General features: G+C 36.6%; 5 protein-coding genes and 1 pseudogene across 9 annotated transcripts; 1 reads left to right on the forward strand and 5 right to left on the reverse strand.

The window, feature by feature from the left end:
* Window positions 1-15,032: 15,032 nt before the first annotated feature.
* Window positions 15,033-17,002, forward strand: LOC143533196 (protein NUCLEAR FUSION DEFECTIVE 6, mitochondrial-like). Of its 4 annotated transcripts, none has more exons than XM_077028052.1 (4): window positions 15,033-15,232; window positions 15,380-15,501; window positions 16,102-16,158; window positions 16,787-17,002. In XM_077028052.1, exons 1-3 carry the CDS (start codon window positions 15,087-15,089, stop codon window positions 16,107-16,109), a joined length of 276 nt encoding a protein of 91 aa, XP_076884167.1. In that variant the 5' UTR covers window positions 15,033-15,086; the 3' UTR covers window positions 16,110-16,158; window positions 16,787-17,002. The 4 variants fall into 4 exon arrangements, with proteins under 4 accessions (XP_076884167.1, XP_076884166.1, XP_076884165.1 ...); XM_077028051.1 differs by lacking the exon at window positions 16,787-17,002 and adding an exon at window positions 16,466-16,736; XM_077028050.1 differs by lacking the exon at window positions 16,102-16,158.
* Window positions 17,003-18,182: 1,180 nt separating this feature from the next.
* On the reverse strand, window positions 18,183-21,871 carry LOC143533212 (3-isopropylmalate dehydrogenase, chloroplastic-like). The gene is made up of 7 exons (XM_077028065.1): window positions 21,684-21,871; window positions 20,432-20,752; window positions 20,183-20,344; window positions 20,033-20,107; window positions 19,848-19,957; window positions 18,605-18,677; window positions 18,183-18,514 (listed from the first exon to the last, which is right to left on the reverse strand). The coding sequence occupies exons 1-7, from the start codon at window positions 21,822-21,824 to the stop codon at window positions 18,323-18,325; spliced, it is 1,074 nt and encodes a 357-aa protein (XP_076884180.1). The 5' UTR covers window positions 21,825-21,871; the 3' UTR covers window positions 18,183-18,322.
* A 7,274-nt stretch (window positions 21,872-29,145) lies between these two features.
* On the reverse strand, window positions 29,146-32,934 carry LOC143533213 (phenylalanine ammonia-lyase 3-like; annotated as a pseudogene). The gene is made up of 2 exons (XR_013135313.1): window positions 32,414-32,934; window positions 29,146-31,119 (listed from the first exon to the last, which is right to left on the reverse strand). The product of XR_013135313.1 is annotated as a phenylalanine ammonia-lyase 3-like (transcript).
* A 14,232-nt stretch (window positions 32,935-47,166) lies between these two features.
* On the reverse strand, window positions 47,167-49,892 carry LOC143533214 (phenylalanine ammonia-lyase 3-like). The gene is made up of 2 exons (XM_077028066.1): window positions 49,531-49,892; window positions 47,167-48,895 (listed from the first exon to the last, which is right to left on the reverse strand). Exons 1-2 carry the CDS (start codon window positions 49,875-49,877, stop codon window positions 47,173-47,175), a joined length of 2,070 nt encoding a protein of 689 aa, XP_076884181.1. The 5' UTR covers window positions 49,878-49,892; the 3' UTR covers window positions 47,167-47,172.
* Window positions 49,893-56,764: 6,872 nt separating this feature from the next.
* Window positions 56,765-59,435, reverse strand: LOC143533215 (calcium-dependent protein kinase 8-like). Its single transcript, XM_077028067.1, has 8 exons — window positions 58,921-59,435; window positions 58,224-58,347; window positions 58,001-58,144; window positions 57,772-57,924; window positions 57,566-57,681; window positions 57,311-57,478; window positions 56,995-57,225; window positions 56,765-56,928 (listed from the first exon to the last, which is right to left on the reverse strand). Exons 1-8 carry the CDS (start codon window positions 59,425-59,427, stop codon window positions 56,773-56,775), a joined length of 1,599 nt encoding a protein of 532 aa, XP_076884182.1. The 5' UTR covers window positions 59,428-59,435; the 3' UTR covers window positions 56,765-56,772.
* Window positions 59,436-60,502: 1,067 nt separating this feature from the next.
* On the reverse strand, window positions 60,503-64,155 carry LOC143533216 (polyadenylation and cleavage factor homolog 4-like). The gene is made up of 6 exons (XM_077028068.1): window positions 63,580-64,155; window positions 63,225-63,326; window positions 62,882-63,145; window positions 62,661-62,792; window positions 61,171-62,586; window positions 60,503-61,079 (listed from the first exon to the last, which is right to left on the reverse strand). Exons 1-6 carry the CDS (start codon window positions 63,994-63,996, stop codon window positions 61,062-61,064), a joined length of 2,349 nt encoding a protein of 782 aa, XP_076884183.1. The 5' UTR covers window positions 63,997-64,155; the 3' UTR covers window positions 60,503-61,061.
* Window positions 64,156-72,089: the final 7,934 nt, after the last annotated feature.

A 72,089-nucleotide genomic window follows, 5' to 3' on the forward strand; every position in this document is an offset into this window, starting at 1 on the left:
TTTTTTTCTTGGATACATTTGAGTAAAAGATATATGAATAGAAGAGTAGAAGAAAGTTTTACTATTTGGTGTAAAAAATAGTTGAAGATTGGTTTAATTTATACTATAAATATTGGGGTTAATGTTCATTTTTACTCATTATTAAATAAATAATTCAACGATTATATGACCGTTCCCAAGTGTTCACTTTCTTGGTTTCATTTGTGGGTTCGAGAACTCAACATTGAAGCAAAGTTGTCTACCCGCTCCACTTGCGTGCTCAGTATCAAGCCGGTTTCATTCATAATACTATCAATATGTCCATATAAATCAAATTAAAAATCTTTAGGATGCCAAAGACCTAGTTTACGTGCACTTTTGAGATATAATAATTCTCTTGATAGAAAATAGATGAGATAACTTAGGAGATACTTGATACCGAGCACGCAAATAAGTGACATAGATTATATCTGGTTTACATGCAGTTAGGTCATGTGAGAGCCTCTCATGACCTAATAGTACTCAGGTTCAAAGGTTAAATTTATAGAAGTGCTATTGGAGTAGAACTAGATTTGCTATCATGCATTTTAAACTATTCACATACTTATATTGATTAATAAAAAGCCCATCATACACTTCTTTTACTTAAAGACCTAGAAAGAATATTATGAGTTCTCCCATAGAGCTCATCTCACACTTGGAGTGCATAAGACATTTAAAAGCAATACAAAGTTGTTGCATATCCAAATATAACGTTATCAACATATATTTTAACAAGCAATCAAAATCCTTTTCTTTCTTGATAAACAAAGTTTTGTCAAATGCATACGCAACTACACATGAGGTGAAAGCAATTGGTATAAATCAAATGAAGAAATGAATTGGTTATGTGTAATTTAATTGATTATGGGTGAATCATCACAGCCCATTCAGGCCCCAAAACATAACAACAGAGAATCTAGTGGAAAATGGATCGTGAAGGGGCTTTAGGGAGTTCCATCACCGACAGTTTCTGGAGAAAGCAGCCTCAGCCTTTGTTGTGGTCCTGTGGATAGGGCGACAACAAGAGTCACACACAAGTATTGACTAGGCACAGATACTGAGGCAAATGTCCATGATAACACTCGGCTATAGCACTTGTTTGTTTTCATATATCACAAGTATAACAGAATGTGGGTGTTTTTGTTCCTTATGTAATCTAGCATCTTGTTGCTCAGATTTAATAAAATAATTCATCCTTAATTCTAGAAAAGAAAATATAAGGAATATGCCTGAGTTTCTGTTGGTCTACTTTTAATGGAGAGTCTTGTAGTAACTAACTAGCATTTGACTTCTTTATAATTACTAGAGCGTGATCTAACGCAGGTGCTGGATCATATTCCAAACTTAAAAGAAAAAATTTCATAACATCAAACATTCACAAATCCCGTTAAATATATGTATGCGAGAGTGATGTGATGCCCCACCCCCTACGCATGCTCGATCGTCTACATCTCCGGACGCCATATTTGAACTCCACAACGTGGCCTCGACTGTGACCTCCCCGTCTGCTATCCACCACGTCATGTAGACGCTCCATTTGAGCTTGCGTTCAAGGTGCACTTATGATTTGTACTCATATTTTATGTTGCCTTAGTTTTAAACCTGATTTATGGGGTGTTTGGGATTCCTTATTTTGCTTTCTTATAACTTTTCATTAAGTTAATAAGTTACAAAAATGTAACTTATGAACTTTTCCTCTCACAATATAATCCCAAACACCTTATTACTTTTCAAAAAATTTATAAGTTATAAGTTGATGAAAATAAGCAATCCCAAACACCCCGTTAAGTTTACACCATAAGTTGTTTTGTTATTTCATTTGACCTAAACTTTAAGTACATTTAAAATGTCAATGGCATCATATTGGCATCACATCTAATTTCTCTCACAAAAAATATATATTATATACATATAATAAAAAAACACACACAAACAAACAAATATATATGCATGCATGTGGACATAGAACATGAGCATATATAAAGGATATAAGATGTCTTAACATCTACACACTATTTACAAATCTCTCCTAGTTTCCTACCATCAAACACATTCTCTCTTTGCCTCAGTCCACCATACACACACTGCATTTACATACATACACACATAAGATCATGATGCAAGTGAAAATTGTGAAAGCATGGCTTAAAAGAAAGAGGCACACAAATGTTGCAAGATGGTTAAGCTGTGAAAAGTGGTGCTCATGGATATCATCATCATGCATGCATGAAGATGATGATGATGATGATGACTACATTCCAAGGGATGTCCCAAAGGGTCATTTAGCAGTCTATGTAGGCGAAAACCAAACCAGGTTCATCATCAATGTGAAATTACTAAAATACCCTTTGTTCAAGAAGTTGCTTGATCAAGCTCGAGACGAATACGACTTTAATGCTGGTTGCGGACTTTACATCCCCTGCCATGAGGATGTTTTCCTTAAAGTTGTCCGCTGTGCTGCGGTACCACGTGATCGAAGATTCACTTTCTCCCTTTGAAATATTTCATGGGCCTAATTTCTTATTTCAAGATTGAATCTAATTGATGATTTTGAATGCGGAAGACATATGAAAATTGAAACTCTTGTCGCTAATGAAAATTTCACAACCGCTACAACTACTAATAATTATCTGTCCCAGAGTTCTAGTTTTGTTAAATTGTTAGTATTTAAATTGTAATTATGATTAGTAGAAGGATTAATAATATGTCATTACTCTCAGCGTATCAAATGGAAGGGATCGTGGAATACTCACCGGTTCATGAAATTCCGGAAACTATAAATAGGCCAATGGATGAACAGTTTATAATCGAAGTCCCATTTTACTTGATAATGTGATTCATGTATATATAGATTGTAGGATCATATATATATGACCCGACTACGTAGTTAGTAAGATAGGGGCATTCATTTGGATGATGTATGAACATTAGACGTGTTTTTTTAACAACGTTGGAACTATCTCCAATACCGAGTGTGTATTCCTGAGACGAGATGTCAACGTACTATATATCCATGTAAATATCTCTCCACTAATTAACATGCATGTATGCATTCACCACATACATTTACTCTGATATCACATGCATTTCACCAACCCGTGGTCAGGCTGCATGACAAATACAATTCTAAATAAACGATATGTAAATGTTCTGCGCGCCAGGCTTAAGGCTATTATATGCTTTATAAAATCTAGTAATGTATGTAAATTTACAAGTAACGATAAATGACTTATTTTATAAAGTTTTCCATGAATTATAAAGTACAAAAACTGTACTTTGCTGGTATTTATTATTAATTTAATGATTATATAAAACAAAGAAAAACTTCAAATAGATAAAAAAAATAGTTATATGACTATATCGTTTGTCATTATTTTCCATCCAATATGATTACACAAGATTGAAGATGGTGGAATCTGAATTTCATTTCATTTTGTCTAGTAAGCACATGACAATTTCAGTTTCAGTGTTCCATTACTTTCACATATTTCAGTTTCTTTAAATGCATTCTAAGAACCAAACACCCTTAAAGTTTCAAAGGAAAGATAGTTGATTCAGAAGTAACAAGGCATGGGATATACAGAAGTGTTATGTTGTTTGGATAAGGTGAACAGACTTGTATAAAATACCAAAAATAGTACATGCATGTGTGTTGAGAGAGATCTCAGAGATTGTCTTGATTCCCATGCACTTGGTTGACATAATCAAATGCATATTAGCAGTAACAAAACTTATTTAATCCTTTAATTTCTCATACTTTGCATCATTACAGTTTCTCGGATAAACAACTTATACAAAACTACCCTTATCGGTGCATTTTACATACGATTTATAATTATTACATATCTATTGTTATGTAAAATGTATTTATTTGCATGAAACATATTACTTTAACTTCTTTAATATTTCATAGGTTTAAACTGATAAGAAGCTATAATCGTTAAATCATGAACACAATGTGTTTAAAGTCATGAGTTTGTTTGAAGAGTAAAGGAGTTGTGATGACAAATTAGTTAAATTGGCTGGTGAAAATATAAAGGATAAAGTAGTAGTTAGTAATAGTATTTGGGAGTAGAGGTGTACAAAAAAAACCGGTTTGGGACCGGTTTTAGGCAAACCGAACCGAACCGGTTTGGGTTTAAAACCGGTTTCACCCAAACCGGTTTGACCCAAATCGGTTTGACCCAAACCGTCGGTTTCAGGACCGGTTCCCCTTCAAATCTATCAAACCGGTTTTAAAACCGAACCGGTTTGAGAAAAACCGGTTTGAAACCGGTTAAAACCGGTTTTTAAACCAAACCGAACCAGTGTGACCAGGTCGGCCTACCCTAATTTCAAACCGGTTTATAAACCGAACCGGTTTGAGTCAAACCGGTTTTGACCAGGCGTTGACCAAACCGGTTCGGGTTAGGTTTAAAACCGGTTTTGTACACCTCTATTTGGGAGGTACATATGATAGAAGACATGGTTAAGTAGTTATGGGCCACTCATCATAGCCCATTCGGAATTAATGAGAAAGGCCCAAAACAAAAGAGAATAAGTGGAATGGAAATCAGAGGAGTTTCAGGGAGTTCCATGACCGACAGTTTCTGGTTAAAGAAGAAGATGGCAGCAGGCTTTGTTATGGATTGGATGGTGCTCCGTATTGACTAACACAGAAATAGAGGCAGATGTTCATGATAACATTCCCGGATCTTGTTTTGTTTTCTACCACAAATGAGATGAATTCAATTCCAATTACTATTGGTTTAAGTGAAAAGTGAAAACTTGAGTGTTTAATTGAAATGTAATACTTAAAATTAAATTATTATTTAATCTTTCTTTTAATAAAAAATAGTGTTCGTTCGAAAAAATATGACCCCACATCGTTGTGCCGTTGTTAACACGGTAGCGTCCAAAAACCGCAGCGGCAACTGCTACTTGTGCAGTAGTAGATCAAGGTATGCAGCAAGCATAAGTCATGATCAAAGATCCCGGTCTCAACATTAAGTAGAAATTAAGCAATTTATAGGGTATGATAGCTGAAGAGGTAGGTCCCAGCAGAGCCCAGTTGGACCCGCAAGACTCACCTTGAACAGGGACGTCTACGCAACGACCAACTGCTCCAGCAGGACCCACCATGCTCAGAGAACCTTACGCGCAGTACGCCAGCTGTACCCGCAGGAAAGCCTCCCAATGGTGAAGTACCCCGCCTGTTCCCGCAGCTGCGGATACAAGCCATCAGGGAAGGCTACCCGCACTAACAGCAAGGCTACACGCACAAGGCATTAGCTACTTCAGTAGTCACATGAAGGAATGAGCAAGGCGGGAATACTCCCGCCTAAATGAGCCAGTCCGTATGCTTCTGGAAGATCTTTCGTACTATACCTACTAAGGTATGGGCAGAACAGACGATTTGACCAGAACAGCCCATGAACCAATCACAGGGTGACAGCTCACCGACAACAGTACGAGGAGGAGCACCCTCTAGTACTGTTTGTCACTATTAGCCGCTGCCTACTCACCAACCCTTACGATGGGACGTGCGCAGCCTACAGTTGGTGGAACAGTGTACAGCCGACCTTGTTACTGTTGGCCGTAGCCTATCCACCAACCAGCATGGCCTGTGCGTAGTCCACTGTTGGTGGAACAGGAATACTATTCAGCCGGCTGTACCTTCTAGGAAACCTACCTTCGGCTATAAATACTCCAACACCTTGGAATGGTAAGGACATCATCTGATATCTCATCTTATCTAGCAATCTCTTAATATACACTTATATTCAGAGCAATCTAGTCTGATTCTCACGCCGGAGGGTGGTCACAAGGAGGAACCCCCCCCCTTCTCAGTGACGAGCTTACGGTGTCTGTTTTGCAGGTCATCTGAAGAACAATCTTCTCTGCTGAACCTCATCCTCGTGGGAAACATTACTTAACCCCCAGATTATCTATAATCTGCCCAGAGTTCACTTAGTGTTTCTTCATTGGCGCCATCCGTGCATAAAAGCTAGAACTAATTCTTAGTTTTTTCAAAATCTCTGAAGAAATGGTTAACGTTACTCCGGTCCCAAGGCCAGTAAACGACCAAGAAACCCCGGTAACCACAACCCCAGCAACTGCAGGAAACACCGGCGGTTATACAAATCTTACGAACACTACCCCGGTTACCCAAGCTGGGGCAAGTGCAGTAAATATTCTACTGTGGTTCACTGATGCCCAGTTGGAGAAACGAACGAGGGTCCCTCGCCAAACACTAGATCAAGTTAAGGCGTGGGCCGAAGCACGTCAGAAAGAGTTCCAAGCTGAATTGGATGAACGCTTGCGTTCAGTTCAACAGGCTGACGAATTCGGCAGTACTCGCCAACATCTCAATATGAACAGTGAGTGCGAGTACTCAGACAATGAGAGGGAAGAATCCGATACCGACGCAAACCCTCGCCATAAGGCGAAAGGGAAGCGTAAGGAAACGGACTTCCAATCGAAAAGAAATTTTGGAGAAGCCTTTAAACCAACGAATGCGGAGAGAAACCCGCGTGACTTCGCTAAAACCTTTAGACCAACTGCTACAAATGCAGGAAAGTCAAAGTTCGCAAGGGACATTGCGGAAGCAATCGCCCCGAAAAGTGCCAAACAAATGTCCAACATCGGCACTTATGATGGTCTATCCGACCCAGACGACCACTTGAACAGATTCATTGCGGGGGCAACCGTCAGTAACTGGACGGAACCCACGTGGTGTTATATGTTCCAGATGACTCTGGTTGGAGCGGCCAGGGCATGGTTCGATCGTTTACCGGTCCACCACATTTATGATTGGGCGGACTTTCAGAACAAGTTCAGCCAGCACTTCAGCCAGCAAAGGAAATATACTGAGGAACAGTGGACGATCCTCAACTGCGTTAGAGAAGAGGATGAATCTTTACTAGACTTCATCACTCGCTTCAACTCCAAAAAGCTAAGTCTCGGCAACATAAGTGAAGATCTTGTTCGCGCCGCTTTCATCCAGGGCGCCGAATACCCAGAGCTTATCCGCACATTGACGGGTAAGGACGGCATGCCATCAACATGGGATGCCATCATGACGGCGGCCAAGCGCTTTGCCGAGACGGAGAAGCAACTGGGAAGGGATCTTCCCCAGAGTACACACCTCTACACGCAGAGGACTAGAGAAAACAATGTTCGGATCGCCCGGCAGAACAAAAAGAGGAAGCTAGGTATTTGGCAGTCAAGGGTAAACTTTGACACCTCATCCAGCTCTCACCCTCTTGTTGGCGGAAGAAATAACACACACCCTTCAAGCCAAAAACACCGGTGGACGCCACTCACCAAAAGCGTCACGGAGATATTTGCCACTGAAAAGCTACCATGGCCAAAAGCTCCAATGATCCGGCAGCGACCCAATGCGGATCAGAGCAAATCTTGTGACTTCCACGGGACAAAAGGTCATAGTACGGAAGAATGTACATCCTTGAAGGATATTGTTGAAGCATTCGTCAAGGATAGAAGACTTGCACACCTGGTGGCATCAATCAAGAAGGGAGGAAGGAATGATAACCAGTACCGAGGCAATGGACGAAAGCCCGTTGACATCAGCATCAACATGGTTCATGGTAAGATCAGAGGAAGAAAAAGGCGAACGACAGAGCCATGCGCGTGGAAGGAAGCTGAGGTGCGCTTCCCGCGAGTGCCAGGAGGACCCAGCAAAGAAGGCCCTATCGTCATCAAAAGCCAGCTGGGGCACTACATCACTTCTCGCACTCTTGTTGACAACGACGCATCGTGAACGGTGACGTACAGGCAGTTCTTCGACAAGCTAGATGACGAAGACAAAGAGCGCCTGGAAATGATCTGCGCCTCGATGGAAGGGTTCGATGGCAGCACAAACACCCCCTGGGCATCCTATCTTTCCCCGTCACTCTTACGGACGGGAATCACTCACGAACAGAAGACGTGGATTTTGTCGTAATGAGGAAGCCACACCACACATACGACATTCTCTTCGGAAGAGACGGGATGGCAAGATTCAACGCCGTGGTATCCTCAGTCCACGGCATGATGGGATGGCCAACAGCTGAGGGTGTAGCGATGATCACCGGCATTCCCCAGAATTTGGTGAGCGATAACGGCACCAACTTTGCTGACAAGAAGCTACAACAGTGGCTGAAAGAACTTCAAATCACCCACACCTTTACCTCAGTGGCACACCCGCAAGGTAATGGTGAGGTGGAAAGAGCAAATAAGAGCATCGTCGAAGGCATAAAGAAAAGACTCTTGGAACACAGATCCGGCTGGGTGGACGAGCTTCCGCACGTCCTTTGGGCAAACAGAACGCTTAAGAAGGCCAGTACGGGAGAAACCCCGTTCAGTCTCACTTATGGCACTGAAGCCATGGTCCCGGTCGAAATTGGTTTACCCTCACCAAGGGTCTTGATTCAGCCAGAAGACAATGATGCGGAAAGACGGTTAGATCTTATGCTAACCGAAGAACGCAGAGACTTGGCCGCAGTGCGTGAAGAGAACTACAAGCGACAAATGCAAAAGTACTACAACACGCGGGTAAAACTCTGCAACTTCAATATAGGAGACTACATACTGCGTAACAACGAGGCTTCGAACCAAGAACGCCCAGGAAAGCTGGCCCCGGTCTGGGAAGGGCCATACCTTATCAAAGAAGTTCTGGGAAAAGGCGCGTACCGGCTTGAAAGGCTCGATGGCACTCCCATCCCAAGAACATGGAATGGAGCTCAATTACGCAAATGTTATATGTAGATCAATTCCAAACTTGTAAAGAAAAGGCCTAGAGCCACTTCTAATGGAAATGATTCTCCTTTCACAATGTGTTAATAGCCTTACCTTTATACTTATGAACTTCCCACACTTATGTGCCGGTATTCACCGCATAAATAGGGGAAGAAGTAAGTCGTTACGTGTGGAAGGCGGCAAAACCCGCATAAACACAACGGTAAAAATTTCAAGTTTTAAGGAAAACCTACACGCAGGTCAGATGTAAGTAAAGTTTAGCCATCCTTGTAAGTGCAAGTGACGGTCTTACCCGCACAATCACGAACAAGGAAGCAAAACTTCAACCTATCATCTACCACGTTCAAAGGTTAACTTATTCTGAACACTTAGAAAATTTCAAAGGAAAAGATGAGGAAAACTTCCACGCAGGTCAGATATAAGTAAAGTTAAGCCATCCTGCTAAGTGTAAGTGACGGTCATACCCGCACAATCATGAAAGAGGAAGCGAAACAAACTTATAATTTGCCACGTTAAAAAGTTAAATTATCTAAGTACTAAAGAAATTGCTAAGTTAGATTAAAACATGCGTAAAATAAACAAGGCAAAGAACTAACACAATCTTTATTCCATCAAATTCAAATATTACAAAGATAGCTATACAAAAGCAAAAATCTACGCTAATGGTGGAAAGGGATCTTCAGAATCAAGCTTCAGGACCACTTCCACTTGGAGCCGCTCCATCAATAGAGCGTGGTGGTTCAAGGAAAGCTTTAAGGATAGCTAGCCCATCATCAGCAGCAGCGACTTCGTTCATCTTCTCCACCACCGGATGCGGGAAGGCGGCATACTGATTCACTGCTTGGTCGTAAACAGCTTCAGTATCAACATTATACAAAGGGAAGTTGGAAGGCGGGATGCCTTTCTCAACGAACCCTAGACCAAGCAGGAAGCCGGCCTTTTCCCCATCCTCATGAGAAGCGTTGAGGGCTGCGCTCATAGCATCGTCATAAGACGTCTCTGAGAAGACCCGATGCACAACCTACAAAGAAAAAATACAAGTATCAGAACCTTTTCTATTTACAAAGAAAAGCGTAAAGACATGAAAAGCTTACCTGAGACAACGCTTCTCGAAGAAGCCATTCCTTGGCAACCAGAGCTTCTTGGTGGGCGGCTTGAGCTTGGGTACAGGCGCGTTCGGCTTCACTTTTATTAAGGATGGCAAGCAACACTTCCTTTGCAGCAGCCTCTTCGACGCCCTTTAGCTTCCGCTCAGTATGGTCAAGCACCCCCCTCTGGTCCAAGATCTCCTGGAGCTTTTTGGCGTCTTCCATTGCCAAGGCATCATGAGCCTGCTGGAGAGCCTCTAATTTGGCCTTAAGCTCCTCATTCTCCACGCGTAGAGGCTCAGCAACAGCTTCAGCCTTGGTGGCCCTCTCGGTTGCGTTCCTTGCAGTTTCCTTAGCCAGCCGAAGCTGTTCATTAACAGCTTGGGCAGCCTTGGAACGGGCCTCGAGCCGGGCCTGAACTTCAACCTCGAGCGCCTTGAAGGCCTTCTCCTTTTCCGCAGCCACTGCGGTAAGCCTTTGGTTCTCCTCCCGGACAGCCCGCGCCTGAGCTACTTCTTTAATGCGAGCTGCTTTTAACTTGTCGTTTTCACGACAAAGCAGCTCGACGCGCGGCTGCATCCGGGCCAGGAGAACCCGAAGCTCATTGGTTAGCCTACCCTCCTGGTAGCTAGCCATGGCTTCCCCCAACGCACCACTGGGAGCAGCGTGACGAGCCCACTCCACGCACTCCACAGGGGTGCGAAGGGTTGTTCCTCGGCGGATGTTCCATCGTGGAACATACACTTCATAGGAATCCGACACTGCAAAAAACATAAAGCAGTTAGGAAAAGATGATAAAAATATATAAAATAGGCCAAAAGAACCCTACGCACCTGTAGCGTCAATAACAGGCCGATAGCCGCCAAACTCATCACCTGAACCCAACGGAAATCCATCCAAGAGGTCAGGCAGATGGGAAGGAGGCAGAGGTTGGCGATAAGCCCCGGGCATACCTGAAGGATCGGCCGTCGTGGCCGATGACGGAGGCGGCATGGTAACAGCCGCCGCGGTCGCCGCTGCGGAATCCGCAGTAATAGTAACCGCCGGCTCGGTGAAGGATGCGATAAAAATAGCACTCACAGCCGGCGGTAACGTCATCACAGCTGGAACAATCGGCTCAAAGGAGTGAGCAACTGAACCAGCGGAAGCAGGCGCAGGCGCCTGGGTCGTCGCCTCAGGTAGGCTGACCACCCTGGAATGCGTCAACATCCACGCCTGCACAGAGAAGACAAGTGTTAATGATATTAAGCTATGAAGTTAAAGATTAAGGAAGTTTGTACTTACGGGTTTTCTTGAGCCTAAATGTACGGACAGGCGGGGATGACCCGATGGAGCCGGCCTCTTCACGCCGCTCACCATTGTCATCCTGGGCTCTCCGGTGACAGTTGTCACAGCCTCCGGAACGGTGGTCATATCACCACCGGGATTCACCGCCACCTCTTCGCTCTCGGTCTCCAAGTCAGACCGAGGCACCGGATCGGCAGTGGAGGCCACCTTCTCCTTCCCCTTCCCGCCGGCAGCCTTCTTCTTCCGCACCAACGGAGGACCATCTGCGGATTCCTCATCAGAACATACGATTAGAGGAATTCCAGCAGAGGTTTCAACATTGAGGGGTCGAGGGTTGAATAGTGCCTTACCTGGCCGCCTGGCGCTAAGGATCTCGTGGCCTAGTGGGTAGACCTCCACGAACCGATCCGCCGTTTGTTCTAGGATGGGCAACTCGTTCTCGTCTAGAGCGCGAGTACCCATCCGAGCGGGACCGTCAGCCTCCCGCGGGTACATGAGCGACTGCAAGTCGTTCCCCTCTGAAATAAACAGGAAAAAAGTTAAAAGAGATTCTAAATCAACAAAAAGAGACAAAGCATACCGTAAGGAACAGAGTTCGAACCGTATTCGAGGACGATCGGGATCTTTCGCGCATCCGCATCCTTCCACACCCGGCTCATCCCGAGCATTACCATCCCGGACTCCGCAAACCGGTAAACTGGAGATTGGACTCGGGATATCTTCGAAAACCATTCCGCCTCCTCGTAGTTGGAGGCGTGAAGGCTGGGAAGTGCTTGCCCATTTTTGAACTTCATGGCAAGGGGGATGGCGCGAGCGGAGATGTAGAAGAACTCCCGCTTCCACGAGCGAATACTGCGCTCGGTTGCGCAAATCTTCAAACCCTTAATCCGGGTTATCAACGTATACCACCCCTGGATACACCTCGGTCAGGTGGTCAACATAGGGCTCAATGCCCAGAATCCGGCACACCCACTCGAAGTGCCGAATCTTGGCAATAGCCATCGGGTGCACCTCGGTCAGGTGCACACCGTGCCTCTCCAGGACACGGTACACAAACTTTGTCAATGGGAACCTAAGATTCCCATAAACAAAGAATGCAGCATATACCCCGATCTTGCCTCTGGGGGCATCGTACACTGTCTGATGGGGTTCAGGAAACTCAGGCTCGAGAGACTCGAGCATGAACTTCCTGACGACGTACTGATACAGATCGACAGGCAAAGCACACTGGCACTCGCCAGCAGTACTCTTGTCGTCGGCTGTAGATTCGAGATCACGAGACGACATCTTGCAGATGAAAGAAGAAAACGATTTCAAGAGAATGCTCGACTAAGAAAAGGTGAGTATTCGCCGGAAATCGTTAAAGATGAAGAGAGAAGTGAAAGTGTGAATTGCAAAGGACCCTCTCCCCCTTTATATACTAATCGCAATTAATGCGATGAATTTAATACGGAGGAGAGAGAAATTGAAGGTGCAATGAAACTATGACAAGTGGCAAAAAGCAAGCTGGCAACAGCTGTTGAAATGACGCATACCATTAATTTCGCGGCCACGCGCCCGAAAAATCTGGCCCACGCGCCTGAAAAAGCGTCTGGAATGACCAGGTACTGTCACGTCACCATAACTTCCTGCACGTCCTGACACAGTCAGAAGAAACCGTCGCACGACGTTTCAGAGGTTTGGACTGTTCTTATCCTTTCACCAACTCTTCGAATTTCAAAAAAAAAAAAATCAAAAAGATTTAAAAGTAAGCGGGAAAATACCTCTTACCTTGGCAACCAAGTAACCATAAGACGGGTGCGGGTACAGTGTCAAGGCAAAACCCTTCACATACTTAGCACCCGCAGGGAATTGACGCCAGGAATACCTTGGAAGTAAAGTAACCGTAAGACGAATGCGGGTACAGTGTCAAGGCAAAACCCTTCACATATTTAGCACTCTGCAGGGAATTCAAACCAAGAAGGATCTTCTGGGCCATGCTTGCGGAAACCGGAATAACATCCCCGCATGACGGGAACGTCGAGAACTATATTGTTTGAAACTCCATGATGGGATTGGTGGTTTTAGCATAATTGATCAATATGTTGAAAACTACCAAAACCCCATGGAGAATCCACACAAGTGGGACTCAATGCTCCTGACTAGCGAGGAGGTTACAAAACTACCCGCTTCACACCCAAAGATCAAGCAGAAAAGTCGGGAATTTCTGCGTGACATCAGGAAAACCGCGGGAAGAATCACCACGGAAAACCTAAAAACTAAACCCTTTTCAAAAACCCTTGCTAAGTCCAAAAGTTCACCTCACTTATTAATAATTCATGAGAAGAACATTGGACTGGGGGGGACTTGAAGAGGTAGGTCCCAGCAGAGCCTAGTTGGACCCGCAAGACTCACCTTGAACAGGGACGTCTGCGCAACGACCAACTGCTCCAGCAGGACCCACCATGCTCAGAGAACCTTACGCGCAGTACGCCAGCTGTACCCGCAGGAAAGCCTCCCAATGGTGAAGTACCCCGCCTGTTCCCGCAGCTGCGGATACAAGCCATCAGGGAAGGCTACCCGCACTAACAGCAAGGCTACACGCACAAGGCATTAGCTACTTCAGTAGTCACATGAAGGAATGAGCAAGGCGGGAATACTCCCGCCTAAATGAGCCAGTCCGTATGCTTCTGGAAGATCTTTCGTACTATACCTACTAAGGTATGGGCAGAACAGACGATTTGACCAGAACAGCCCATGAACCAATCACAGGGTGACAGCTCACCGACAACAGTACGAGGAGGAGCACCCTCTAGTACTGTTTGTCACTATTAGCCGCTGCCTACTCACCAACCCTTACGATGGGACGTGCGCAGCCTACAGTTGGTGGAACAGTGTACAGCCGACCTTGTTACTGTTGGCCGTAGCCTATCCACCAACCAGCATGGCCTGTGCGTAGTCCACTGTTGGTGGAACAGGAATACTATTCAGCCGGCTGTACCTTCTAGGAAACCTACCTTCGGCTATAAATACTCCAACACCTTGGAATGGTAAGGACATCATCTGATATCTCATCTTATCTAGCAATCTCTTAATATACACTTATATTCAGAGCAATCTAGTCTGATTCTCACGCCGGAGGGTGGTCACAAGGAGGAACCCCCCCCCTTCTCAGTGACGAGCTTACGGTGTCTGTTTTGCAGGTCATCTGAAGAACAATCTTCTCTGCTGAACCTCATCCTCGTGGGAAACATTACTTAACCCCCAGATTATCTATAATCTGCCCAGGGTTCACTTAGTGTTTCTTCATATCACTCCTAAGCTTTTAAATACTCATAGTAGTCATTCTAAAATTAATATTGACCATTACAACAACCAATGGTTGATGATTTAAAGATAATCGTTTGACTAGACCCCTTTACTTATCTCATTGTTAAAATATAACCAATACATAAAATCCTAATATCTAAACTAGTCACTCTGGCCTTAGAGTTATCTGATACAACTCAAACACTAATGTTCGTGTTTGCTCTTTAAGCATCATCCCTTATTGGTAACATTGTCATATGTTGTTACTTGAGCAGTTAGGTCCAGATGTCCAATGGAACCAAGTAGGAGTAACAGCCTCCGAACGCTACACAAAAACAATGAGGTTTTATGTTATCGTATCTAGTCCATTTAAAAAACAGACCATCTACGAGTTGTCATGTTTAATCAAACTGTAACCTATTTAATTAACCATGTCGACCTACTACTATCCATCAACTTGTTTGACATGTTTAGATAAATAAGCTGTGTTGCCCGGTTTTTACACAAATAAAAAACGGGCGTGAGTCATATTTAGGCCGAACAATTAAAACCCGTCAACCCGACTCGATTAAAAGCCAAACCCAAAAAACAAGTGTCTAGGGTTTTAGCCTCAAAACCCTTGATAGCGGTAAGTGGATCAGTCAGACAACTTGTACCTCAAAAATGGCGACTACAGCGGCTGCCGTTCGATCAATTTTCCGGTCATCCTCCCTCCGTAGCGCGGCGGCGCGTGCATCCACTCAAGCCAAAGCTGCTCGCTCTCCGTTTCGCATGGCTAACCAGAATTCTCTTTCCAATCGCATCTTCAGGTAACCAGATAGATCTATGTCCATTTTAAAATTATTATAATTGATTTCAATTTGATTAATTTTATAGATAAACAAGTCAATATGTTGTCTAGGGTTTATTTAATTTTGAAGGTGTGGTATTCATTAATTATGATTTTGTGTGTTTAGTTCACCAGTTGAATTGAGTGCTTGTTTGGAATCATTGCAACCATTCCACACTGCCACTGCTTCTGCTTTGATGACTTCCATGTTAACCCTCTCTCAACGCGGTTACGGTTGGCTTCCCGAAGGTAACATAATAATCACACCTCCCATCACTATCAATTTCTAATGATTGTTGTTTAATTTGTGTAGTTTGTAAATAACAAAATTTGTACTTTGGACTGTTTCATGCTTGTTTACATGGTGATATCCGGTCCGCTGTATGCAATCACTTGTGTGCGATTCATACTTTAATAGTGGCATCTTTAGCTTGATCTCTCTATGATCATTGTTTTGTGAACTTAAGCTATACGATGCCTCAATCGACCATTTTTGTGTAGGTTTTTTAGGTTTTATGTATGCTTAGGAAACTATTGACTTAATTCTTGGTTTGCGCCTGTTTTTAATGTCTAAAAGTCGATGTTTTTACACTACATCTAACTTATGCTAGTGATTATTAAATCGTGTTATATTGATATTTTATCGCCTATTCAATCTTTTAGTCTTCGTTCACACAATAATTTTTTCATTAACTTTGCTAGAAGCAAGGGCCATTTTTATTGGCTCTTGACTGGACAGTTCTTTTACGCACGGTAATCGTTTCTTTTTCTTAAATTTGAACTTTCTCAATTTTAACCTCAATGTCCCTTGACCGGTTTTCTAATTATTGGGTTTTTCTTATTGATTAGGTATCTAGCAACGGGTCATAGGTCTCTCCTTCTTGATCTTCGTTCATTCAGTCTGAGGTACGCTAGTGGTTGTTAAATCGTGTCATAGATTATGTTAGGTGTAGCACTGTTTATATGAATATTCTAGGTCCTCTTTATAGTCAATGAAGCAACCTTTTAAACTCGATTTTTCACTTAGTGTTTATCCATCTTTTGGTTAATTTTTATTTTGATTTATTTATTTATTTTTTTTTCAGTTTTGTGTTTTATAGATTTTATCATCTTTCTCATATCTTGCACTATAAATACGCATAGGTTTTTTTTATATTTATTTTGAATTTTTATACCATGTGTTTTAATAAAGCGGTACATGCTTCATTTGTAGGCGTTGACAAGACTAGATGAAGATCAAGAAGCGATGACTCGAATGATTTAGATTTGTTTATTTTGAATATTTGGTTTAATAGAAACATATAGGTTGGTCCGCCAGTTATCGTCTTTAAGATCAATAATTAATGACAAAAGTTTTGAAATGAACACAATTCATGCAAAGGATTTAGTTTTATAGCATGGTGCACTTTTTATCTGTTTGTCATCATTGAATGAATGAGATTGTTTCTTAGTGTTTAATATACTGAAAGTACCTTACTTGCAAAGTTGCAATGAATTGAAGGTCTATTTATTAATTGTATTCTTGTTTGATCAGCTTGCAACGATGATGTGTGATGAGTAGTAGCCGTTAGATCTTTTTTCAAGAATTGCAGTATCGGTTATCAAGTTACGGGAGATGCTAAACATTTTCAGCTTATTTTGATAAACATTCTAGTGTCATGTGGAATGTACCCTTATCACAAGCTTAAATGATTTCGTTTACTAGACTAAGTCTCTGCTTAAGCGGCCTATATTATGAGTTTGTTATTAAGCCTTGTTAAACACATGGATTGAATGTGTTTAGTTAATTGGTCAAATTGGGTTTTGGAAGTTTTTACCAAAATAGGCTTGAGTTGTAAGTGTTGCACAGCAGCTTATATAACTATTGTACCTTAGACGTGCACAAAATAACCGGTTCCGGAACCGAACCGGTGGAACCGACCCGGAACCGGTTCTAACCCATACCCGGAACCGGTTCCTGACCGGGTATAGGATTTCTCCTCGGAGCCGGTTCCGGAACCGGAACCGACCCGGAACCGGTGGAAAAAACCCGGAGGAACCGGTCAAAAACCCGAAAAAAACCCGGAGAAACCGGTCAAAACCCGACCCGGAACTGGTCAAAACCCGGTCAAATACCCGACTATACCCGGAACCGGTTCCGGAACCGAACCTGGTTTGACGAACCGGTTCCGGGTTTTTTAAATACCCGATTTGTGCACGTCTATTGTACCTTACAAGTATAGAGGATAATGAATTGATTAAATATAAGATATAGAATTAACCACCCAAATTAACACTTAAGACAGTCTCGAAATCTAGATGATTCGAGATTTCGAGGTACCTTACGCACTATTAATTCAAATTTAGATTCCAAAGATCAACATTCATTGTTGCCAAGATTAAACAGCAAATTTCACTCTAATTTATTTATTTCATATACAAAAGATCGGTGTTTCGGTGGTTTTCTTTTTGGCTGTCGATAAACCATAGTTAAATCTTTGTTGAGTCTGCTGTCGATAAACCATAGTTGAATCTTTGATGTGTTGGCCCTCAACTGAAATCTTCTCGAGGAGCATGAGGCACTGGTAGTGGCATGTATTAACATTGTGCAAGGGTGCGAGTGTTCAACATCATGAGTTTTAGGGGTAATAAATTGTTTGATCAAAGTGGATGTCTTGTCGATGCCATAATGCCCGACAAGGCCTCCTCCATGCAGTTCTTTAATCAAGCCCCCTATTACTATGGGAACGCGAGAACCCTTAAAAAGGAAATTATCATGAGTGAAAATCACCAGTACCATAGGTTGCACATTTAGTGAACAAGTAGCCAAAGTCGGAATGGTCCACATAATCCTGTTTGAGCATTGATCAAGACAGATGACTCTTGGACTTGAGATGTTTAAGAGATTATTTGCAAGATAACAAGTAAACTCCTTTATATAGCATCTTATTGTGAAGTCGAAAGCTACTGTATAATTTGGGTGCTCAAATAAACTCCTTTAATATACAAAAATCACTCAGATAGGTCATGATTGCCGTGTATAATTATTACAAATTGAAAAACCACCAAACACAGCAGCAACATTTATTCCTCAAAGATGGTCAATGATTGCCTTTGTAAAATCAGAAGTCTTTGAAGAGCCACCAAGATCAGCAGTTCGGCACTTCCCTTCTGCAATCGTCTTCAGGACCGCATCCTGAATCCTATCAGCTTTATCATGAAGGTCCAAGTGACGAAGCATAGACACCGCACTCAGTAACAAAGCAGTCGGGTTTGCCAAGTTCTACACAGGTCAAGTCAACCATGAATGTTAATAATATTACAGATATAAACAAACCAATGTGTCAGATAATAAAGCAACTTTAAATCTAACCTTTCCAGCAATATCAGGAGCCGAACCATGAACAGCCTCAGCAAGAGCAATTCCTCCTTCCCCTATATTTAAGCTGTAAAAAAATATCAAATAGTATGTAAAGATCTACTTGACTAACATGAATGGGGGCGTTTGTCATCATCATCATCGTACTCACTCAGTAAATCCCAACAATAGCAAAGCTATGGTAGGGTCTGAGGAGGGTAAGATGTAGACAGTCTTACCTCTACCCCGCAGGAATAGAGAGGCTGCTTCCAGTGAGACCCTCGGCTCGATGGTAGTTTTGCATTAAGCCTTGGACATAAGGCACATAACACTCAACCATTGGGACACCCGCCGATTGGTGCATGTACCTTTGTCTTTCGGCCATCAACGCCACAACGTGATGCCTGATTAACCTTCCGCCACTTTTAACGTTATTTTCGCCAAATTAGTAAAATAACGTCAAAGTTAGTGTAATTTCACTTTTGCCCACCCGAAGGTTCACACATATATACATTATATGCGCGCACAATGGGGGCGTTTGTGCGTTTCTTTAATAGATAAACGAGAAACAAACAAACATAAAGAATCATACATAAAACGAAGGGTAACTATCATAAAAAACCAACATACTTACTATTTTTTCTCACAAAAGTCCCTCAACGACTTTTTGCACATTAAAGCTGCTTTACATGTTTTATTTGAAAAAATTTGGGATACAACAATATATTTAAAACAACTCGAAACCGATACTTCAAGTTGTTTTTCTTACGTGCCATATTTTTCTCTTATCTGGCTTATACATTTTTTTAGCCCAGTTATTTTTTAGAACAATTTGGATATCCTGGTTCCTAGTTGTTTTAATTTTGTTTATTTTTAGCATGTATCTTGAATGTGCAGAAAATCGATGAGGAACTTTTGTGAGAAAATAATAGAAAGTATGTTGGGCTTCTATGGTTTTTTCCTAAAAAATATATTAAAGTTAAAATATAAATAATATTGATTTCCTTACATGATTGTTTAGGTAATGGATATATTACTAAATTATCTAATATATACACACAAACAAGCAAACAGTTTACCAAACGTACGAGAAGCTTGTTTATGTTCGTTCATTTAACTAAACAAACAAAAAGTCCTCATCAGTTTGTTTAAAAATTAAAAAATAAACAAATTTCCAGCCGAAGAGTTTGATGAACGTTCGGTCCGTTTACAACCCTACTTGACATACAAAAGCGAAGAAAATAAAGATTAAAGATACCTTGGTGTCAAACCCAATCCTCCAATCAATCCAGCACAAAGGTCACTTATAATGTCACCATAAAGGTTAGGCATCACTAACACATCAAACAATGCTGGATTCTTTACCAGCTGCATATATAAAAGAAAAACCATCAGTCTTGTAATCTTCTTATTTTCATAAAAGACTAATAAAAGAGTGTGTACCATCATACAACAATTGTCGATGACAACTTCCTCATATTTGATCTCAGGGTACTTCTTAGCAACCTCCCGACAACACTGTTAAAATATAGCAATTCATTATATAATGAAACATAATAAGAGCATTAACATCTCAAAATAATAATCCAAAACCTTCAAAAATAGACCATCTGTTTTCTGCATAATATTAGCTTTGTGTATAGCAGATACTCTGTCTCTACCATGAGCTTTAGCATAGTGAAACGCATACTCAGCAACACGCAAACTCGCTTGACGGGTAATAATCTTAAGACTTTCAACAACTCCTCTAACCACCTAGTGTCATCAAATGCAATAAACATCAGACTTCAAAGAACAAATTATATAAAAGAATGCATCTTTAAAACAATTAACTAGACTTACTTGATGTTCAAGACCACTATACTCGCCTTCAGTGTTTTCCCTTATTGTAATAAGATTCACATCATCATACCGAGTTTTGTAACCAGGTAGACTGTAACACGGTCTGACATTTGCATAAAGATTCAGTTCTTTCCTCAATGTAAGATTTAACGAACGATGACCTTTCCCAATTGGTGTGGCCATCGGACCTTTTAAGCCCACTTTGTTTCTCCTTACCGATTCCAAACTTTCCCATGTGACAAAACTTTGGGTCCTCGGGTCTACTTCTGTTCCTACATAATGTTCCTCCCATTCAATTGGAACATCTGCAGCATTGAATATCTGCATAGTGAGAAAAACTAAGTCAACGGTTGACCAAAACAGCATATGCTTAAATAAAAATAAAATTGTGCATATGGCTGTAAATGAACCGAACGCTCAGTGAACAGTTCGTGAACCGCTCGTTCATTTAATAAAGGAACACAAAATGTTGTTCATACTTCATTTAGTTAAATGAATGAACATTAACAAAGATTGCGTTCGTGAACGCTTGGTAATGCATTCATTTATGTCCGTTTACATTAGTTTGTTTGTGTTCGTTAGTTAAAGGTTTGTCTTATTTTTTTTATAATATTTTATTTCTAATAACCAACCTAACAATTAAATTTAATAATTTACTGTTTACGGTTCAGTTCATTCCGTTAACGGTTTGTTTTATAAAGTCTTGCTTTAACTAACAATAAATCTAACTTGCGCTTCATTGACATCATCAGGAAAAAAACCCGGACCACCAATTATGGGATTATTATATTTAACTTTATCAGTTAATTAAGGTGATTTATGTCCTAACGTTTTGGATTAAGAATGCCGTTTCTTCTCTTAGGCTTTTTTTCTTCAATAATATACGTTCGTGAACAGGTTCAGTTCCTTAACGGACAAACATGAACAAGATTTCCCATTCGGTTAGCGTTTGTGAACAAGTTTAATGCTAAATGAACAAGGCATTGCTCGGTTCATTTACAGCCCTAAAAGCTAAAAATTAAATGAACAAGGTAAGTTTCAGTGTCTAACAAGTCATTTTATAATCCAAAATCCATGTGTGCGGTTACTTCTTAAATATCTAAAAGGCTAAAATTGTCATTTTTATAGAAATTGACAGACAACAAACTGTGCAGCAAATAGCTAAAAGGCTAAAACCAAAAGGCATACAGGTAGATGATGTTTAAGCAATAATAATATAGGTTAGATATATATAATTAAGAGAAAATTGAACCTGCTTGACGGAGGCTGCGATCTCGGGTCCGATACCGTCGCCGGGGAAGAGAGTGGCGCGGATGACGTCAGAGGAAGAAGAATAGTTACGGTTACGGCTGATCGACGGCAAGACGAAACGTTTAACGATTTGAGAAGCCATGGTGACTCACTCGCTGAAACAAGACGCCAACTGAAATGAAAATGAATATCAAAGAGGTGAAAATATCAAATGGAAAGAAAGAAATAAATAAATGATATTATTATTATTTTATTGTTTAGGCTGAACACCACCCAACCGATGTAACCGACCCCTAATATTCGTATTTGGTCGGTGTTAATTTCAATACGAACTTGATGACGGTGTTCATAACCCGAGCATGATGGTTGGTCTTCATAATCTCTCAACCCGAGGAAGACAAGACGGTGCCAAAGACATAGGACGAGTCGGAGACTCGTGCGGGGCCAAGCCAAGGTGGAAAAGGCGGGCGTGGGACAAAACAAACAAAGAAACTTGCACATGCGCGGCTCGTAATATCGTAAGATTCCGGAATGCGGTAAGTGTTTAATATTATTTTTATTATTTTATTTTTTATTTTTAAGAAATTATAAAATTTGTAGTAACATTTTTAACTTTTTTTGGTAGCAAACTTTAGAGCGCCCGGCGTGTTTTGGAAAAAGTTATTAAACTCTTTTGGGAACTTGGGAGGGGACTCGCATCTATGTAGCACAGGGAAGGGTACATGGACGATACGGGAACGGGGAACGGCAAAATTCAAAAATCCAAAATCCGAGTACGGCAAAGGTACGAAAATATATATATATATATATATATATATATATATATATATATATATATATATTGTTTAAGCATTGAATACGTTACTCTAAAATCTAGTGTTACAAATGAAATATACAAACCTAAAGAGACTGGATTGGAGAAAAAACACGATTTATGTAAAAGTGTAAAAGTTTTAGGGAATAGACGCAAACAAGTAAAAGATAAAGGAATTACATGTTGAAAAAGCTAAACTTGTTTAAACCTAAAAGCATGTTTCAGTCCTCACAACTCACAAGTTATTGTCTCTATCTTCCTCTTCCTCTTCCTCTTCCTGGTTTTCTGGCAAAAACTGCAGCTTCGACGCTAGAATTTGCTACAGGGTCACTATATGGTTGCCAAGTACTCTATAGCGACATATGACGCTAATGAAAACGTTCCCGATCCGATTTTGGACATACCCAAAGGCCCAAAAACGTTTTGGACCCGTCCCCATTAACCGAATTTTTTTAGGAAACGTTTCCAACGCGTTTTCGTCCGTGGGACTGGTACTACATTATCAGAGCCGTCCCCGTGCTTCATAAACTCGAGTCGGGAAAAAGATTCTATAATGTCAAAATGAACCGACATAAACACCAAATGCCACTTTTGTCATACGGTTTACTGTCGATATAAGACGTGTGTGGTAGCGGTGCCGATAATGCGGAGGTCATTGCAAAATCGTTGATAGAGTTTAAAAGCATGTCAGGGACTTTCAATTATATGAGCTGTTGGAATCTGTCACACCCCGCCTCGGCGGAATCGCGAGCGTGAGACGAATCATGGATAATCACAGCTATTGATTAAAGCAAACATCACATTCTTAGATCACCAAATAGTTTAATTATTTTACAAAATAAAAGGTTTGAAAGCGTTTCAAAACATGACTTAAATATAGGCTTCCCAAATTTATGACTCAAAATAATTTAAGTTATAGACAAAAATCCTCCAAAATAGGTGATCCGAAATGCAATGCTTGGCAACCATAATACTTCTTACTTGTTTAGCGACCTGAAACACATACTTGAAAACGTCAACATAATATTGGTGAGATCACAAGTTTAATGACACAATATAAATCATTTGTTTCGAAAAGTTAAAATGTTGATGTTAAATAAGGAATTTAAAACGTGTACTAGTAAATAGATTATCATACCTTGTACTTTTATGGACTTTACGAAATTAACAAGTAAATAGTTACTAGATACTTATATATGTGTGTTATTATAAGTACAACTATGTCTACATTTTTACATAAAACCTCTACTAGTGTAAAAGAATATATATATAATATTAAATATATTTATTCATTCTTATGTATGGTTAAAATAAGTTCTTAGTAAACTAAATTACTTTATTAAATAAACTTACAATTTGTGAAGTAACACTCAAGTGTCTCTTTTTAAATAAATATCATAACTAGTCTTGATAATATATATATATATATATATATATATATATATATATATATATATATTCAAGACACAAAAGTAATAAATTATAACATTTTATTCTATTCAAGTAACTTATTAGTTTAAGTTCAACCACCATCTTATTTAACGTGTCCATAAGTAATTTATTGCTAAAACATAACTCATTTTATATGTTTTTAGTCCATTAAGTCTATGTTAAGTTTAGTTTTTGACCATCATGAGTTCTATGTCCTATATTTACTACGCATCTTACAAACTTTGTGAGTTATAAATGTATTTTAAGTGACAACATTTTAGATTTCATAGTTTTATGTTGTGTTCATATTTATTAAAATGCTAGTTAAACAAGTTTAGACACTTTGTTATATTATTAGTTTTGTTTTATTATTTTTACTTGGATGAACTAAACATAGACTAAACTATATTTATAGTGTAAGGAGAGGGTTAGAATGGTGTTCATACCACTAGACAAGCTAGGTGGAGATTTCTTGTGGTGAGATGAAGATGATCTTGATCAATCCAAAACAACTTCTAGCTCTTGTAAAACCTCTCTACTCCTAGTTCCTCCTTGCGCTTAAACACCTTTCTTGAACTTAACTAGGCCATGGAGAAACTTGTTTAATGATTAGGTTGGTGATGTTGGATGAGAATCGAGCAAGTGGGTAGGCATGTTTGTGTTCGGTTATGATAAAAAAAGGAAATAAGGGAGTGTGGGATATAAAGGAAAGGTGGTGGCTTCAGTTTGTAATATATCAATGTGTTTTGGTTTGCAAGTGTTGTGACATGGTGCCAAGACTTTAAGGGTTCTTATATAGACTTTTACTCATGCATTATAATATTTTTAATATCAACTATGTGAGGATGGATGTGTGCATCCGTGAGTGAATGTATGGTAAAGAGAGTGAGGAATTGAGTTAAACTACTTTCAGTACTTGACTTTTTCCTAAACCATTTATATGCTAAAACTCAATTTAGCCATTATTTTTGGTCTATCCTCTACAGTATTTTCTACTTTATTTGTTTTATTTCACCTTTAGTGTAAGTTTGAAAAGGGTGCATGCATGTGTGGTCAATTTAGTTTTTATACCATCATCTAATATCTAATCTGTAGGTAACAATAAAATACAAAAGGTAGGGTCACAGGTGGGATTTGGTGAAAGGAAGTGGCATGGGTTGAAAATCCTTTTTCTCTTGTTTGACTTGTCATGCATCCAAATTTTTGCAAATTCTATTCTTGCCATGCCTTTGACTTGAGACATATGACCAAGACCTTACTTTTTAGATTCCTTCACCAAATAATGTAAGTATGTGGAAGTGTGCATATTATATTTCACTTGTATTCGATAGGTTAAATTTGTTCACTGGTTTCTTTTGGCCAAAGTAGGTTAGTGTAGGTCTTGACATTTTTAAGTATTTACTTTATAATTAGTTTAGCTTATATATTCTATTAATTGAAACCTTTGTATATCTTAAGGCTAAATTTGAGGTTCACTACAATTATATAGGCGTGAACAAAATTATCAAAAAGCTATTAGCTTCAAGTTTAGATTTTTATTTCATATTTAGTCGTAAATTATGTTCTCTTATGTGGTTTGGTTCAGCATATTCTTAGTTATTGTCACATTTCGGACACGGTTCGAAATCGTTATTTAAATATATATATATATATAAGATATATATAAACATATATAATGTATTGTTCTTCTAGTAGAAATTTGCGTACTATTTTAGTATTCTACTTTTGTGTATGACGGGTATTTGTACGTGTGACACGGTAATTCCTATAATTACCTAGTGTACGCAACGAACATGTTTGGAATTTATGACCTCTAGATGGTGAATGATCATGCATGCGTGTTAAAATGTCCTATGATAAGTAATAATGATTTTATTTTTATTAATGAGTTGTACGGATATTGACCTCAAAATGTCGGTTGTCACAGAATCGTATGAAGGATCACCTTTAGTTGGGCCTCATAACCACCATCAACTCCGAAAATTATAGGCCATCAAAAGGTCTAAAACCTAGTCTTCGGGTGACATAGAAACAACGAGGTCTGATGCTCAAAACTTCAACTTAAACGACAATGAACTCGAGCATGTCGATAAGGATGTTTTCCAGATGCATCGACCGGGAGGTATAAGAAGCAAGGGAAAGGGGACACGAGCGGGGTCTGCGGCGGTGGGTGCGGGTGTTGGTGCCCACATAGCATGACAATTCGAGGAAATTGTAACATTCGTCAATTTCGGGTCCTATTTGTATTCGTTTCTGTATTCATTTATCTTGTAACCCGACCCGTTTTGTAAACCGAAACCTTCGATATAATCAAAATGATGGATTTTATGTTACAATATTGTTTTATACTTGTCGAGTCTCAAAAACATCATTTTCGGTCCATAAAATGCCTTTAAAACGCTTTAAAACAACTCCAGGGGCCAAAACTATAAAAAAGCAAAATTTGGTGAGACTGCTCAGCACCCAATCGCGCTACGCGATGGGTGTGGCCAAGGCCCCGTCACGTAGCGCTACGTGCATCACATCAGCAACATGTTATTGTTCATGTTTGTGCTTTACATCCTTTTATCCAATCCGATTTTTTATACATTAGACCTCATGAAAGACCCTTTCAAGCTTATTCTATTTATACACACCCTCATGCTTCACTATTCCCTGCTCATACTTCATCTTCTCTCTCAAATTCAAGATTTTAAAGGTTGTTTTCATTGTTCTTGGAAGTTTGACTTTCAAAAGTCAAACTGACCATAATACTTCTAACTAACATATTATTACTTATAAATTGTGGCACACCATATATATAATATACACCCCTTGTTACCTTTGGTGGTCACTTCTTCGGTCTCGGTCGGTGGAGTGTCGGGCCTCGTAAGGCAAGGCTTCATGGAGGACTCATGTGGTCCTTGATATATATATATATATAACTATCTAACCATCTAACTTGTTATACTTGCTTAACTTCTGCTCATCTTGTTTATTTATTGAGTTCTATGGTTATGGGTTTGTAGAGACTAGCCTCGGTTTAACCATAAATAGCTCCAAACCGTAAACCGAACTTTGTTTACTAGTTTTGTTAAATAATTGTATAAACATGCTTTATGTTAGATTTAAGTTTCTAAAATCATTTTTATGTGTTCCATGGTTATGGGTTTGTAGAATCTAACCTCGGTCTTGACCGAAACAAGATAGGAACTGAAAACCGAACTTTTGTTTAAAAACTTTATTGTTGACTTTTTGGTTGTAAAGCTTAAGTATCATCATTTATAAATTATTATACAAGTTCTTTGATGTTTGGGCATGTGGTAACCATTCTTGACCTTATTTCAAGATAGAAACCGAACCAAACCGAACTAAACCGATTTCACTCTCTTAAGACACACAGGGTGTTTCTAGCTATCATGACTTGTATAAAACTTTAAAAACATTTTATAAACTGATTTCAATTATTTTCTTAAAGTACTTGGAATGTTGAATCTAACTTGATCTTATAACAAAGTTTGGACCGACGAAACCAAACACTCGCTTAACGGACGTTGTTAATTCTAAAACAATAGAACTACATACTTGGTTAAGTCTACTTAAATTTTATTGAGTTATCTCATAACATTTATTATTTTGGAAAGTTGACTTTGGGTTTGACCAATTACCAAGACCCAAACCAAAAACCCGAACACTCGTTAAAACCCATTTTAGTATCTATATTATAAAGGGACTTGCATTCTTGCATTTTTACTCACCTTATTACTTAACATAGGTTGAGTAAAATTAAGGGCTAGATACTTTAACCCGGTTTCGATCAAACTTATATTTATAAAGGACAATTATTATAATTTCTTAAATATTTACATTTTAAACCTTAAACTTTAAATTGTTTGTATTTCCTATCATTTATTTTATTTAAATATTTCCTAGACAACCTTTCTAATACAAGACTTCCTTTCATCTAGGCTTTGCTCGTTAAACCTCATCCTTCCGGTTACTCGTCATTATACCGATCAAGTTTATTACTTGAAGGTGAGTACTTTCATTCCCCGTTTTTCCATCTTTCGTTTTGGGGTGATATTGCATACCTATTCAAATTAAATGTTTTATACTTGAGTCTTAAACCATAAACTTTATTGTATACGTTACTTAAATAAATGCTCGATTTGGTGTTATAAGCTTACATGCTTAATTGCTAGTGTGTTTACCGCTTTTGGTTGGTTGATTCATAAATTCAAGTATATTTGGCATCCCCTTATAGAAATGTGTCATTAATGTATTCTTATTAACGATTTCATATAAACCCGGATCTATTTGGCACCCCCTTATAGAAAGGTGTCGTTAATGTATTCTGATTAATGATTTCATTATCTAAATTGTTGCTATTATTAATTGTTTTGTATACAAGTTGCGGAATTTCCTATTATATACATATTGTTCATAACTATGAAATTGTTCACCAACCTTTGTGTTGGCAAATTCTATTTTATGCAATGTTACAGGTTTGACTTTAGGTTGACTCGAGAACTTGAAGTAAAACGTAATCAAGACTATTAGGATATTAGCAAAATGAACAATATATTATTTTCTATGATTGAATTCGGTTATTGTATGAACAAGTTATGTGACTCTTTATGATTTTATGAATTTAAATGAGTTGATTAAATATTGTCACTTTAAATAGTGTTTTGTGTTCTTGAGCAATCCGTTGCACCCGGCATGTTCCGCCACCTTTGGTCGGGGTGTGACAGAAATGAACCATCGACTCCAAGATATCCGCGACCTTGGTTATAAACGTCTCCAAGTCGGTAAGGAGGTCGTCGATGTCATTAATGTGAGGCAAATACACAGATTTCAAAGTTTTAAGGAGAGAGCTCCCCGAACTCGACCCGAAAGTCCAACGTCTAGCCAAAAAGAGAAGAAATAACTATTTTTAAATACAAATTTTAGTTTTATTTGTTTTAAGTAGTTTGCGTTTTTTTATCTTAGTATTTTTATTTATAATTTTAGTGTATTTTTTTTATTTTAATGTAATTGTTTATGTATTTAATGAAATATTATTTGTTTGATATTAATTAAAAAATTCAAAATGCAAAAAAAATAATAATAATTGAGTAATGATTGTTATAGAGTTTTGAAGAAAGTTTTAAATACACCACTTTTTTTATAAAACTTTGCAATGTGGACTAGATGCCATGTAACGTAAAATGCATAGGAATAGAAAGTTGTGACTACGCATGGTCTTATAATATCATCTTACATTTCATTTTCCTTAATCTGTTACTTCAAATTTTATTTTATTACTTAATACATTTCTAAAACATAAAAACATCCACAAACATTTTATTGTTACACGTCTTATTTATTTCACAATTTTACCTTTGAGAAGGTGACTAAAACACTTAAACAGGGCTAACTTAGGTGACCAGTCAGACAAGCTAGCCAGTAATACAATAGATTCAATATCCGATCCGGTTATGAAAAACATGCCTAACATATTGGGAGTGGAACACCATTCCACCCTTCGACACACTCCAACAACGGATCAATAATTTGGCCTTTGCAAATCGCCATGAACACCTTATCAAACTCCTCCCCTGGCGAAGTCACCTTCTCACCAGTCAAATAAACTGCTCCAACATCCTCCCTCACGAACCTATACAATGGATACGACCTACATGACTTGATTCGGTTCGGAATCAACAATGAACCTTTCTCAAATGAGGCCCGAACCTCCTCCACTTCTTTCAGTAAAACCACTTTCAGTTCGTCTTCAAACTTCCCGATCTTTCGAAAGACCACGGTCCCCGCATATTTCTCATTGATCCAATTGGTTAAAGCTTAATCAACCAAAACTTGTCGGAGTTTCTGCATCAATGGGTACGTGGCAAGACACGGGTCGTCGATGTAGCTGAAAACATACTCCTGGTCAACCACACGAAGCAAGCCTTCTTTACAAACACCCGTGGTTATCTTCCTAGCTACTCGGCTTATGGTGGTCTTAATCGTCGATTTCATGTTCTCTTCCAAATGCCTCAAGTCAACCGATTGGCATAATGCGACTAGGTAAGTCGATGACATGAGCTTTAAAATCTCAACCGCCTCGGCTGTCTTCCTAGCCGAAATCAACCCTAGAGAGTTAACATTTTGATTATGTTGTTCCGCGCTTTGAACATAGTTTGTGACCGGGTTTGCAAGAAACTGGAGTTCCGAACAATAAGAAGCCATCGCGATCTCTCCACCTTTAAATCCGTAATCCAAACTCGGGTTCCGCCCACCCGAGAGATTCGAAGGTAACCCGTTATTGTAGAAATCATTCACAAGCTTGGAAAATTGCGCGAACATGAGTTTTCCGATGGTGGCGATAACCAAACGTGTGTTATCCATAGAAACACCAATCGGGGTTCCTTGAAAGTTACCATCGTTTACCGCTTTGTTTCTAGAAACGTCAATTAACGGGTTGCCATTAACCGAATTGATCTCGCGTTCGATCATTTTGGTTGCGAATCAGATGACTTCTATTTGTGGGCCTAGCCATTGGGGTGATGTGCGGAGAGCGTAACGGTCTTGTTTGGGTTTTTGCAACGGGTATGTTTCGTGAACCTTTCGTGCGGCTTTAACGTAGTCACTTCCGTTTAGAATGTATTCCATGATGGCCGCAGCCTCTATTTGACCCGGGTGATGCTTTAACTTGTGGGTCAAGTGGTCGGTGAACTCGGGTTTCCCCTGCATCACTTCCGCGAACATGGCTGATAACACTTCTGATAATAATGCAAGGACGTTAGCTTCAAATAACACCATGGACGCCATTCCGGACCCCACCGTGGTGCCTTTGACAAGCGCTACCCCTTCTTTAGGTTGTAATTCAAAGAACCCGCCTTTGAGGCCTGCTCGGGTGAAGGCGGTTTCCGCATTAAGGATTTCACCTGTGGCGGTGATGGATTTGGAGTTGGGGCGGCCGGTGAGGAGGCCGACAGTATAGGATAAGTGGACGAGGTCATCGGAGGCAGTGAGGCTACCGCGGAGGGGTAAAATTGGGGTGATGTTGTGGTTTAGGAACTTGGCTATGGCTTCCAGGATTTCGAATCGGATACCGGAGTAACCCTGGAGGAGGGTGTTGATTCTGACAAGCATGGCGGCCCTTGTGGCTGAATGTGGGAGTGTGTGGTTTGCTTCTGTGTTGTTGCCGAATATTCCGGCGTTCATGAACCTGTAAGAACATAGAAAGTTATCAACATTGACAACAATTACTTAGGGCTTGTTTGTTTCACGTAATTCGTGGGAATTTAAAGGAATTGGAATTAAAATCTCATGACATGACGTGTTCGTATCGTTGGAATTGGAATCTTAATTCCATTGTGGTGTGTTCGGTTCAAATAATTGGGAATTGAAATTGGAATTCAAATCCTTCAAATTCCTTTAAATATAGGGATTTCAAATCCTTCCAAAACGTGGAGGAATTATAGGAAATTCATTGGAATCTTATCTCAAGTATTTTTTTTAACGAGGACAATGAACAAAACATTTTAGTTTTTTTTAGATTTTTTGCTTTTAATTTATATTTTGAGTTATGATTTTTTTATTAATATTTTTGAATATTTTTTGAGGGGTTTTTAATCTTAATAGAAAACCCATAAAAAAACTCAAAAAAAAAAAATTATAAAAAAATCATAACGCGATATATAGATAAAAAACAAAAAATATAAAAAAGCTTAAATGTTTTCGCCGGTGTCATTGTAAAAAAAAACTTAATGTATATTCAATTGTCAAACAAACACATTAAGAATGTATTTGGATTTCAATTCCCCCAAATTCCAATTCCTATTGGAATGTTCAGATTCCAAATCCAATTCATTCAAATTCCAAATCTTATGCAAATTCCAATTCCAATCCATTCCATTTCGTGAAACGAACGCGCCCTTAGGCTTTTAACCCAACCGGATGAATACAAATAGGAGGGTATCCATGTGTTCGTCTGTTTAACTATAATCTAACAACTGATCAAATACGAACAATTAAAGAATGAGTTTTTCTTATCCATGTTCGTTTGTTTGTTATAATAGAATGAGTGTATTCATGTTATGTTTGTTATTACTAGTATATATGAACGGTTCACGAACATAAACAAATACATATGAATGAACATATATAATTGAAGTATATAGATGAATGTATACTATTTATTTATTGGGTGAAATTAAAAATAACATGTACATTAATCTTTTATAAACGTAAAAGGTTAATAAAATTAAACTAAATAATATATATATTTTTTTCATTAAAGTAGATTTAAATGTAATAGATTTAAAAATATTAAATAAATATATAAACAAACATAAATGAAATTAAGAAGTTAAACTAACATAAGTGAAGAACATAGAACGAATGATCGCAATACATAAACTAACGAGACATGTGTCCATTTCATACGCTTAAATAAATAAACATAAAAATTTGTTCATGTCTATCCGTTTATTTAAAAAACCCGAGTTGAAAGTGATAACCTGATAAGTTCCTTCTGAAGAGCATCATCTTGGGTGGTTCTGAGGTTAGAGTTGGCGCAAAACCTGGTGATGACACTGCAACTATCAGTCCCTTTAGTCTTACTCTCAATCATCCACTCACAACTCGCATCCACCCCTGCCCTAGTAGACTCAGACAACACCACCTTCACGGCGGTGTTGTCACTGGCAGCAACCGCAGCCACCTGCGCCACACTTAATGTCTCTCCACTGAGCTTCACAACCGGCTTCCTGAAGTCCGTCACCATCCGCTTCACCTCATCCAGATGACTACCCTTCAACGACTCCGCCACTGCCCCCCAGTTTAACGGATCACACTTTTGGTGTCCATTACTAACACCGTTTTGGTGTCCATTGATTTTGACATGACTGTTATTATTGGCCATTGATTTGAGAGAGAAAGTGAAGTGTTTTAGAGAGAGATGGATGAAAGATAGTAGCAAGGCGGTACCATATTTATAGACGGAGGGTTGGCTAGGTAGCTTGTTGGTTTTTATTTTTGTGTAGGGGTTTGGTAAGAAGAGACTATGTTGACATGTTGTTAAGACGATGAACCTCATGCATGTAGCCATGTAACCATGTTAAGGATTCATTGTGTACGTCCATGTTCACGAGTATTATCATATTATGTTCACAAGCTAAAAATAAGTAAATTACGATGATACATTAATTATATATTGCGGGTTCATCATGTAGCTAAAAATACGTAAATCACGATGACAACAAAACAAGATAAAAAAATAAAATATGGGACTACTGACTAGTAACAGGCTTAACTAATGAGTTGACTGCTGACGACCCTATATTTTAACATATTTGTTCACAATGAGTCGCGGCGAACAGAAGCTTAACTCTGTTAGTCTCTAGTCGCCAGAAAATGTTTTTGGCCGAAAAACTCTATTTTGGCCAGAAAACTCAACCTTTACATTCTAGACTTCTTTGTAACTTTAGATCGGACATTTAGAAACTTCTTTCTAGTAAAGGTATCAATTATTGAGGTTTTTGAAACTTCAGAACCACCATCGGAGTAAACGACGATAGAAGAAGAGGGTCACACCAGCTCTATGATGGTGATGGGCGGCGGTTTGGGGCAAATTGACGACCACCAAACCAGTTAGATGGCGATTTAGGGCTCCGATGACCGAGACGAATAGGTGTTCTTAATTGGTCTAAGCGGTTAAGAATAAGGAAAATCCTTAGCACGCAGAAAGCTTCAATGACAATGGTAGTGGTGGATGTTAACCGTGGCGGTTGTGTCCAGATCGAGATAAGTTTTACATCAGTCGACTCGTATTATTCTTCCGATCAAAATCCCTAAAACATCTGTTTGAAACTCGGAAAAAAAACTAAACGACGTTAAGTTTTTTTAACGGATGTCCATTAAGACAAAAATAGTTGAAAAGTTGGGTCGCAGATAGTAATTTTTAAAGATAGAATTATTATCGACCAATAAAAAAATAGAATTATTTATTTTGCCTATCATATAATTGTTTTTCCTAATAAACTCAGTATGAGTCTAATTTTGTAATTATACCTCTAAATAATGAATGTTTAAATCATAAACAATAAATAAGTAATATAATGCAAACATAGTTTTATGTTATTATTTTCTTTAAAATTTATTAAATTTGAATTATAAATTAATTAGTTAAATAATTTATATTTTTTTCCTTCAATTATGCAAGACGGTTTGTTTTATTTTAAAGTTAATGTATTTCTATATTTAAACAAAACATTGAAATTATTCATGATGAGATATCTCAAAAATATAAAAAGCTAAATTATTCAGGATGTCATTCTTACTTTAGTGGGGTGTTAAAGTGAGTTAGGTATGAATTTGGTGATTATAGGTTAAATCCTCATAATGTATATACTAGTTTTGAGTCCGTGTTACACACGCCTGAAAATATAAAAGAAACAACATAAGAACTTTTAAAATAAGATACTTAATTTTTTCAAACTCGGGTCATAGTTATAAATTCATAATATTCCAGCTAGTATTTAAACTAACAATATACCAAAACATATTTAATATAATAATTAAAAAGGACAACATGGTACCAATTACAAGTAACCTAATAACCCACAATATTTGTCTTCTTTATCAAAACAATATGAACTATGAAATAAATGATCAACTTTGTATTGTAAATCTCTTGGACTTGTTTAACTGCTGCAAATTCGAATTACTTCTAACAAATGTCAAATTGGAAAAAGATATATTGTTAGTAAATTACCATCTTGAAAAAATCCACTTTTGAATTGAAAAGTCTAACTTTTCACTTTAATAGGTCATATTTTGACTTTAAAACGTCAACATGATGTATGCATTTTTTAAAATCCAAAATGCGTCCATCGTCTTTTCTTTTGCTTGAGGCAAACTTAAATTGAGTTTTAAACCTTTGACATTTATTTTAACTATTTGATCGATTTCGATCAAAACATAATTAAATATAATTAATAAAAAATAATATTTGAATTCGTTAAATAAAGAAAGTATATAAATCGTATCAGAAATATGAAAACATTCTGTTTTAAAAAATATTAAAAATTTCATTTTAAATATAGAAATATTTTATGTGCTTTAATTGTTAATATTTTCGGTAACAATACACATGGATTACATATTAAAGCATTGAATATGAACATTTTATGGAAGTGGTTTCGTTGTGTGATTCTTAATCTACAGATTCTTTGTGTGATTCTTGTCTCATCGAATAGGTGTGATTATTTGTGTGATTCTTCAATTTAATTTCGTTTCAAAATTTTTGTTAATGGTCTAACTCATAAGAAATGGTTTTCTAAAATTAATATTCAAATTACCATAAAATTTAGTCAACTTTAAAGAAAAAAATAAGGTAAGAACTTCACGAAACCCTATTCGATGAGACAAGAATCACAAAACGAATATTCGATTCACCAGACCCATATTAATGCATTTTCAATTTGACTTCGTTTCAAAATTTTTGTTAATGGTCATAACTCATAAGAAATGGTTTTCTAAAGATAATATTCAAATTACCATAAAATTTTGTCAACTTTTAAAGAAAATAATAAGGTAAGAACTTTATGAAACCCTATTCGATGAGACAAGAATCACACAACGAACCTTTGATTCACCACCATTTAGCGAGATGGCTGCCATGTATCTCCTAACACATCCTCGTGAACACTACAACAAATGAAAACATCAAAATAATATAGTTCTTTGATTTGCATAAAATTCGAATATCAAATTAACATAGTTCAATTAAAGTAGAACCCGATTAGAATCAAATCAAAATTATGCCATATATTTACATAAAAAACAATGAACTTACTTTGTCGATTGAAAACCTCTCCATGGCTGCATATACGAACTTTTATAATCTACAAACAAGTAATATTTTGTTTTTTCATTTCCTAACATATAGTATTAATTGATATTGATATTCAAAATCTTGTATTAATTTATATTTAACTGTAGTTGAGTAGTTGACCCACATTTTATTTCTATATATCATTAATTGATAATTAACATTTCAAAATATATTATCCACCTATTCTAATAAAGTAAAATAATTGTGAACACGTGTCGTTATGTGGTTAATCCTTACAATTATTTTCCCTCAACAGCTAATATATGTCATAGATCTATAATTATTCACTTTCCTTTTACATTTCATTTTTATTATATTTATAACATGATTTAAATTATTCATTTTCTTTTAAACTCTATTTATATTATATCTATACATTTTATAAAAATAAATATTTACATATTATACTATATACGTTGTTAGAATAATATTTCACAACATACTCAGTGAAATCCAAAAATCAACAACAAATGTTTTTTAAAGATTGAAAAATAATATAATTTTAAATGTTATTATTAACATATTCTACCGTGTATTGTTAAATATTGTAAATAAATAAATAAATAAACTCTAATGTGGTTTTATTTTACAAACACTTTTTTCAATTATTAAATTAAATATATGCTTAAAAGTTGACCTATTTTATTTTTTTAAATTAATCCATTTATTTATTGATTATAAAATTAAATTTATTCATGTACATTGCCATATAAATTTATTAATTACAAATATATGATTTAAATCTATTTATTTATTTTTTCGGTTAATTTAGTAAACTCACACACACTAGCTTTTATCCACTGTATTACAAAGTTGTTTTATATTATTCGCTTTTAATATTTATATATTTTTGAACTTTAATTTTATTTATTATAAGGAAGTTAATAATATACTTGGGATTTGATGATAAAAATGTTTCACAAATAAATGAGATGTTATAACCCGGTTTAAAAGCTATATAGGTTTGGTGAGACCCATGACCCACTTATTTTTTTAACTATAAAATCGTTTCTTAACTATAAATAATAACTTTTTTTTTCAAAAAAAAGTGGATATTAATTTTTAGTATATCCTTATTTTATAAGATTTTCATATCAAATATTTGGTGAGATTATTTTTTAATTTAATGAGATGTTATAATCCGTTTAAGGGCTACCTGAGTTTGATGAGACCCATAACCGTGAATTCGGATTAAATGTATGAGAAACCTCTATTTACAAATAAAACACTTTGGCGGCTTGAGAGAACGTATGGAACAACCAGTAGATATATGTTAAATTGTAATGATAGTGTTTATCAATCATTTTCAAATATAATAAAGTTTACCATATTTAGTGTATTGTTTTTTTTTATCAACAATTGTTTCGGGATTTTTGTGTAACTTAAATTTAATTGTTACGAGTCAAAAGTTGATAAATAGATTTTTTGTATAAATTAGTTAACATTGTAATCAAATTTGTTACGGGTAAAAATGGATAATCAAAATATTTTTAAAACTTTGAGAATGCAAATAGATTTATCGTGAAACTTGTTATAACTTCAAAGTTTTGACTTGAAAAATGTAAAACAAATGAAAGTTAAAATTTTAGTTGTGATTGGGTTTCTAATTTATTTTCATTGACATTTTTGAAAATAATCAAAAGATTCGGGATTTGACAAATTGAGTATTTTTCCCATGACGGTTAAAATTCAAGAAGAAATGACGAACACTTCCGACATTGCACCTCCATGCCTATCAATGCTTATAACTTTTATCATATTTAATTTGAAACATTTGTGTCAGACGCGTTGACTTTTTCTTGAATAGTGATCATAATTTTGTATAACATGCTAAATTGTGTATGTGAAGCATGTTATACAAAATTATGACCAAGTGAAACAAAACATTCACAAAGTAGATAAGCACCTCAAACTTATCAAAAAGTTTTTCATTGTATAGCTCAAAACTATTATTATCTGAGAAGTATTCTCCAAAGTTTGTTCATAACCAAAATTCTTTCAATTATATATATATATGTGTGTGTGTGTGTGTGTGACATTGGAAATGAAATTTCCAATAGGTGGAGCGTTCTCGGGTATGTTTTTGCGCATGCATTTTTTTTAATTAAGTTCATTTTTAAATCATTTTGTGATATAAATAAAATCAGTTATGTACATATAGTATTGATACAAGCATATATTTAATATATTTTTCATATAAATTATGTATTGTTTTATTTGTAAATTTATTATTTAGATCATCTTGTGTGTTACACGGCTCTAAAACTAATTAACTGATATACAACTATCACTGATTAAAGATACGGAAATAACTAATTGTCAATTAATATTATATTTATTGTAATGTAATTGTTATTGTTAGTTGCTTATAAACCCATAAATGATTATTTTAGTAGAGTTGAAGCAGATTATTTAGAAATACTTAACTCAAAATTAAATATAAATGAATATATTATAATAAACAAACCAATTTCATATATGCTTGATATACAAAAACTCACCATTTTCTTAGATGTAGAACAATAAAGATGTTAAAAACAACATGTTGAAATCAAACTGAATCCAATCAATAACAATAAAAAGAAAGCACAAAACATACCTGATAACAAAGAAGAAAAACATTATGAAATAAATAGTCATCTTGACATATCCATGAGATTTAGAGATGAGAGATTAAGATCCAGGTTACGTTATTTTGAATGCTTCTTTGAATCGTTGGTGATTAGAGATTTTTCCGAATATGAGAAAATCCATGAGATTCATAGATTAATTAGAAATTAAGATCCGAATTAGTTAAATTTGAATGCTTCTTTGGATAAATGACGATTATGGTTTTTTCTGAATATGAGAAAACCGCTAAATCAGGTTATCAAAAGAGGAACACAACGAAAATAGTCATTGTTTAATGTTAGTATAGAAGATATTAACCAGGAAATCATATAACATACCTTGTTGAATTGATGATGAACAACGTTGATGATTAGAAGTTCCTGCAAAATTAATTATAAAAATAAATTATTTAAAATCTACCTAAAATATTATAATTCACAGAATTATTAAAATACTTACCAGATTAGGAGTTTAAGATCCTTAATTATCATGTAGAGCAGAATATCGCCTTGAACTCATCCCAAGTCAGATTGTACATCACTTCTCTTCCCTTGCTCATAATCATCGTATTCCACCGCTCGAGCGCTTCCCCTTTGAACATAAGAGCATAATATTGAATTTCTCCTCATCGGAATACTTGCTCGTTATGACAATCGTCTCCATCTCTTCAAACTACCTCACGGTTGTGATGGCTCCTTTGTCACCGTGGAACTCCTTTAGTCCATAATATTTGAAATCCTTAAACGAGCACCCACCGATCTTGAGTTTCTTGAACTCTTGCCTAACCCCACCATTGGCGTTGGACTCATGAACACTTTCCTCGACACGAGACGGTTTTGGACAAGGCTTTACGGATTTTCGGGAAGGATTAACGGAGTGAGAATGTTTTGAATTTTTCGATTGGGACCTAGCCATAGACTCTTCTCTAACCGCATCTATTATCATCTTTTGTATCTGACTCATGTATTTTTGGGAATTGGGTCATCTTGTTTATTTACGGGGTCTTTCCCCTTTTCTTTTCTTATTTCTTTCTCTTTTCTAGCATTCTCATTGTTGTTACTTTGTTCAGACATTGTTCTTTTTCTTTTTCAATTAAGTCTTTATATCTGAAATTTAACAACTTTTCCTTATTAAACATATATCTTTATTTCACATTCATATATATATATATCACAAATGGATATATATATTTATTTTTACAACACACACACACACATATATATATATTATATATATATCGTGTGATTGGTATATATATATATCGATAAACTTATCTTTACATAAGAACGTCTACACATCCTTTATTACACAACATTTCACATAACACATAAATTACATTAACACACACAGCTTTCTTGTCACATCCATCATCTTCAATCCCTAATGAACTTCCTCACAACCTTCGTCAAGTTGTTGCACTTTCGAAGAAGCGTCTTTCCTATCTTATTCTTTTTCTTTCCTTCAACGACCATCTTTTTCCTCCAATCGTCCGTCTCATGCAAAGCGCGGTCCAAATGTTCCTCGTATGACTGCGGAGTTTCGTTGGGGTATCCATATCTCGGGGGTGGGTCGCGGTAACCCATTGTCACCACTTCGTAATGATTTCTTGGTTCTGGATACGGGGATGCTGTCACGTCGGAGGGGTAGTGGAAGAAAGCTTCAGCAGCTTCATTTTGTTCTCGGATTTCGTTTGCTTGCTCCTCTTCCGTTGGGATCACGCCTTGAAACGATGGAAAACTTGATGAAGCTTGGTTCTTGAGATTTTCGAGATATTGGACATATGGATCAACAGAACCGTAGCTTGGGTTTTGGGAAGTGAGTGATTCCTCCATCGGTGTTGACTTCTCGTTGGGATTATCGGGATACTCTTCTTCCGGTTCTTCCTCAGATTCTTCTTCTGGGTCTTCCTCTTCTTCCTCGGGTTCTTCCTCTTCTTCAGGTTTTTCCTCTTCCATATGCTGGGTGGTTTCGTTGATTATCGGGGGCATTTGGAAACTTTCATAGGGCATCATCACCCTCATTCTGGGTTTGCGGGATGGCCCTTCATCATTGTTGGGTTGAGAGTTGACTTCATTAACGGTGGAGCTTCCAGTATGCCATCTTCGTTGATCTGAGTTGCATTGCATCCAGTCGGAGGATGGAGACCTTGGTTCTTCTTTGATTGGTCGATTTGAGAGAAAAGCATAGGATGGGTGAGGATTCGGTGGTAAATATGTTGGATTGTTCGATGGGTGGTAGAGTGGTATTTCCGATGGTTGGTAAGTGGGGATTTCTGATGGGTAGTATGTGGGAACCTCAGATGGGTGGTACATGGGAATTGTTGGTGGGTGGTAGCTCGAGTGCCTCGGTGGTTCACTTCCTTGTTTCGGTGGACTATTGGGAACATTGATTGGATAATGTTTGCTTCCAGGATAATATACCGGTTTGGTCAAGTCATGTCCTACGTCTGGGTCGAAGTACGCTTCATAGTTACCTTCACTCATATTGTCCTCGGGGAAAGGTTCGGCGATTCCGGCTTCTTTTGCTATACGCACAAAATTCTCCATCATGTTCTTGAATGACATCTAATAATTTGGGTGGTTTAGAATGAGGAGGGAAATAAAAGGTTTACCAGCCTATCTTATCCCTATTTCAAATAATCAATTAATTCATATACTTGGATCGAAGCTTAGGTATTATCTTGTAATACCTAATTCGCTAAGATCGATGGCTCTATACCAACACTTGTCACACCCCAGACCACGGCCTAGGCGTATGACACCTATGTTGGTACCACAAGTGTAATTAAATCAGAGTTACATTTAATAGCGGAAGACTTTTATAAACTTGTGGGTTTAAAGTGTAATATTACAAAAGACGGGATTATAAAATACCCGTTTAAGTTATAACAAAAAGTATTAATTGTTTTTAATTACAAACCACCATTTTTAATATTTTAAGTTTATACAAAACAATCCGAGCCATCGCCATAGCACTTCGTCACTCCAAGCGCTAATTTTGGTCACCTGCAAAATGTAAGCAAATACGTCAGCAACGAATGCTGGTGAATATGCTGACGCTAAAAATATTTTATTTACTTAATCACCCCTAGGGACTACGTAGGTCCCGGCCCAACGTGGCTTAGAAATAATCAAGTTAAAACATACAATTTATAAACTCAAGTCTCTATACTTGGTTCCCCCAGCGAAACACCGCAGCGTTCGACTAGTTGAGTGCCTATACGAGTACACAAGGTCATACTCCCCGCAGGCGAGCGTAATTGTGACCAGATGTGGTGTGCCCACCACATATGAAAGGATCCAGACAAACGTACACTATAGCCTGAGACCAGTATTTATACCCTTGTTTATAAATGTTTTAGAGACACTTAGTCTTATGTAAAGTTTTCATATAACACGTTGACTCGTTTGAAAACAAGTTTGTAAATATTTGGGGCGTATTCACCCTTTTCAATTTGGATCGGCTTCAGCACCATCCGAGGGTCTTTCCCGTTGCTATCTCGCACATATAGTACGAGTATAACCAATTGTTAGTCGGATGTACAATCCGGCTTAAGACCTTTAGTCTTATTTTATAAACTTTACCTCGATGAACCTTTAGTTCATAAATCTCTTTTACTTGAAAACCTTTAGTTTAAAAGTAATTTTATAAACCTTTAGTTTATTTATAAAAACCCGACGTTTCTTCTTCTCTAAGAAACATATTCTTTTCTTTTATTATTTAAGAATAGTTATTATTACTTAAATAATATTTTCATAACAAAGAATATATACTTACACACATATATATTTATCAATATTCATATTCTTATCTTTTATTCTTTTCTTTGTTATGTATTCTTTTCTTTTATCGAGGTATCGAGTATAACCTCGACTTAAGGTTTAACCCTTTATAATATTTTATTATTATATTCATTGGTGTATGCCTACCTTTTTGGCGTTTAGAAACCCTAACAACTCGAGCAGCACTCCAACGCCGCTTTGCCTTTCTTCATCAATCTTCTTCCATGTCACATTTCTTTTTGCACACCAAACGATAACACCAATCTTTTACCACTTGTTGGCATGCTTTACGAGGTTCACCATCTTGACGTCGAGATATCACAAACACCTTCTTGGTCGATATGTGGGTGGAGGGTGGTACGAACGTCGAGGAAACGTCGGCACGGAAATCGAGAATCGGGACATGTTTATCGAGGAATTATGGCACGAACTTAGAGGTATGATATAAAGGCTACTGAGATGCTAGAGAGAGTTGAGAGCAGGTTTTGGGATGCTTGGAATGTGATCCCGACCTTGCTATTTATAGACAAAATCTTGGAACCCATCGCGGTACGCGACGGCCTCCTGGGCACCCGTCGCATATCGCGACGTAGCCTGGCATCGTCACCATATAGGTCTGCCACACGTGGCAGACGGTGTGCCACGTGTTGACACGTGGCGGGCAACGTGCCACGTGTGGCCACGTGTCGGGACACGTGGCTGACGGTGTGCCACGTGTGGACACGTGACAAAACTGGTGCCAGAGGTGTCAGGCCACGTCATCGCGACACGCGATGACGTTGGTTAACAGCGATCGCGTATCGCTGTTGACTCTTTCTAGAACCTTTTTGACCAAGCCCTTCGCGATACGCGATATGCTTGTCTTTTGTCCCGTCCGTAGCGCGATAGGACAAGAAAACTGAATTTTCGTTTTAAACCCTAAGGTTTTGAATTTTGGCATTTTGATCCTTAGACTTTGGAAAGTTGACAATTTGAGTTCGAAATTTTCACGATGTTACATGTTGCATCACACGTGTGTGGTCTTTAGCTTACAAGAGTAAGGCCCCCTTCATCTTTCCTAAGAACCGTAAACATGTGTGATTTTGTAATCCCCAACCGAACTTACTTTTAAAGTTCATATTTCAGGTTGTCGAAATCCTTAGGGACCTGTCTTCGAGATTGTCCTGTTGTGGATGCTCTCAACATGCTCACAACAGAAATAATGGAAATATTAAGCAGCTTTAATTATGCATGAGTATAGTCCTCATTATACTTAATTGTTGGATATTGGAGATTTTAGTTAATACTAATTAATATTTTGTACCTAATGTATTAAAAACCATTGTTTGTTTCTTTGATATATTATACAACGCTTAAACCATGTATTTGAGATAAGATGTTATTATAATCATGTTATACATTTTTTTCGCAGTTAATCATGATTATCGTTTTATCAAACTTCCGTTCTTCGCCATTCGGAGATTTTCGATTTCTAATCATATACGTAATTCATGTACATATACAATAAACTTCCAACTTCGTAATGACAAAATCATATATAGTTGACATAGGAACCTAATAACGGATGTAATTATCGTACTAGACATACACTCATACACGCCATACGAAATACCATAGCTATTTGGATGAAGGGAAAATTATATGTTTAAAACTAGAGTTTACTAGTAATACATAACAAAATGAATCTAACACCATACGGCTCAATAAAAAACGCTCACTTTTTTTAAGCGCTACTAAATACTGATAGTTAATCCGTTGCTATAGTCATCGCTTCTTATTAATCTAACATTAATTAGGACAACCGTCGCAACGCGCGGACTCTCCTCCTATATATATTAAGAAATTTAACATACAGTTACCAAAACCAATAAACAATGCAGTAAAAATTCAAAATAGAAAACTGACAAACTAATAAAATATATGTTTTATTATAACCCATCATCTTCCCATGCCTTTTAACACGCAGAACACGGTTCAAATCACCGACAGCCTAAAAAACAATGAACCAACAGATTTTAAATTCGTTCTCTCTTCACTTTAAGTATTCAATTCTGCCGTAAACCGACGGTGGGCACTGGTTGATTGTTGACTCGTCATATGCAAAATCGTACCTGCAAAAACGGCACTCCGACTGGGCATCCGCCCGCCCTAGCAAAGCTCTAAATCCGCCAAGACTTTACAAAATATTAGAACAAAGATGGTTGTTTAGTTGAATTAGAAAGCCATTTGATGGTTGAGACACTAACAAAAAGGAAAATTTTAATATAGCCATGTGGTCATTTTTGCAACTTTCATCCAGAAAGTTTTTTCTTTTTACAGTTGAACCCTTTAGGTTTCTCAGTTGTCGTTAACGTCTTCTAAATCTCTAACTCCCTCTATTTTTTTTTTCGTTAACTCAAGAATATGTCTATTTACCATCTTCATTTTCTTTTATTATATTTACCATCGATTAGGGTTTGTGTATATCTTATGTTCTTATTGCCTCAATATTGATGACAGCAATGATAATTCCGGTTATGTTCTAATATTTGCATTATATTTTAAGACTGCCCGGCCAACAAGCTTTTCTTACTGCATTATAGATGCTCGGTAGAACATGACAAATGGAAATAAACCAAATGCTGCTATTGTTGGCCACACAAATGTCGATTGTAATGTTATTTTTTCATTTAATAAGTTTATGTTGCTTTCAATTTCGTAATTTTGGTCTTGAGGATTCCATAACACTACATTTTTATTCAATAGTCAAATTGCAGTTTTGCGTTCATTTATTCGCGGCTGTTAATTACCAGTTAAAATTTGGTTCAATGGCAGAACTGTGAGTGTGTTGTGTGAAATCTGTTTAAGGCTGCTCATTGCAAATCAAGCTGTGATCTGGTCATTTCTATCAAGGGCGTTCTTAAAAAAATATGGGTATTCGCTCGGGTGGAAAAGGTGGCTTACTCGGGTGGGTCCGGTCAACGTTTGCGCGATCATATGACTCCATATGGGTATTTGCCCTTGTCTCACCTCTACTGACTCACAAGAAAATGGTTTAAATGCTCATTTAGCTCCTTCGTGTCGTCATATCGTTCAATGTTAAAATGATATCTTCGGCTATACGTACGCAATTCAAGAGCTAAACCTTGGTTGCGCGCCATGGATGTTGATGGTTGGTATGGTGACTAGGGTCATCTTCGACATGTATTGGCTTGTGATGTTTACTTTCGGTTGTTGGACAATGTTTTTTGTCCAAAAGTGAGTGCAGATATTGTGACATAATGTTATGGACTGAAACCATTGCAAGGTATGAGACTTGTCCCACATCGGTTGTATGGGTAACTGATGTGGGGTTTATAAGCCAAATGAGTTCCCTCACCTATCAGACTAGTCTTTTAGGTTGAGCTCTTCTATTTGGCTTGTAACATTGGTATTAGAGCCAACCTCGGAGTGGTGACCCATGGAGTGGTGGCCTGGAGGAAGCTAGCCGTGACCAACGAGGACTCGGAGTGGTGGCCCACGGAGTGGTGACCTGGAGTGAGCCGGCCGTGACCAACGAGGACGTTGGTCCTTAAGGAGGGTGCATTGTTATGGACTGAAACCATCCCAAGGTATGGGACTTGTCCCATATCGGTTGTATGGGCAACTGATGTGGGGTTTATAAGTCAAATGGGTTCCCTCACCTATCAGACTAGTCTTTTGAGTTGAGTTCTTCTGTTTGGCTTGTAACATTGGTATCAGAGCCAACCTCGGAGTGGTGGCCTGAAGTGAGCCCATACCTTGCAATGGTTTCAGTCCGTAACACATAATGAATGACAAAGTCAAACATAGTGAACTGATTGAGCGCTGATGTACTGTGTTACTCTCTATGGGGTGTTTTTTACAAAAAATCAATGTTTTGAAACCCAGGCCGGACCGGCAGGTCGGATCGGTCTGACCGGGACCCATTGTGAATTCCGGTCCGGTTCGCAAGATTTACCCGTTTTCTATAAACCCCGCCGGGTTAGCCGGTTCGCGGTCCAACCGGAACCGCTGAATCGCCGGTTGAACCGGTAAACTCTCTTTTTTATTAGATCAAAAAGATTTTGCTAGGTGGGAATCGAACCCTGGCAAAGGACCGAGATGGAAACTTATCTGAAACACCCTAGCCAAACAACCATAACTCCTTATTGGCTATCTAAATGAAACAAAATTACTATATCTTTTAAAAATCAATGTAAATGGACCTATCTTCTTTTGATTTTGAACGGCTTGTGTTTGAATATTGGTAATTATTATTTTTTTAATAGGTATATATATTTATATTATTTATGACATCATCCGGGTCAAACACCGGTCTGCCCTCCCGGGTCGGTCCGACCTTTGACCCGGTAAGCCGTCCGGGTCTGAAAACATTGCAAAAAATATAGATGAGATTGTCCTTTTCAAAAAATATAGATGAGATTGTCCTTTTTTTTCAACTGTTCTATTATGTTGTCCTCTTTTATTATGGGACTTAGGCCTACCAAATTCTTGTTTACAAAATCAAGCATGATATCCAGCCCTCTTGATGCATGCCAGTTAGTCGGCCCATTGTAGCAAAGAGAGGGGAGCGTGGCTTCGTACGTCTACCTATACGATTGAGCGTTCTGGCGAAGAAGATATCTCGTTCTTGTCTACCATAGATCACTTGTGTTGCGTGATGACTGATGAGGGAACTGATCGTGTCTATTCCTAGTGGTTGAGTTTTTAATATTCTTAAGAGTGTTAGACAGGCTCCAAGATTGTGTTGCGTTAGCCTTGTCATGATTGAAGGAAGGAGTTTTCCCTGTGATATGTATATTATTGTTTACATTTCATTTATCGACTATTTACCATTTATTACTTGAAATTTTATTTTATTATTTGTGTATTTCAAAAACATAGAACATGGATAAACATTTTATTGTTATACTTACTATTGACCAGTCCGACCAATTGACCACTAAGCCAATCGGTTCGATATCCAGTCAGATTATTAAAATAAGAAGTCTTAACAGATGGGGAGTGGAACACCATTCCACCCTTCGACACACTCCAACAACGGATCAATAATCTGGCCTTTGCAAATCGCCATGAACACCTTATCAAACTCCTCCCCTGGCGAAGTCACCTTCTCACCAGTAAGATACACTGCCCCAGACTCTTCTCTCACGAACCTATACAATGGATACGACCTACACGACTTGATCCGGTTCGGAATTAACAACGAGCCATTCTCAAATGAGGTTCGAACCCCCTCCACCTCTTTCGGTAAAACCGTTTTCAGTTCGTCTTCAAACTCCCCAATCTTTCGAAAGATCACGGTCCCCGCATCTTTCTCATTAACCCCGTTGGCTAAAGAATGGTCAACCAAAACTCGTCGGAGCTTCTCCATCAACGGGTACGTGGCAAGACACGGGTCGTCAATGTAGCTAAAAACATACTCTCGGTCCACCACACGAAGTAAGTCTTCTTCACATGCACCCATGGCTAGGATCTTGTTAGCTACTCGGCTCACGGTTGTCTTGACCGTCGATTTCATGTTCTCTTCCAAATGCCTCAAGTCAACCGATTGGCATAACGCGACTAAGTAAGTCGATGACATGAGCTTTATTATCTCAACCGCTTCGGCTGTTTTCCGAGCTGAGATCAACCCTAGAGAGTTAACATCTTGGTTATGTTGTTCCGCACTTTGAACATGGTTTGTAACCGGATTTGCTAAAAATTGAAGCTCGGAACAATAAGAAGCCATAGCGACCTCTCCGCCTTTAAACCCATAATCCAAACTCGGGTTCCGCCCACCCGAGAGATTCGAAGGCAACCCATTATTATAAAAATCATTCACAAGCTCGGAAAATTGGGCGAACATGAGTTTCCCAATCGCGGCGATAGCCAAACGCGTGTTATCCATAGAAACACCAATCGGGGTTCCTTGAAAGTTACCACCGCTTACCACTTTGTTTCTCGAAACATCGATTAACGGGTTGTCGTTAACCGAATTGATCTCGCGTTCGATCATCTTGGTGGTGGACCGGATGACTTCGATTTGTGGGCCCAACCATTGGGGCGATGTGCGGAGAGCGTAACGGTCCTGTTTCGGTTTTTGCAACGGGTCCGTTTCGTGAACCTTTTGTGCGGCTTTAACGTAGTCACTTCCGTCTAGAATGTATTCCATAATGGCCGCAGCCTCTATTTGACCCGGGTGATGCTTTAACTTGTGCGTCAAGTGGTCTGTGAACTCGGGTTTCCCCTGCATTACTTCCGTGAATATGGCTGATAACACTTCTGATAACAATGCAAGGACGTTAGCTTCAAACAACACCATGGAAGCCATCCCAGACCCAACCGCCGTGCTGTTGACAAGCGCCACCCCTTCTTTAGGTTGTAATTCAAAGAACCCGCCTTCGAGGCCCACTCGGGCAAAGGCGGTTTCAGCATTGAGGATTTCACCGTTGTGGGTGATGGACTTGGAGTTGGGGCGGCCCGTGAGAAGGCCCGCGATGTAGGATAACGGTACAAGGTCGCCCGAGGCGGTGATGCTACCGCGAAGGGGTAAAATTGGGGTGATGTTGTGGTTCAGGAACTTGGTCATGGCTTCCAGTATTTCGAACCGGATACCGGAGTAACCCTGGAGGAGGGTGTTGATTCTCACGAGCATCGCAGCCCTTGCGGTTGAATGTGGAAGAGTATGGCTGGATTCTGTGCCGTTGCCGAATATTCCGGCGTTCAAGAATCTGGAAACACATAAAAACGGCATCAAGCTTAATAGTAATTAAGTTTTTTGTAGGCTTCCAAAAGAATCGAACAAATACGAATCGAGAATGTTTGTGTTCGTTTGTTTAAATATAAACATAACCACTCTTCTTAATGTTTGTTCGTTAATAAATTGAGTGTATTCGTATACGTTTTTTCTGTTTGTTATTAGTATAAACAAACAGTTCATAGTTCATAAATGTAAACAAAGACAAATGATTGAACATAATTAAGCATAATTAAATAATTAAATAGACATAACCAAATTAAAAGTAAACGTGAACAATCACAATCATGTGTTAGGTGTTAGGTTGAATAATTTAACAAAACTACAATCATGGTGGGTGGTGGCGGACGGTGGGTGGTGGTGGTGTTGGACATTGGGTGTTGGTACTTGGTATGATGTTAAGAAGTGCAAAGATTTGTGAAGATGGTGAAAAAACTTATATTTTAAGATCATAAAAGCAGTTTTCAGATTTTTTTTTTTAAACAAACAGTCTTCAAGAGCTTATGTTTCTGCACCCGTAGACATAGGTCCTTATAGACCTTATAAACAAAAACAAACACAACTAGTGAATGTTCAGTTCATATAATGTTTACAAAAATGATTACGTACCTGATGAGTTCCTTCTGAAGAGCACCGGCTTGGTCGGTTCTCCGGCTGGAATTGGCGCCAAAGCCGGTGTTGACGCCGTAACTATCAGTCTTTTTACTCAAACTCTCAATCATCCAATCACTACTCGCTTTCACTCCTTCCCTAGCAGACTCAGACATCACCACCTTCACGGCGGTGTTGTCACTGGCAGCAACCGCAGCCACCTCCGCCACCGTCAATGTTTCTCCACAGAGCTTCACAACCGGCTTCCTGAAGTCCGCCACCATCCGCTTCACCTCATCCAGGTGGCTACCCTTCAAGGACTCCGCCAATGTCCCCCAGTTTAACGGATCACCGTGAGTGGCCATTGCTAAGAATTAACTAGCTAGTAAGAGAATGTGAAGGCTTAATTACTTTGTGATGGAAATGAAACATTAAGGATTAGTAAGGTGGTATATATAGACGGAGGGTTAATTTGCATTATTGTGTGTGTGTGTATATATTTGATTTGTTGAAGGTGTTGGATTTGATTTTTGTGTGGGGCCGGGGTTGGTAAGAAGAGACTTCATGCATGTTTATAGATAGCGTCCATGTTCAAATAATCAAATGTATACTTTTCAAGGGAGCCGGTAGGACACTCTACTTTAGTTTTATTTATAAATTTAATTATCTACTTTAATTTTATTTATAAATTTAATTACAATCATCAGGCCCTCTTCGATAATTATTAAATTTTTTTGGGCCGAATGTGTAAAAAATTTTAGACCTTAAGTAAAATGGTTTTTGTTGGATTTAAACAATTTTTAAATAACTTTACTTTGTTATAATTTAGGTTATGCAATTTTTTTTCCTTTTTAATAAAAATAAGATTAAGTAAGTTAAGTAATTAGATTAAAAAATAAATACATAAATTTTGGGGCATAATAAGATAATTGGGTCGGGGACTGTGTCGACAACCCTGCCCTCCATGACAATCATATTTTACCTTTAATATACTGTAACATAATCGAAATTTACAATTTGGTTTGATGAAGAAAAAGTAATTATATAGCACAAATCCGTCAAACAACCCAAAACCAAAATTGTATATATATAATTTGTTACTTTTTAGAATTTGAAGGTGTTACAGAGAAAGAGGACCTAAAACCATTGTTTACTTCATTCCCTCTCTCTCGTCTAAGCCACTCTCAAATATATTAAAAAGCTAACCTAACTTTCATCTTAATAAAAGTTGTGTTGAGACTTGAGTGATGTTGACACGATGCGATTTGGTGAAGCTTCATTATTATTGTTATATAGAGACAAGCGAGGGGTCTACATTATCAAAAAAGAAGAGAGTTGTTGGTCTTCAATTGTTCTTAACGATTTATACATAAGTGGTTGTTGGTCCATATATAGGAACTGCTAACTATCATGCTATGTAGAGAATCACAACGTTTCAAGTTGATTATCTTCAATGGATGGTGGCGTTAGAAACTACCACTAATTAATATCAAGTGAGCTTTTCTGAGACGGATAACCGTCTATACTGATTTTGACGTTTCAAATTTTACTCATTCAGGAACACCATCATTGAGGAAACCCATTAATGTTGAAAAACCACTTGAGTCAAGTTTAATTAGAACTTAAGACCATAAGATCTCAAGTCTTAATGAACCATCATCCTTGTACTGTTGGACCCGAAAGTAAATGATAATGGTGTCCATATATGTTAGATGTAGTCTTTTTAAGCGACGTTAAAACATGAAGAACCTTGACCATCTTGATAGGTGTGCTTAAAATAACGACATTATTTGATTTTGTTGCCGGATAAAAATTATGTTAATGAAAAACTTTAAAATATACTCATAGAGACGTAAACTAACAACTTATCTTTAATAATAGTAATTAATTCATACCAAATGGTCCATTTCTTTGTTTGAAAAGATAAACCACTTACTAAGTGTGGCCACCCCATTAATTGCTTAAGCCCTTTTAATTTCTAGTTTCAAACCTACCTCATGACTATAGGATCACCATGGCTGTACTCTTCTATAGCTTTATCTATAAAACATTTGGCATTTATTTACGGTTACCTTTTCATAATAATAACTAACTTTTCTAAATGACCTACTTCAAGTACTTTTATCTTTTTAAATTACTTAACTTTCATTAAGTGTTTTAAGTTTGCGTAAATTACATAATTTTATTTAGAAATTACTCCATAGAATAGTAATCAACTTTGAAAGTTATTTCAATCAGGTCACTGATACAAATTTGTGTTCCAATCAGGTCACTGAACTTTCATTTTTATTCCAATCCTAGATATTTTACCTAGATAGCAGGTAATCTAGGTTTTTTTATGATTAATTTCATATATACCCTTACAAATATTATAAATATCATATATACCCAAGCAAAACTTAAAATATCATATATACCCTTACAATGTAACTAAAATATCATATATGTCCTTATAAACTCAATTAAAGTATCATATATACCCCTAATAATTAATAATAATTTAATAAATAATCATTTTACCGTTATTTTTAAAAATTTTAACTTTCATTTATGCCTATTTTAACGAATAGACCATTCTACCCCTTTCTATTAGATAATTTGTTTATACTCTATGTTATTATTTTAATTTTAATCGACATTTCTCGCCTTTAACGACAAACAAATTTTCTCTCATAAATTCTTCAAAATTGCAAAGCATTCGAAGATTTATCACATCGAATGATCTACATTGTAAAACATTTTATCGCATAGAATCAAACTACAATAATATGGTCATTTTTTAAGTTTTTTAATGAATTGGGTATATATGATATATTAATAACTTTGTAAGGGCATATATGATATTTTTAGTTTTACATGGGTATATATGATATTTTCAATATTTGTAAGGGTATATATGAAATTGCCCCCTTTTTTTATTTTTCAATGTTTTTACTTTCATCATAACTTTTGAAGGTTGCGAAAATTAGTAAAAAATGCGAAATATAATTTTAAAATTTCGAAAATTTGCAAAAAAAGTTCAGAAAATTGAGGTTCGGGTTAGAACGGGTCAAGGTCGGAACGGGTCAAAACGGGTTTCGGGTCAGATTTTTTTTGAACCAACGAATCAGCGTGTTTTCAACACGTTACAACTCGTTTTAACAGCAAAAGCTCGTTTAAGCGATTTTTCAGTTCGTTTCAGCACGTAACAGCTCGTTTAAGCGATTTTTCAGTTCGTTTCAGCACCTAACAGCTCGTTTAAGAGATTTTTAAGTTCGTTTCAGCACCTAACAGCTCGTTTAAGAGATTTTTAAGTTCGTTTCAGCACGTAACAGCTCGTTTAAGCGATTTTTAAGTTCGTTTCAGCACCTAACTCGCTTAAACAAGCTGTTAAGTGCTGAAACGAACTTAAAAATCGCTTAAACGAGCTATTAAATGCTGAAACGAACTTAAAAATCGCTTAAACGAGCTGTTAGGTGCTGAAACGAACTTAAAAATCGTTTAAACGAGCTGTTAAGTGCTGAAACGAACTTAAAATTTGCTTAAACAAGCTGTTAAGTGCTGAAACGAACTTAAAATTTGCTTAAACGAGAATCACTTAAACGAGCTGTTAGGTGCTGAAGCGAACTTAAAAATCGCTTAAACGAGCTGTTACGTGCTGAAACGAACTTAAAAATCTCTTAAACGAGCTGTTAGGTGCTGAAACGAACTTAAAAATCGCTTAAACGAGCTATTAAGGGCTTAAACGAACTTAAAAATCGCTTAAACGAGCTATTAAGGGCTTAAACGAACTTAAAAATCGCTTAAACGAGCTGTTAGGTGCTGAAACGGTTTGAAAAATCGCTTAAAAGAACTTAAAAATCGCTTAAACGAGATGTTAGGTGCTGAAAGAACTGAAAAATCACTTAAACGAGCTGTTAAGTGCTGAAACAAACTTAAAAATCGCTTAAACGAGCTATTAGGTGCTGAAACGAACTTAAAAATCACTTAAACGAGCTTTTGCTGTTAAAACGAGTTGTAGCGTGTTAAAAACACGCTGATTCGTTGGTTCAAAAAAAACTGACCCGAAACCCGTTTTGACCCGTTCCGACCTTGTCCCGTTCTAACCCGAACCTCAATTTTCTGAACTTTTTTTTGCAAATTTTCGAAATTTTAAAATTATATTTTGCACTTTTACTAATTTTCACAACCTTTAAAAGTTATTATGAAAAGTAAAAACATTAAAAAATTAAAAAAAAACCTAGATTACCTGCTATCCAGGTAAAATATCTAGGATTGAAACAAAAATAAAAGTTCAGTGACCTGATTGAGACAAAAGTTTGTATCAATGACTTGATTGAAACAACTTTCAAAGTTGGTTACCATTCTATGGAGTAATAATCCCTTTTATTTAACATGAAGTACACTATTCACACTCAATATGTGAATGAATTTGTACAAGGCGCTTAACATGAGTGGGCTAAAATTTCGCCAATCCATTTGATTTGAACCAATATAGGATTCTTACTACTATCGTTATGAACATACGCTAGAATTAATGTTATGAGCAATTTTAGTTCATATGAAACTTGTCTTGATAAGCTGGTCAACTTTTTCTTCAAGAGAGTTAACTATGTAAAAGGTTCTTGTGGTATGAATCAACTTTCAATAATGAATTGGGTCTTAAGGTATTATATATTACTAATTGGGTACTAATAGTTTGCATTAGTTTAGCATTAAAGATCCCCAGCGTTAGATGAGGTTAAGTATATTCGTTAAGTACCCCATGTGTCAAGCACGTGTGGGGCTAATTTTATAATTTTGAAAGATAGGGTATACTTATTACTTCATTAGGGTTCAATTCTTGTTCCGATTCAACATCACAAACGTTCATTGAAGACATCAACTTTCAAAATCCGAGCATCCCATAACGATGATGCTTTTTTTTAGTTGTTCACCCCTTATCCACGTAATCCTGAAAAAACCCCTATGTCAGCATCTAATTCATTTACTTCATTATCCTTGTCAAATATATAGTTATTGCCATTAGTATCATCATCACCTTCAAAGTCATGATTACACACTCTGATCGAGGGTCTATTTTTTATTTCAATAGTCGCACTCGCTTCTAGATAATACGAACCGGTTTCTCGATAATACCGTATTTTTTTATTTAAATTTACGTAATATGGCACCAATCAGCAATTAGGGTAAACATCTTTCAAAATTACAAAGTTACCCTCGCATGTGATTGGCACATGGGGTATTTAACCGAAAATCCTTAACCTCGTCTAAATGGTTGCCCACACAGCACCTTGCATAGGCTGGCCTGGCCATCTCCATCTCGAGCTCCCAAATATTTTTGCATTGTTGGTGTATGCTACATAGAATATTCAAAATTGTCTAGATTTTGAAATTTTTTTAAAGTGTACGAGTGAAGAGAATAGAATAATTATAAGAAATGCACTCTAATATCTAGGTAAAATATCTAGGATTTAAACAAAATGAAAGTTCAATGACCTAATTGGAATAAAAGTTTTTATCAATGACCTAATTGGAACAACTTTTAAAGTTGGTTACTATTCTATGGAGTAATCCTTTTTCAATATGCAAAGAAAATGCAGCTTTCAGCGACACGTGGATTACTTCTTACACACGTATAGGACGTTACTTGTATTATTTTTGTTATTATATTATTATTATATTTAGAAGATGACCACCATATTAAGGAAATGCCGTGTGCCCCAAACAATTTCCACCCTATATATATATATATATAAGTTCTCATAACAAAAATTAACAAATCAACAATTAATATTCACAACATTACATTAATTAATTATAAGCTAGATATCATAAATATGCATCGACTGGGACACCACCACCCGCCACCTCATCACGTCCACCATCACCCACCACACCACCACCGTCCACCTCCTCCTCCTCCTGTCCACCATCAACGTCCACTACCTCCTCCTTCCATTCATCACCACCGTCCACCACCACCAGCACATCATCACCACCACCACCATCCACCACCTCTTTCCATTCATCACCACCGTCCACCACCACCAGCACATCACCATCACCACCACCATTCACCACCTCCTTCCATTCATCACCACCGTCCACCACCTCCTTCCATTCATCACCACCATCCACCAGGACCACCACCACCACCACCTCTTTCCATTCATCACCACCAATATTCACCACCACCAGCACATCACCGCCATCCATCGCCACCATCAGTACATCACCCTCCACCACATCCACACCACCACCACCACCACATCCACAAACCATATCCACATCACCACCATGACCATCATTGTTGAAGACTTGAAGCATGCACGAGCTGAAGATCTTGATCAATCTCTTATATATTATGTTGCTAGTACTACTTGCTAGCTATGTGGCATCTTTTTAATTTCTATTATGTTGTACCATCTTTTGTTATGTTTTATTTTTATACTTTTGAGGGATGTATTTTGTATTTTGTGTTGATGTACGTTCAATGAAAATCATACCGATCATATTGTATACTAAATAGAATTCGAATGTGAAATTACTTAAGACTGTAATGATAACTTCCTATGAATGTATGCTATCTGTAATATTTTTCAGTTATCGTTTAATTTAATTAATAATTATTCATATCAAAATGGAAAGATAACCGAAGCACTTAATAAATTACTCGATCGTACTAAAACAAAACGACAAGGGTAGCCATAACATTGTATGAGCTGTCACGTATTACCTTTAACCCTTTTAAAAGTCACATGTCTAGCACAAGCTATCGGTCCTATTAGTTAACAAAATATTAATTAATGGGATCATGTAAGTTTATTATTAATGAATTCTCATAGTTAAAGAAAATTGGATAATAATAAATTAATAATAATTCAACAAATTTGTTCTATCATATATAGTTTTGATCTATAGCAATCATTGATTAATTGCTCTTTATAAGCACAATATCCAATTTATAGCTTCAAGAATCTAAAGCCATAGTCAAAAGACACTACAATAGGACTCCAAAAATAGCAACTTGCTCTTTTATAGAAAGTTGCAGTACAACAACAATATTCATGTATGGCCCTAGGTAACCATCTTTATAACTCCATCCTAATATTATATATACATTTAACATTTTCATTCACACCCATCCTAATTAATCCTACAAAAAGATGATCCCCATGCATTCCCCTATCTTAATACACAAAACGAACAGTAGATTCCCATTTAACTCGATCTACATTCGTTCTTTTGTTTGTGTAAAGTAATAAGATTTAAACTCTTTTAACGAGCCTCGCTCCCCACCTGTAACGAGCCATCCTTCATCAACTTCAAACTTAGATTGTTGAATCTTTCTCGGGAATATTGCCTTGATGCTTTTCTCCAATCCGTGCCCGTCCTCATCATTATATGAAATTCCTCATAACTGATACGCCCGTCCTGGTAAAATTAGAATGAGGGCTAATTAGAGCAGTGAACAAACAGAATAATTAACACAAAACGAACCTTATTCATGTCGACATCACGCATAATCCCATTGATTACTTCGTCATCGGTGTTCTCGCCTTCATCACTTAACGCTTGACGAAGCTCTCCAACCTCTATATAACCGGTTCGGTTCTTATCAAAAAATTCAAAGGCTTTATGTAAGTGCTCATCGTTCGCCATTCTTTTGAGATGCAGAGTGACAGCCACAAACTCCCCACAGTCGAGTGTCCCGTCTCTAATAACATCAGCCTACAAATTATGATTTCGGCTTCAGTTAAAACAAATATATATAATTAATGAACGTGAAGACCTGAAGATGATCGATGGTGCTTACAGATTCCATTAGATTTTGAAGATCCACATCGTTTACTTGATGACCAAGTTTCTGTAAACCGATTCTGAGTTCTTCCATATTAATCTTCCCATTGTTATCTGTGTCTATCATATGGAAATCCTCTCGTATTCCAGCTACTTCCTCTACCGATAAATGTTCAGCCACCACCTATGCATATTGTATAGATGTTTTGTAATTTCTTAAAATGTATGATGTCTATAACACTAATAGCGACAAATGGATCATAAATCGTACCCTCAAAGCTTGTTTCTTTAGCTTGTTCATCATTGAAAACTGTTTAAGCCTTGACTTAACAACATCACCCAACGGAACATTTGAGGCCTTCTTTAAGTTCACTAACCAGGGGTGTTCTGCGATTGCAACACGCAAGTAAGTTAGCCGGCCCGTTACTCAAGTATCACATTTTCAAATAAAACAGTACCTATACAATGTTACATTACCAAGAACTTGTTGAGCTGTAAGCCGGGACTTTGGATCTGGATCAAGCATTTTCTTCACAAGGTCCTTCACATTATCAGAGATTTTAGGCCATGGGTCTCTTTTGAAATTAATAACCGAGCGAATTATTGCTTGCGCGACTCCTTGTTCAGTTTCTATAGAAAATAAACAGCATAAATGAAGTTCAAAGATTATTCAAATTAATTGATTAGATCGAATAGAAAATCACACCTGCCCAAAAAGGCGGAACACCACAAATCAAAATGTACAGAATAACTCCAGCACTCCATACGTCAACCTCGGGCCCATAGTTGCGTTTTAGAACTTCAGGAGCCATATAATAAGGACTTCCCACTATCTCGTTAAAGACTTCCCCTGTATAAACCGAATTCATATGAAAATTTGTATATTAACATCTAACACAATATATAAAGTGTTAACCATAACTATATACCTGGTTGAAAGAAGACCGAGAGCCCGAAATCAATGGCCTTCAGGGGAGCCGTTTCCTTTTTGTTTCCAAAAAGAAAATTCTCCGGTTTTAGGTCCCGATGCATAACTCCATGACTATGACACATCTGCAATCAACAAAAACTAAAATTAACAAAAGGAGTTTCAAATTTGAAAGACTTCTAACCTTTTTATTTCTTTTTTAATGTGAATGTATCTTAATATTTGCAATGAAAGGGCAACTACCACAAATAACTATAAGAGTAAACTACACTTTTTCGTCCTTTAGGTTTACCCGAAATTGTAAGTTGTGTTCTTTAACTAGGATAATTACAAAAAATACGTCCTTTATTTAAAAAGTTGTAGCACATTACGTCTTTTTCACTAGTTGGCGTGAACCTTTTCTGTTAATCCTGTTTTTTTACTAACATATGAAATGACCAAATTAATCCTATAGATAGAAGAGAAGTTAAATGGGGGTAAAATGACGAAAATACCCTCATGTGAAATGCACATGACTGGATTTAACAGAAAAAAGTTAACGCTGCATGGTGAAAATAATGTAATGTGTACTTTTTTTTAAATAAAAGACGTTCTTTGTAATTATCTTAGTTAAGGAACACCGAACACAACCTGCAATTTTGGGTAAACCGTAAGCCTAAAGGACAAAAGTGTAATTTACTCATGTAACACAAACAGACCTGCACGACTTCCACAATGGTCCTCATGATAGAGGCAGCAGCTCGTTCGGTGTAATGTCCTCTAGCCACAATTCTATCAAACAACTCTCCGCCTTCACATAACTCCATAACAATATGAACCGCACTATCATCTTCGTAAGTGTCTCTTAATGTCACAATATTCGGATGTTTTGGCAGATGTTTCATAATCTCAACCTCTCTTCTAACATCCTCAATATCCACCGCGGTTCTAAGTTTCTTTTTTGATATCGATTTGCAACCGAATTTTTCGCCTGTTTTTAAATCCGTACATAAATGGGTTATTCCAAATTCACCCCTACCAAGCTCTTCACCAAGTTTGTAGCCCTGCGTGATATCATGGCCGGTTGGCTCAGGTAATACAAAGAAACTTGTACCACTGTTTTGGGATGAAAGGAGATAGTCAACAAAGAAAGAATTCGGTTTTCGGTTTTTTCTTTTCTTCTTATGTTCCTTCCTTTTAGCAGGGGTAACACAGCAATTTCCCATGATTTATACAACCAGATCTTTATATTCTGATTAGAACATATAAAAAGTTACATTAAATACAAATCAATATACTATAGATATTAGAAGTTATAACAAAAAGTTCATCAATATATGTGTTTGAGTTTTTTTCCTCCATTTTAGCAACTTTTAATTATTCTGTTTTGATTGTAAACACGCGTGAATCATCTACTGCGTAATTTATGCGCTTATTTACTCAAAACAACACCAAATGAATCTTGAAATTTCATAAAACATGTTTATATGAAAAAGATAAAAAAGATTCAATTTAAAGATCACCATATGATCATAACCATTAAAGGCCATATTTTTGCATAGCCAAATAAATTCAAGAAAATCTTGAAACAAGACATGATCATATCATTAAAATATAATCAAACCCATGTGTAGAAGCTGTGAACTTTTCCATATCTTCATAAACATACAACTTGTTACATAATTAAATCCCAAAATTGCATAACAAAGCAAATTCAAAACCATAAATGCATATCCGAAAAAAGAGAGATGATGCGAGCATACCTAGTCACAAAATTGTCGAAAATATCATTCGATTCGCGAGATCAATTCAATTATCATAAAATGATGAAAATTGAGGGGCGTTCGGACGCGGAAAGCTTTCATCAATGGTGATTAATGAAGGGTTTGTTGTTTGGAGTGACCATAATAAGATTATAATGATGATGATGATGATGATGATGATGATATGAGAGAGATGGAGAGTTAAAAAGATCTTTTTTTTAGACTTTTTCCCTCCAAATTCTCCACCGCTTTTCTCTTTATTTCTATAAAATTGTTCCTTCTAAACAATGGTGCCTGGCTTTTATACTTGTTATAATAACCCACTATTTAAAAATATATATTTTTTTAAATTAGCAAGAAACAAATTCTTCATAAAACCAAAAGGAATAATGCTTTAATCCTCTGTTTTCAAAATCCAAACATTTGTCTTTTTAAAAGATTATTATATTCTTTTTATTATTATTATTACTATTTGCATATACATAAGAAATATATATTCATTTTCTAGTTAATATATAGATATCATTATATGGTAGTATGAAAATTGTATACACGATCGTTCTCAACTTTTTAAAAATTTCAAGACGTATAAGAGTGATTTCTTACGTGCAAAACCAAAAATTTTTCAACCGAGTTTTGGTCTAACAACCATAATTTGGAGGTAGAACAAATGACATGAAAGCAACACTTTTTCGTTTTTTTTTTTTGGTTAAACATGAGGACCTGTTATTGAAAACTCACGGGACCGGCAAATATTTACAGTGGCACAGAAGTTCACTCATAAGTATATTCCAAGTACCAAATGACATAACCATAGTTGTATGATTAACATTATAGAGAAGTCAAAAACGTTACCATATCATTTTCTTCTAATTAAGAGTCAATCGAAAAAGCACTAGATTTTAAAACATACAAAAACAACCATCACCAGCACAGTCTTCGCACATCGGCGTTTGACCAACTCGAAACATAGTCAAACATGTTTCGATTCATTTTCTCTCAATTCAGCTTCAACCACTCACAATCATGAGCATACACCCGTTTTTGGTCACCATGAGAACCCGTTAACAGAAAGGTCACCGAGCCCCACCAGATCATCAGCATACACCCTTTTCCTGTAAAAATAACATATTCAGATTAAATCTTTTTAAAGTTACAAGTCCAACAGATACTCTTTTTTTACAGTCATATTAGTATAACATTTACCAATTTGACATCATTGACCAGGCCCAGATCAGCAAGTGAATGTTCTGATACACAATTTACATGCACAATAACACCATTCTTGCTGTTTCCAATTTTACCCTTTGTAGTATCCAGATAATCAGCTCCTTTAAACATCCATTTACCCCTTTCTAAACTATAAAAATCATCGAATATTTCACCACACAAAACGCACACGCTTTGACTTTCATCTGCATTCACCATCATCTCACCATCAACCTCCAATGCACCCTCGGTTCTTGACCCATTAACCCAATCGTCACAATTCATAAACCACCTCCTAGACGGGTCAAAATCAGAATTTCTTAACGTATGCCATTCCATATGTTTATCAAACCGTTCTTGAAGCTTAAACCTTAACCCGCATATACCACATTGATGCGGAAGCTCATCGATTAGGTCACTAATCACACCAGAATGAAACTCCCTGATTATATCAGCCCTAAATTCACAACCAATAGAACACTTGATTTCTTCATTGGTGTTAGATTTAGATACAGGCTTGGAAGAAGAATCTACAGCTGGCGGGATCTTAACATCGCTCACGCTCGGGTTCTTTGAATCATCTTCTGATGCAGATATTATGCCTTTAGCAACCAAAGTACTTAAAAGACTCGACACAGGATTTGATGAAGTATCACGGACACTTGAACTCACTGTTGATGATATTGGTTTGTTACCAAATATGCTGCTAACTGCAGCTAACAAGCTACTTGAACTTGTCGGGTGGGCCTGTGAGGAACTAATTGTTGGAACCGTATCAGATACGGGCTCGGGTTGATAAGATGGCAGAAATGTTTCATGCTTTATCGGTAAATTCTGAATCTTTGATTTCTGAGAGTTAGGTTTTAACTGGAAAGAATCTTGATGAGGTTGACTAGAAATTCCCGGGATCTTTTGAACTCGAGAACGAAGTGGTTTACCATCCGGGTCTATTAACTCTTGATCAGCCAACTCATACTGCAACCTATTTGATTGGTACTGTGATTGAGGACGCTGACGTGACTGTTGCTGACTAGACAATGTTGCAGTTTTACTTACCGATTTTTCAGAATCAAAAAACAACCGGGGGTCTCGTTTTGAGCTATTAGACGACGCGGGTTTCAGCGAAACCGAACTGACATCAGCCCACAAATACTCTTCTACGTCTGAGTTCTTCCAGCTTCTGTTAATATCACCACTTCCTTTATTCATAGACGGTAATTTCACATCAGAAATTGCAGATCTCGGAGCTGAATAATTGTGCAATCTTGCAAGCCTGGATACTGTCTCGGTATTATGCTCTGCAACTCGTTCACTCGATAAATCAGAACCAAAATCAAAATTGTTTTTATATGATGTACCACTGTTTTCATGAGTAAGATCACTCTCCGCCTCTCGTTGTACTTGCTGAATACTCTGCAAAACCATAATCGTCAATTTCATTATTATTATCATGATTATTTTTAAGTTTTAGATGCCTAGTAACATACATGCAACTTAAGTCGAGGATTAGCACGTGCTCTTTGAATATTAATATTAGCAGTTGTTCGGTCTTGTCTTCCGATATCTTCAGATGAATTATTAATCATGTTCCTTGTTATGTCACCCGCTGTATCTTTTGCCTTTACGACAGTTAAAAAATTAATATATAAAAAATTAAAAAAAAAACAGTGATTAACACATTAAAAACAATATTTCTTTGTCTGCATACCCTGGTTGATTGTTGGAGTTTCTGTCTCTCTTCCAAATACTTTGGATTTACATGAATGCTGCGGGCAGGGGGGCATTGAGGCTGTGAATCAAGTCTAGATGTGGTCAACCCTGAAGTTGACCCATTTCCAGCTGACTGAAAACTGAGTTCTTTCTCAATAGATTGAAGTGTTTGAGGAGGAAATACTCCTTTCCATGTCCCGAAAAGATGTCGCATACCAGAATGTACTGTAGAATCAACCTGTCTATACGCCTTGCAGAAAACCTACACAATAAAAAGTAATAATACATAACTAACTCATCAACTGTCACACGAAAAACAGTTGCACAGATTAAGATCCAACCTCAGGGAGTTTGGTAGAAAAGTGTTTGATGTAATCCCGTCCAATGTTCTTCACAATACTGTCAAGAAGATATAGTGATGGCAACTTTTGATCACTCGGAACCTAAAAATCATTGTGTCAATAACATTAATAATTAATAACACGACAAATGCAGTTCCATACACACACCGACTCTAATATCCTCTACAACTTATTAACTGATAAGACAACAAATGTGATTGCATATGCGAACCAATTATAATATCTTCTACAACTTATTTGAAAAACAAATTAAGCCATTTGATTATTACGATTAAGCAGATACACAATAAAACAGCTAAATCTATACACCAATAGTAACCGAAATGATCATCACCTCAACAATATTATTGCAGATAGTGGCAGCAATCGCTTTCGCCGCCTGCAAATTCTCTCCGGCAATAATCGTCAAGTTCGTAATAATCGGTTTCGAATTAAAAGTCAGCTCAGCCAGAGCTGTCCTGTACTGACTCACAAGCTCCTGATGCTGCTGCTGTTTAATCTGCGTCAACGATTGCGGCTGATAACCTTCACCGTCTCTCTCGACCGCAGTTCGAAACCCTACCGGCTGCCTTTGAACCCCGGGCCTATTATCACCGTTCGAATTATTACTATTACTATTACTATTATTATTATAACCACCACCGCGAACAATCGGCGGCTCTTCGGTAATCAATCTCGGCTTCTTCATGGCGTTAGGGTTTCTACCCGATCTATCGAACGATCTGCCGCGAGAATTACCGTTGATATCCATTAGCGCGAAATAAAAAAACGATTAATCTGTGTTTACAATTGACAGTTTACATGTGCGAATTAAATTGGTGGCTACATACATCGTTACAATTGTTACAACATGAACAGAATTGAAACCCTAACCCTAACCCTAGGTGGATGTAATTACAAATACACAGATCCGAGAAAGAAGGATAATGATAATAATCGATTGCAGGGGGGTTGATTTGCGACGGAGTGATGGTAGTGATTGGATTGGAAGTCGTCAGTCAGGGTATTATTATTATTATTATTATTATTAAGGTTAAGATTCAGAGCTGCCTGCCAGTGCTAGCCAACAGAATTTTACTGTAATGTAAGTAAAGCCTGTATATACGTATGTGTATGTATGTGTCACTGTGTGGGTGGGTGTATTGTGTGAAGGTAGACCCTTAAGAAATGGTTAGATAAAGCCCAAGTTAAGTGGGCTTTTTCAAGCCTGTTAAAACTAGACCATACTCGTTCAACTCCTGCAAACTATATGTCCAAACCCAGTTTGTACCCGGAATTCTAACCGGTTGGTACCCGGTATGATAAAAACCTGTTTACACCCAATTCAACCCGATGGTTACAAACCGGTTCGGAATATTGAGCACCAAAACCGGTTACAAACCAGTTAACCGAAACCGGTTTCTAGGATTTTTATATCTATATATCATTTGAAAAACCATTTTTTTCCTTCCAGTCACTTACCAGATAGATGGTTCACTTAATACCGGAACTAGTTATACCGGGTAGGGTATTTCTAATTGAAAATTGGGTAACGTCCCACCGGTATCTGATCCCGTTAACCATATTCAGTTTTAAAATAACCCATTTTGGAGTAACTAGTTTGTGCACCGGGCAAGTTACATGTTTGAGCAGCTTCTCAACATTATGTGAGAATGTCTTGTATTGTGAGTGGATAAGAGAAAACATTTTACTATTCATGAGTAAATTTGTAAAATAATACTATTCATACTTTATAATTTTTTAATACTTGTTGAAAGTGGTTATGAATAAAAGAGAGACAAAAGATAATGATAAAGATATAAAAATATTATTTAATTGAAAATAAAATAGAAAAAAGATAGTGCTTTTTAATGTAATTATAGAGATGAAGACAGATACGCCCTGCTTGCGGTGCGCACATATATAATGTATATATGTGTGAACCCTTGGGTGGACAAAAGTAAAACTGCACTAATTTTAACGTTATTTTCCTAATCTCGTGAAAACAACGTTAAAAGTGGTGGAAGGTTAATCAGGCATCATGTGGTGGCGTTGATAGTCGAAAGACAAGGGTACATGCACCAATCAGCCGGTGTCCCGATGATTGTGTGTTATGTGTCTTATGTCCAAGGCTTGATGCAAAACTACTATCGAGCCGGGGGTCTCACCGGAAGCAGTCTCTCTATCTCTATGGGGTAGAGGTAAGGCTGTCTACATCTTATCCTCCTCAGACCCTACCTTAGCTTTGCTATTGGTGGGATATAATGAGTACGATGATGATGATGATGATGATGATGATACTCATGATAGAGATGAAGACAAATGAGTTGTCAGGAATGCTCTTAGGTTATGAATAAAATTATAGTGAATTGCCTTTTTCGTCTTTTGGTTTATGTTTGTACAAAATTTCATTTCCGGCCCAAAACAGTTATAAAATATTTTAATACTTAATTATCCCCTCGAGACATCGTAGGCCTCGGCCCAACGTGACTTAAGAAACAATCAAGTTTTGAAAGTGTAACATTCGTTACTTTTCAAACCCGAAAATTCGACCCATTTTAGATTTTCGGTTTTGTTTCTACTTAAATTTATATATTTTATAATATTATTAATTAATCTCAATTTCTGTTTCATGTATTTTATGTGATCATTTCTATGCAAATATATTTTTTACCACCCTTGTAGTATTGCATACTCATTTAAAACATTCATAATCAAGATAATTTATTCATGAACTTTTCCCATGCAAATCATTATAATAAATCTTGAATTATTATTATTACCATCTTTTTCATGTTATGTTTTTTTAATTAACTAATAAAAATAAAGCAATTAATGTTTTAATTAAATAAAATTTATTAAAAGAGTTAAACACTTTGAAAACCTTTTAAACAATTTTAATTTTTGTTTTTAATTATATTAAATATGATTAATTTTCATAAGTTCCATAAGACATAACAACTCCATATTTTCACTATAAAAGGAGGATAAATCCTCCATTATTTTCACACCTCAATCCACTATTTTCTTAAGATTGAAAGCACTAACAAGTAAGTTTTATGATTTCATACATTTTATAGTTTTTGTTTTGATTTAATGTTGAATGTTCATAATTTGTTCTTCATGATCATGTTACTTTTATCATAAAAATATTATATTTTGGTTTTAAGAATCATTATGATCATTGATATCTAAGATAAACACTTTGATTTTTCTAAATCTTGGATCAAACCTAGTTATTTTGCAAGAACAAGCATGAATATATATATTTATGTAAATCTTATGATTTGTTGATCATCATAAACTTATAAACTTTCTTTCAAATAAGATTATTTATAAAATTTCCTTTAAAATATTTTTCAATAGATATAACATATTTCATATCTTTAAATTAATAATTGAGTAATTTAATTATTTTTTATCTTATTTCAACATAAATTAATATTTGTAATTTCTTTAAAAGAATTCATGCAAAACTTTTAAGTTAATTAATTAGTAAACTAATTAATTATGTTACTAGAATAAAATAAAACATTTAATCATTAATTGTTATTAATATTGATATTTAATCTTATATTAACAAGTTATAATTATTTATCTGCAAATCATCTTCAACTAATAAACATCAAATGGTTTATATAAACTTTATTCATTTTTGTTAAACTCATTAAAAATCCCCAAGTCCCCATTTTCCATAAGTTAATGAAATAGATATTTCAATAATGCATAACTTCTAAAACTAATATTATTTAACTTTTATAATCCCGATAGTTAGTCTTTAAATTTTGTATTTCCTTTTTAATTATAGTTTGTGAGGTTCGATCATTTTAATTTCCTTAAACGCGCTTTTGGTTATTATTTCAAGTTGTCTTCAATCTCAAATGTGAGTTTCTCACACCCCCGTTTTAACGCTTTCATACATTTTGGGGGTAGCATGTATATCCTATCAACATTACAATTTCGTTATTCATTATTTACAAACTACAATTCGTTACATGGACTTGTGTGTTTATTTGCTTACTTGCTCAAAGATTACATGCTCATGGTTTCCTCAATAAGTATGATCATACGCCCCCCATGCACTCAGGACCTCGATGTTATGAGTGGAATAGGGACCCCCGATTCGAGTACGTTGGTTATTACCAACGGAAAAGACACTTACTTGCGCTATTATCCGAGTACGTTGGTGCACAATCCCAATTGGAAATGACCTTACTTGCTCATTTACGCTTGTTCATGGAATTGTAGATTTTTATGTATTTATATCAAAACCTGTGCGAACTCACCAACTATTCATTTAGTTGACATTATTTTATATATATGCTACAGGTACCTTATTTAGAGAACGCTGAAATGACGAAGACATTAGTACTTAGGATATTCAACTTAAATGGACGAATTGCTTAAATGTGTATTTATTTGTATTTCTCTTACTTCCAAAATTGTGTACTTGTTGTTTAAATAAATTAATGATAATATTGTCACTTAATAGTGTCACATGTGTTTTGAGCAATCTGTACGTCACACTTGGGCGTATTCCGCCTTAGCCAGGGTGTTACAGATTGGTATCAGAGCCGTGACTATAAGATAGGAAATTAGACGTAGTGTTCTAGTAGGTTATAGTTTATTTGCTTAATTATTTAGGTTGCATGATTATAAATTATGTGAGCCTTATTTGATTGTTCAATGCACATTATTTGGTTATTATTAATTTGTTTATGCCTCATGTACGCAAATACTATTATACTGATAATTCATTTACTTCAATTACATAAACACACACAAGTCCAAGGCATATGTCTAAAAATAAAGAGTTTTCTAACATTTTTAATTATTGGTTTCTATTGTGGTGTTCCGATATTTATTCTTCTTAAAGATGATTATATATGGCGGGTATGCAGTAAACTGTAAGAGGAATGTGCCTGTTTTCTGAAACTCTTGACACCAAGGTTATTGAAACCTAAGGATAAGCAATGCGTATAAATCCCAATCAGACGCGGGACCCAGTTGCTTACCTGGAGAGTTAGGAAAGAGTATGAACTCTATTAAGCCAAAGCATACCACTTTCAACGCCGTATGAATCACAACTTTAAGTTTTCAAATGCGACCATGTTCTCTTTGTGAAAAGAATATGGTTGCACTCCTCTATGTTTTACAATGTGTTGTAACTGGAAGTCTGTACACGAATACCCAGCTTTCGGTTAGACTTAATTACGCGTTTTTATACGAGAATAGTTAAGTTTAAAAAAAAATTGACACGTTTTCTTTATTTATACGCTCATTTAAGGCTTAAACTTTTAAAAGTTTGAAAAGTAATAACCGAATTTCAAACGATTCCTTTGTTATTTTACTATTATGTTTTAGAAATGAAAATTCAAAACGTTAGGGTGATACATGAATGGTCGAATTTCAATTCGATTACCTTATTTCCATATTTATTTACCCTTATGTTTTATAAGTGAAAATTTAAAAAGTCATGGTGGTTTACGAACATTCGATTTCATTATTTATTGTAAGTTTAATATTTTTCCATATAATTATTCAATAATTTATGAGGTTTTCGTTTATTGAAAGATGAAAACTCATGACGTTTCATGGAAATTCCAATTTCGATTTCAAATTTGTTTCATGCGATTTCTTTTCTTTACTTGTATCTATTAGTCGTTTTCATATTTACGTCTCAAGTCACGCGAATTCTTCACGTTTCGTATCATGCTTCCTTGTTTTCCTAGTTGTCACACTCAACTCGCGAAATGACAATCCAAGTTATCAAGTAAATGGCCTCCGTGATCCCGATCACCCCACGTTTGACCGCACCCACCTTCATCGCTATAGTAAATTAAAATTTAAACCCAACACCATTCTTGGAAACGCAAACCAAACCCAACCAAAGAGCCTTGCACAGAAACACGTCCTTTGTATAGTATGTGTAAATCCACCAGTTTACTTCCTTGAAACGTTGATATACTTCAATTTGTGATAGATTGAATTACCACTTATTGCTAAAACCTATTCAAACTTAACACCACTCACTCATCTGCAAGACATGTACCTAACCATTTGTCTCAATCACATGTTTAACCTCATGCTTCAAGCTTACTAACATTGTGGTGACCTTAGCACACTCGCCATACTTTGGAAGGCCTAACTTGTTTCCGGCAATACCCTAACCTCGCATCCTTTGTCGACCTTATACGATTTTTCGGTTTCAATACTTAGACATTTACAAAACTCATCAAACTCGTCTACATTTTCTTTTGCATATTTTTCTACATTTTATTTCTTTTACTAATACCTCGTACCAAATCCCAAATCCTTAGTTATTTTAATCTTCAGTCAAATTGATTTTCTTTAAAAAGAATTTATTACTCTATTATTATTATTAAAGTTATTAATATTACCATCATTATTAATATTACTACTACTATTGTTATTAGTACCATCACTGTCACCATCATTATTATTATTACGATAATTATCAATATGATTATTATTAGAATTGTTATTAGTATTATTGTTAATATTTTTTTATTATTATTGATATTAGTAGTATTATTATTATTACTAGTATCATCGTCACTACTATTATATAATAATATTTAAAGTAAAATATTTGCTTCAAACAAGTTTTGAGCCATTTTGAAACTATTTTTTTTATTCAATAATATTTTTATTATTATTATGATTAGTAATATTATTATTACTAGTATTATCTTCACCTCTAATAATAATGTAATAATTATTTCAAACCGTATTAAAAGTAAACTTTTTGTTTCAAACAAATCTTAAAGCCCTTTTGAGGCTATATTTCATTCAACAAGTCAGGTTATTTGGCAATCTCTTTCCTAGGCAGCTGGCCAAAAGAAAACATTTATTTTTAAGTTAAGGATTTCATAAAATTCTCAAGTTTTAGCGCTAGTTAAAAACGTTTTGCCTAACTAAAATAGAATAATCTTATTTCACAATGAGATATAAAAACACCACGATTTACAACCGATGTGATATATCCCTTCCCTTCTTTCCCCTTCGTTAACGCCAATGAGTTTTGGCTATGAAATCATGGCACCACCTTCCACGGCAACCTTCATGCCACAAACAAACCTATATTCGAGAAGACAAGCGTCGCAAGCTACATTTACTTTTCTTTATTTTTCTCTTTCACGTATGTTTCGAACTTACCCAAAGGGACTTTTACATCCACTTCTTTAGAATATTGTTTACGTAGTTTATTTTGATTGTCCATTGATTTTGGATCCATATTCGTTTGTATTTTTACGAAACGTAAATTCGTACATCATACTTATTCGCTTTGCTAAATTGGGTTAAGTTGTTATTTCAAATCTTGTGGTCTATGACCCATTTTTTTCGTAAAAATACCCGTTAAGTGAAAATTGAGACTATGAACATTTATGTGTACATAGCTACCTAATAGAAACTGTGTTTTCATGATATTTTTACATTTGAATATTTGTGACCGACTCTCTCTTAATAAATTCGTTTACTTTGAACCGGAATTGTGTCCCATGTACATGCTGAGTTTATGTTATGTTATTTATTACACAAATTGTTTTGGCTTATTCGGTTACTTCTCTTCCACGTAATGCTTTATTTGAACCATTTGTTTGTTCGTGATTTCATCAATCTGAGACAAATGTGTTATTTTCACAAAAAAAAAAAAAAAATCAATTGTTTCTTTGATAAACTCAAGGTTATTATTGGAAATTTTCTTTTTATAAAGCTATCTGATTTTGATATTAAAATTCCGTTCACCCATTTCACTCTATTATAAATTTACATGTTCGTAAGATGTACTTGTTTATTCATCTCAATGTTGCCGCTAGTTACGTTGAATATTATTCAGAGATTTACATTCGTTAAACTTTTTGATATTTTGATATATAACAGTTTCTTTTATCTTATCTATTCTCGAACCCAATGCGTTATCAAATTTACATGCTCATATTTCGTTGGTTAAATGCTATGTTTACCTACCACGTTATTCTCGATCCCAGTATTTCAATTACATGTTACGATTGTTATAATTTTAAATGTTTCGTTCTTTAAATTCATTACCTCATTTATTTCGTTTTTAACATCGTTCACTTGGTTTAGACACAATGACTCTATTTACTTGACTTAGTGTTTTAACGTTGTCCTTGGCCTGAACGGTCTTTTAATGTGTTTTGTAATGTTTTTACCCTTTTTAATTCATTATTTTTTGAAGTTCTATATGAGAATATTTTTTTTCTTTATCTAAGGTCTATGTCTTAAAACCACACAATAAAACAAGTTATATGGACCATCCGACGATAGAGGTAATTACGGGTCGACACATAATTATCAAAGTCCTTGCATGGAAAATATAATAAGTACGGTTGTGTGAAATAACTCGAAACTTGGAATGATTTTTGGAGAACGGGGCAAATACAATATGATAAGGGCATGGTGGATACGCCGCTGGTACATCCTATATATAAATGTCATTGTCATATTTCCTATTTGTGGCGTTCTTTCGGGTCATTCAAAGATCTACGTTATTTTATTTTAATTGTGCATGTATAAAATAGCTAAAATTTCCAACAACTCCGTTTATTAGTTGTTCTCTTTTAATTTTTATTTTATTTTTATTCTAATTTCGGGACGAAATTTCAAAAAGTTGTAAGTCCTGTAACATTCGTTACTTTTCAAACCCGAAAACTCGACCCATTTTAGATTTTCGGTTTTGTTTCTACTTAAATTTATATATTTTATAATATTATTAATTAATCTCAATTTCTGTTTCATGTATTTTATGTGATCATTTATATGCAAATATATTTTTTACCACCCTTGTAGTATTGCATACTCATTTAAAACATTCATAAT

This window comes from Bidens hawaiensis, unplaced genomic scaffold (assembly GCF_021521415.1).
Source record: "Bidens hawaiensis isolate Kalapana, Puna unplaced genomic scaffold, B.hawaiensis_p1.1 tig00009623_1, whole genome shotgun sequence".
In the NCBI taxonomy this organism is placed as follows: domain Eukaryota; kingdom Viridiplantae; phylum Streptophyta; class Magnoliopsida; order Asterales; family Asteraceae; genus Bidens; species Bidens hawaiensis.

What these genes read in the sequence shown, in the direction of transcription:
- LOC143533212 (XM_077028065.1), bottom strand. Translation starts at nt 21,824, where the DNA reads ATGGCTTCTCAAATCGTTAAACGTTTCGTCTTGCCGTCGATCAGCCGT. An exon ending in TCGCAGCCTCCGTCAAGCAG is followed by an intron (nt 20,753 to 21,683) that starts GTTCAATTTTCT and finishes CTCACTATGCAG; the next exon opens with ATATTCAATGCTGCAGATGT. An exon ending in CAGATGGTCTATTTTTGAAG is followed by an intron (nt 20,108 to 20,182) that starts GTTTTGGATTAT and finishes ATATTTTAACAG; the next exon opens with TGTTGTCGGGAGGTTGCTAA.
- LOC143533215 (XM_077028067.1), bottom strand. Translation starts at nt 59,427, where the DNA reads ATGGGAAATTGCTGTGTTACCCCTGCTAAAAGGAAGGAACATAAGAAG. An exon ending in CCATTGTGGAAGTCGTGCAG is followed by an intron (nt 58,348 to 58,920) that starts GTCTGTTTGTGT and finishes TGTTGATTGCAG; the next exon opens with ATGTGTCATAGTCATGGAGT. An exon ending in GTGATGTCGACATGAATAAG is followed by an intron (nt 56,929 to 56,994) that starts GTTCGTTTTGTG and finishes TAATTTTACCAG; the next exon opens with GACGGGCGTATCAGTTATGA.
- LOC143533214 (XM_077028066.1), bottom strand. Translation starts at nt 49,877, where the DNA reads ATGGCCACTCACGGTGATCCGTTAAACTGGGGGACATTGGCGGAGTCC. An exon ending in CTTCAGAAGGAACTCATCAG is followed by an intron (nt 48,896 to 49,530) that starts GTACGTAATCAT and finishes ATGTGTTTCCAG; the next exon opens with ATTCTTGAACGCCGGAATAT.
- LOC143533196 (XM_077028050.1), top strand. Translation starts at nt 15,087, where the DNA reads ATGGCGACTACAGCGGCTGCCGTTCGATCAATTTTCCGGTCATCCTCC. An exon ending in CTTTCCAATCGCATCTTCAG is followed by an intron (nt 15,233 to 15,379) that starts GTAACCAGATAG and finishes TTGTGTGTTTAG; the next exon opens with TTCACCAGTTGAATTGAGTG. An exon ending in TTACGGTTGGCTTCCCGAAG is followed by an intron (nt 15,502 to 16,786) that starts GTAACATAATAA and finishes TTGTTTGATCAG; the next exon opens with CTTGCAACGATGATGTGTGA.
- LOC143533216 (XM_077028068.1), bottom strand. Translation starts at nt 63,996, where the DNA reads ATGGATATCAACGGTAATTCTCGCGGCAGATCGTTCGATAGATCGGGT. An exon ending in TTTCTACCAAACTCCCTGAG is followed by an intron (nt 63,146 to 63,224) that starts GTTGGATCTTAA and finishes TTTATTGTGTAG; the next exon opens with GTTTTCTGCAAGGCGTATAG. An exon ending in ATCCTCGACTTAAGTTGCAT is followed by an intron (nt 62,587 to 62,660) that starts GTATGTTACTAG and finishes ATGGTTTTGCAG; the next exon opens with AGTATTCAGCAAGTACAACG.